Below are 72,089 nucleotides of genomic sequence, written 5' to 3' on the forward strand. Positions count from 1 at the left end.
GCCTCACAATATTTGCAAAGAGGGTAAAGGCAAGATGGAGTCCTAGGGATCAGTATCAATGGAGGAGTCAGAGACGTCTTCAGAACCAAGGAATTTAGACAGAGTCCTTGTCACAGGGCAGGCCCCCTCCCAAACACCCCTTTGTGGCTAGGTGTGACTATGCAGTTACCCCGCCTCAGTTTCCCCACTTCTCAGGGCTCTCAATCAAACTACCACAACAAACTCTTCTCTGGTGCAGAGCACTCCTCCTTGGGGCTAGATTTATTAACATATCAAAATCATTCCTGAAATCAAACTCTCAAAAATCCCTACAACATCCATACTCTGTGTCTCTTTCCCACTGGGGGTCTACCAGACTTTCCCTGTCTGAAACCCTTTCCCCTGAAAATGCAGGGTTCCCATCCCAGGTGTGGCAGGCAGCACTAATTGTACAGGGCTGGTTTAAAGGATCTCAGTCCAAAAGGAACACCTGGAACCTTTCAGGCCAACAGAGTAAAGGCCCAGTGTACCAAACAACCATCTGGAGAATGGCCTTCTCTGAGGTGGCAGGTAAGTGCATCCAACTTTGGGAGGATGGAAGGGCACAAATCGCACCGCTTAGACACGTTCTTTTTCTCCAGGCCTTTTGTATTTGGTGCGATGACCCCAGAAGCAATCCAATGATGATCCACAAATCCAGACTACACAAGGGCAAAGACACTACCCAAAATTACCCAGCTACCAAGCATCTATTGAAAATGTCTCAACCACAAGAACAAAGCTAACAGGAGATTTCTGGGTGAAAACCAAGAAAGATTCTGTGGACATGGAGCAAGGGTCCCTGTGCTCATAGCCAGTTTTGGAATAGGAGGAACTGAAGTGGTTGGGGACAGGGTGTCTTCTTATAACCGCGTCTCCTAATGTTTGATAAGAGGAGGGATTAATGAGACCACTTCTGAGGTCCTGATCATTACTGCGTAACTAGAAGATTCCTGAAGCTCAAGAGCCCTGGGGAACACATCCAACAAGTGGAAATATCCAGAGGTCACCTCAGGGACTAATTTCTTTTCCTATATAAATTAAATGAGGGTCTGAAGCACGTACCAATTTGTAGAACACATGTTGGTGAGCTCAGTAAATTCTGTCATTTTCAAGAAGAGTGATAAGTATAAAATTAAAAGGCTGATTACTAGTTCAGAGAGAAAATGGAAGTTCTAGCGGTTAGAATAACATATAGACGATGGTTAAAGAGGAATATCATCATCAAGTACCACATTTTCTTGTGATTCTTGTAACCACAAATGACCAGCCCTCTTTTTTTTTTCTTTCTTTGTTGAGAGTAGGGATGAGTTATGGGCTGTGGTGGCAATTTAACTTTTTGTGTTTGGAAAAAGTGGAGCACAAAAGGATATGATAATTGGAAACAGGAGTTATTTTGGTACAAAGCAGGAATGAACTAGAACTTGTATTTTCTTTGCAGATCATGCAAATGAAAAATAAGCTTAAATTTGAAAAGTAATTCAAGGAAATACATTTTGATTTGTGCCATCAGTAGCACTGGCTGGAGATAACCAAATACCACAGAATTTCAGGTCCAATGCCTGATCTCAGTGGAAATGATGTAACCCCACTGGGTGTCCGTAAGATTAAACTCTAGCCATCAGAGTTGAAGGAAGGGGTGGAATTAAGGAAGGATATGTATGATCTGGGCCCAGATACTGATTGAGTTCAGCAGCAGTTTTGCCTGCATACGGACCAAAAGGTCAGGCCTATACTTACCAAAAAATCATTTTTATCCTTTCATTCTGTGGTAAGAGAAACTAAAGGAAAAACAAATACCTATAACAACTTCAAAATGTTGGGCTTTGTCATTATTCTCTATTCAGTATAAACAATCTTTCCTGAAGTTCTAAAGCTTTATTTACATGAAAATGTTTTTCAGTGAGGTAGCATATATTTTAAGAATCACAGTTCATAGTGCATAAAACAATGTATCAGTTTAGTGCACTATAGATAATGTTGCACATCTTTTCATTTTAAAGCTGATGACGTACTATACTTTTAATATACATATAGTCTGTATACAAAAGAAACAGAGTATGGCAACAACAATTGATAAGTTTCATTTTGTCTCTGGTATTTTCCTGATTTTGTCTGGGTGTATTTACATATTTTATTATACAATTTGATTTTCCTATTTCTTTGGAAACAGACTATTTTGCCATGTGCAATAAACCAGCAAAACATTAGATACATTTTGGTAGTGTGACAATTATATGTTACTAAATTAATGTTTTGTCTTACCTTACCATACATTCTAGTTCCTTTAAATGTATCTTCATAGCAACCAAACTAACCATAAATTAGTCACAATGCTATTACAGCTGAGTTTAATTTTAAGTCTCTCAGCAAGTTGTTATGGGTCCCTGGCCTAGGTCACTCCTGAGGAAATTTGAAAACTCTGGTATGATTTATGAATATTACTATATTATTAAGTAATACAAAAGTCCATAGAGACTACAAGCAAACATAAACCCATGGTTAGTTCAGTTCCAATAAAAATTTAGTTTCTCATAGCACAATAAATATTTAAACCAATGTTTAATTATTCAGTTGTTTTATTCTGTAACTTACTACTTACTTTTGAAAATTTGAGCCAAACAAAATCTCAGACTCAGTGCATTTTTGTTCAGATAAAGTTTGCTAGCAGTTAACATTATTTTGCATGGATTGCTTCCAATAGCAGTGCTCCTGTTGTTTAGTAAGTGGAAGAAAGACACAGCAAATAAGATAATTCTCTCTCTCTCCTCCCCCCACATATCTGTTACAGATAGAGTGAACAATTAATGTACCCAGTGCATGTAGCTTATTTTTAAATTAAATTATCAATTTTGGGATTGTTTGTTTTTAATGTACTCAATGGACAGATTGTGAACAGTTCACTGCAAATATTCTATCCTCAGTATTCGAAATTCAAGCTGTTATTCAGTTGTGATTGGTCATGTAAATCACATGGTATGTTTCTATTCTGACTGGATGAGCATAACCTCTACAGGGCAGTAGTGACCTATTCCTATATTCGTGTAACATCATACCTTATTCAGCAAGTTGTTCCTGTGCTCTTGTTCACCATCTGACCTATAATTAGAAGAAAGGGTCAAAGAAGTTGCAACCTAGAGCGAAGTAGCAGATAAATAGAATTAGGGAATTTTAGGTTGGTATTTGTAGCAGATACCATGAAATAGTCACAAATGACATTATTTGTGTCAAAGTTTGAGAGTGACTGACACTGTACCTTCTCTCCCTTGGCTACTCTACTTGTCATGTTGGATGTTTCCCCTCTAACTCCTGACTATCTTTAGTTTGTAAGCTCTTAGGGTAACCTAGGGAGGTGGTGGAATCTCCTTCCTTAGAGGTTTTTAAGGCCCAGCTTGACAAAGCCCTGGCTGGAATGATTTAGTTGGTGTTGGTCCTGCTTTGAGCAGGGGATTGGACTAGATGACCTCCTGAGGTCTCTTCCAACCCTAAACTTCTATCATTCAATGATTCCTTTGTTTCATCTTCCGGTCTGGAAAATGCCCAGCACATTTTGGACATTACCAGGAACAAATGACAACAACATATACATTACTGGGTGTGTGACTGTAATTGCTGATCCAACTCTAGTCAATTTGTAAACCATTTATGAAAAACAAGGAATCACCCTAGCACTGTTGGGTGCAAAGTGAAGATTAACTAGGTGATATCAAGTCTAACATAATACACAATTTTCCCTGGTGCTGAATACATCCAGATTGTTCATTTTGCCCATTTCTCCCCGCTTTGACTCTAATGCACCCATTTCCTTGACTGGGCACAACCTCCCAGGTGTAGTGTACCGCAACCACTAACTGATCTATGCTATATGCAGAAACCCAGGCTGGGCAATACCACTGAGGGCAGACCCGCAGCTGGTGTAAGTTGTTAGAGTTGCATTGACTTCAGTGGGGCTCTGACTGTTAACAATAGTTGCGGATCTGCCCTCAGGTTTGTATTCCGATACATTAAAGCACTGTATGATACAGCTGTCTTGTTTGAAGTGTGGGGCAATCCAATTTGCATGCTATTTTAAACATTGGTAAAATGCGGGACTTTAGCTCTCCAAAAAAATCAGTCCAAGGAGTGGAGAGTATTGAAGCCACAGAAAATGTCAACTGCAAGAAATTCTGGGGGTGTGAAAAACCATTACAAGTTCATCTTTAAATTTAAATGCGGTGTCTACATTTATGCCAAACAACGTTCACAGAGGGCAGCAGGGAAACGGAGTGCTGCCTCCCACTATTTACATACTTTAAGTGTCACATATAGGGCTGTAGGTTTGAGCGCAGAAAGGCGTCGCTTTGTTTGGTTTCTCATTCCCAGTGGCCTGCCTCTTCCCCCGGAATTCATTACAGAGCAATGTTCTGTCCTATGCAGCAAAAATGATGTGGCATTTTACTTCCTCTCTCCAAAGGGAATTTTAGCAGAAGTGATTTGTAGAGTACGCTCGGGATGAACATAAAGAAAAGCCATAGCTTGGGACCACAAAGGATTTTGTCAGACCGGTTGAATAGGAAATGCTTCTGGCTTTAAAGCTACAGAAACTTGTGGAAGCCAGTTAAGGGTGAGCCCACAGGCTTCTTGGGCTGATTTTCAAGAAATGTTTGGGTTGAATCGTGCCTTTGATAGGTTCAGAACGATGCTGTTGTGTTGTTGGTAACAATCCTGACTAATATGAAGTCATGGCTTGTGAAATTGTTTGAAAGGCTGCAGTTTTGTAAATATTTATTTTAATGCTGTTATCTAAGACCTCACTGAATAAGTGACCGGAAAATCAATGGATATCCCTATAAAACTACTTAGTGTATACCCTATGTGTTGTCACTGTTAATTTGGAAACTATTACATATGATACTGAAAACAAACATGCAACTGGATTTTACATCTTCTACACCAGGGGTTCTCAAACTGGGGGTCGGGACCCCTCAGGGGGTTGCGAGGTTATTACATGGGGGGGGGGTCGCGAGCTGTCAGCCTCCACCCAAAACCCTGCTTTGCAGCCAGCATTTATAATGGTGTTATAAATTAAAAACAGTTTTTTATATATTTAAGAGGGGGGTCGCACTCAGAGGCTTGCTATGTGAAAGGGGTCACCAGTACAAAAGTTTGAGAACCACTGTTCTACACAGTGGAAGGATATTATAGAAACAGCTTCAGTGATGATATTTGGGAAAAATAAAAGTTTATGCACATTAAAATGCCTCCTTAAAAGGTTAAACAGATAGATTAGTTTAAATCTTTTGACTGAGATTCAAGTAGTTTGAAGGAACTACTGAACTGCTGGCAACTCGAACTGCAGTGAACTAATATGAACTTCATGCAGATTCTGAAGTTTGCCAAAATTGCTGCTCGGGCTAGAACTTGTAGTAACAAGATTGACGGAAAACTGCCAATACGAGCAACCTCTGAACTGCAGCTGTAGTTGCCTTTTCTTAGGTTGCTCTGAAGTTACAACATGCTTGCAGCAGCTTAGCAATAAACATCTGTATACAACAGGAGAATAAAAGTAGTCAAACTAGCCAGAAAGCAACTCATCATCCCCAAAATTCCAAAACAACGTTAAACCCTGAGTGGAACTGTAGGCTCCCTGTGAGAAAAGTGTATTGAGGCTGAAGCTAGGTCCAATTCAGTCTTGACTGTGGTTTAGGAAACTCCATAGAATAAGAAGAGATTAAGGTTTATTGGTTTGTTTTAAGACTGCAGCATCATTAGTTTGTGTGGTATTTCATAGACAAGTCAGACAGGGTCCCTGCCCTGAAGAGCATATAATCTAAGGCCCCAAACCTGCAATCCGAGCCATGTGGGTAGCTCCTTGGGTCTATATGAAAAGAATATTGAATACTGAAGTCACTAGGGATCCACGTGGTAACATTTTTGAATCATCTAAGCTACATATGAAAAAGCCCTCACAGGCGCTTTGTCAATTGCAGGCTTGCTCCAGCCACCACATATTCTAGTATTTTGCCAGTCTAGTTTTCTAATCTCTGAAATGAGTGAGTTGTCACTGCTTCTTCCCTTGGAAAAGTATTCCCCATTTCACCATCAGGAAGTCTTCCCTGATATTTGGCCAACATTGAGATAGCAAATGTTTAACTAGCAAGAAGAGACATGGGACCATAGCTGAAGGGGACGGGGGGAATATATAACAAGAAGACAGGGACAACTGGCTCTTGGGAGAGCATGCTGGCAAAAGAATATATTGACTTCTTTGTTTCTGTTTCACGTTTTGCTCCGTTTCTAGCGATGCTAAGTTGCATGAACACTCAGAATGGATAGATCAATAGACTTTCCTTAGGAATAAAATGCATTTAGTACATTCGTCATGCGTCTGACGAAGTGGGTATTCACCCAAGAAAGCTTATGCTCCAATACGTCTGTTAGTCTATAAGGTGCCACAGGACTTTTTGTTGCTTTTTACAGATCCAGACTAACATAGCTACCCCTCTGATACTTGACTGTAGTACAGAATCCTACAGTAATTATCCAAGCAACTACGTCTTGTAAGAGTGCTACTGTGGTCTTTGGGGTGACTGCTGTTGAATGCCATAGCATTTCTCTAAGGGTTTTGCATCCAAAATACATAACTGTATCATGCAGAGCGGGTTTTATAGTTTCTGGCAGCATAGAGGATTTAATTCTCTTCTTATTTACCCAGGTGTCAATCAGGACCAACTCGAATGACGTGAGCAGACTTACAATGCTGTAAGCCCGGTGTGCGTAAGGGGGGGATTGGACCCCAGATACACAGTAGGCATGTTCAAAGTCTTAACAGATGTAACAGCATAGCTCCGCCAATACTAACATTACATCATCTTTCTAAAAGAGTCACTCCCATGCTCGTTGCATGACAGATAGATTTACACTCCTCCTCTTCCTCCTGATTTCGGTCTCTGACCTGGTTTCAGAGTCATCCCGGTGGAAGATCACCAACAACAGTAGCCCACTACTAGACTCGTTCGATCACTTGGAGATTATCCTCTGTACAAAGACAACGCCTAACCAATAGGCACAGGCAATTGTGCCTGAATTCAGGTACACAGTAGTGCATAAACTTTTGGGCCGTGGCCTAGAGCATAATTAATTTCTTTTCCTAGACCAGGCCCAAGTGCACCCCTTCCCCAAATGTGCAGGCCCATGCAAGATCAGGCCATTCATCCATAAGGGTGTGTCTATACTGCAAGCGGGGGTGTGATTGTAGCTCAGGTAGGCACACCCCTGTTAGCTTTAATCAAGCAAGCAAGGTAATAATATGAAGACGTGGAGGCATGGGCTTCAGCAGAGGCTAGTCCCCACAGTACAAGCCCACCAAGGACCCTGGGTACATACTCAAGTGGTTAGCATGCTCTGAACCCCATGCTGCCCTGTCATCACTACTCTTGTTACCTAGGCTAGTTGTATTAAAGCCAGCATGGTACACCTACCCACGCTGTACTCACGGCTTCACTTGCAGGGTAGACATACCTTAAATGTTCTGGGGAAACAGATCCATTCCCCTTGTTGGAGTAAGAGGCAGATATTTGACTCCTACCGTGATTTGCAGAGCTAAATCGGGGTGCACGGTACACAGCTCAATGACCTCAGGAACTATAAGAAACTTAACTAATGTTAGGACCTTAACTAGAATACAGAGTTCTTGGAAGCTTGGAGCCTCACCTGGTCATTTGAACTGTACTGTCTGTTTCAATTGGCAAGCACCTCACGGCAGGGACTGTCTCTCTCTTTAGTCATTGAACAGTATCAAGTACACTGTTGGCCCTCAATACAATACAAATAACAAATGCACCCAGTGAAAGGTCCAGGGACCATAATTCCTTTCAAAGTGGCCTGGTGGAGGTCACTCACAGAGATTGTGCAGTGACAGCCATCAGGCAGTCTGTTAGAGATATCACACAGACTGTTTGGCAGAGACTAAACTGTCCAGACATGATACTGGAGTGGGTGTCAGAAGAGTTCAGGAACACCACATGGGGAAAGAAAGGAAAAGGCAAAAATGAACTGAAAGAGGGAGCGCAATAAATTACTTCTTTAAAAAAAAGAGAATACAGCACGTCTTGCCAAAATGTGATATGTGAAATCTATACATAAACACGAATGGTGCTATATATAGAATATGCAAATCAGCAAATAAATATATATATATATATATACACACACACACACACACACACTATAAAACACAAGCACACACACTACCAAGCCAAATTTCTAAAAAGGTCTTACATCTATGCATGTGCATCAAAATTTGCAGATATGCCTGTTTGTGTGCACAAAAGCCACATTTGTATGTGCAAATTAGAGAGTTAGGCATGCAATTACTTGATATGAACTCACACTGCTGGATTTCCAACACAAATAGGGCCATTGTGTGACTAAGCTGACGTATGCACACAATTACATGCAAACAAAAACTACAAAACAACATGCAACTAACATAACAAATATCGGTCACTCCCATGTACCTTAGCTTGTATGTTAGGCCTCCTTCCTCACCCTTTACCTATCCTTGTCTTCGAGGCTGTAAGCTCTCCGAGGCAGGAATTGTCTCCTATTCTGTTTGTACAGCACCTTGGTCAATAGGGCCTCAGTTCTGTTGACGGCCCCTGGTGCTACCATATTTTCCACTCTCAGCAGAAAGAGGTCAGCTAAAGTCATGGCCCTGGATGTAAACTCATGTGCATGGTATCTGTGGTAGATTAATGATGGGAGCTAGTCAGCTGTCATTTTAGTTGTAACCAAAAGAAAACAAAAGAAGAATTTGCTGTTCTCTGACATGCAAAGAGGAATTTCAGCCATCTTGGTATTAATGTTAGTTAACGACCATAGTTTTCTTCTACAGTACAAACTGATGGGGAACAATATTAAGCCTTCAAGTTGTTGCAAACAGCTAGTGTAGTGACTGTAATTTTTACCCCAGTAGTTCTCTATTTGTTCCCAGTGGGAGGTTTTGGGTTTTTTTTGTCAGGGGTAGCAATGTCCATGCCAATTATACAGGCATGATTTAAACCATGTGCTACTAGCTAGAAAATTGAATTTATCCTCCAATTTTTCACTTCTCCTTTCACATTTTGTTTTCCCCAAGTAAAAAGCATGTTCAATGAGGGGAAATAATTTTCTCACTCTGGGATCCGATGCAAAGGCTACCAAAAATCAATGGGAATCTTTCCACTGAATTCAGTGGCCTTTGCCTCATGCCTTAAATTGGAACTAGGATGTGCAGAAGTACCGAGAACTAGAAGATAATTGGTAGGGGGGTGGGGGAAGTTACTGAATATTTTCAAACTTCCAAAGGTTTATTTGAGTTTATTTAGAGCTTTGGCCAAAAGGTTGGGTCAGGTTTCATTTTATTGAGTCCAGTTTTGCCTGGTTCTTCTTTAAATATTAACACATCAAAATAGGAATCTTCCTGTGTGCATTGGGAAAAGGTGAAAACAGAGCTAAAAAAGCTGGACTTGGCATTCCTGAAACGAGACAATGATGCAGCTACCTTGCAATTAATTATGCCACAATTTTCACAATTCCCCAGGCTGACGTAGTGCCCCATTTTAATGTACCCTACAGATATTTTAGCGTAAAACAATTACAACTGATATTGTCATTTGTTGTTTATGTGCACACCTTGTAGCTTGCTGAAAATCATAGTACTGGAAGTGACCTTGAGAGGTCATCTAGTCCAGTCCCCTGCTCTCATGGCAGGACTAAGTATTATCTAGACCATTCCTGACAGGTGTTTGTCTAACCTGCTCTTAAAAATCTCCAATGATGGAGATTCCACAATCTCCCTAGGCAATTTAAGCAAAGTTCTTCATGATAACCTCCGGTACTTGCAGAGATTTCACTGCAAACCACATGGCATCTAAAAACCTACTGACTTTTCTCCAACCCATTGTGTACACTGTTGCACCTTCCACGTGATCTTAGCTGACTTTCATCAGTTTAAATGACAAAGCATGGTGGGCACTTGAGTTACTTTTTAAGCCTCTAGTTATCTCAGAATGAAGAGTACATCAGCATAGAAGCTAAAGGAGAGTTTTCAGCTTATACATAGTTCAACTAACTGATTCTCCTGCCAGTTGTGGAGCTGTGTAGGTGAGGCATTTTATGGCAGTGGTTAGATAAGAATATTCACACATGCTGGAGGACTGCATTTCAGTGGCCACTGGAAAAATGTAAAATCTACTACAAAGAGATGTGTATGTGTTTTAGTGGGTTATTGGGTTCTAGAATCCCAAAGCAGATGCCACCATCATCTTTTGTTTTCCATTATTAGGAGACAGATTGGCCCATGGCATTAAATACCAAAAACCATTCTTGAAGATTCCGAAGGGCCAGAAGCCAGAGGACCTGTGTGCATTCAAACCAGCTGAGGATCCGACCCTAAGAATTTGATAACCTCTGCAAAAGCCAGGAAACTTGGCTTTAAGTCTGCCACTTCACCCTTCCCTGGCACCCCTCTGCCTTGCTATTGTTTTAACTAGAGACAGGTGAACTTCCAAAGGTTTGTTGTTCAGTCAGTGCAGGCACCTATGCATAGACTTGATTCTGACTTTCCTTTCACCAATGTCAATCGGGAGCTACCCCACTGAGCTTGGTGCCATTGCATCAATGTAAAACCAGAGCAAGATTCCAGTGACGCCCCTTGCGTCTGCAAAACTGGGTAGGCTCTCGCATGAGACTTCTGGAATTTCTAATTCCCATTCTAGCCACACCCGAAATCCCACAGGCGCAGCCTTTCTTGTGGTATTCTGGAATTTCTGTTCCAGCCCCAAAAGGACCCAAAGGGGGAAAGCACTTAGACAGAATATTCAGATTCTAAGAAAGGATTTGGACTGAGTTTTATTCTTCCAAAAAACAAACAAACAAAGGGTGACCTTTTAGAGGATCTAATTCTACCCCAGGCTTCAGAGGAAGGAGGCTCCAGTGGTTAAGGAGCTAGCCTGTGACTTAGGAAACCACCGCTCAATTGCCTATTCTGCCATAAACCTCCTATATGACCTTGGGCAAGTCACATTCAGTATATCTACACTGCAGCTGTGAGTGTGCTTCCCAGCTTGGGCAGACAGAGTTGAGCTACCATGGCAAAAATAGCAGTGTAGCTGGGGATAACTCAGGTTAGACACAGGGTAGACCAGGCTAGACCTGCAGACCCAGGTTAGACACCTACCTGCAGACCCAGGCTAGCCTGGCTATACACCTATTTTTAGTGCACTAGCTCAAGCAGAGCTAGTATGTGTCTACCCGAGCCAGGAAGCACTCTCCCAGCTGCAGTGAACATAAGAACAACCATACTGGGTCAAACCAATGGTCCATCTAGCCCAATATCCTGTCTTCCAATAGTGGCCAATGCCAGCTGCTTCAGAGGGAACGAACAGAACAGGTGATCATCAAGTGATTCACCCCCGATGCCCATTCCCAGCTTCTGGCAACAGAGGCTAGGGACACTTCAGAGCATGGTTTTGCATCCCTGCCCATCTTGGCTAATAGCCATTGATGGACCTATCCTCCGTGAACTTACCTAGTTCTTTTTTGAACTCTTTTATAGTCTTTGCTTTCCAACATCCTCTGGGACAGTGTTCCACAGGTTGACTGTCCGTTGTGAGAAGAATTACTTCCTTTTGTTTGTTTTAAACCTGCCGCCTATTAATTTCACTGGGTGATCCCTAGTTCTTGTGTTATGAAAAGGAGTAAATAACACTTTCTTATTTACTTTCTCCACACCCATCATGATTTTATAGACCCCTATGTATCCCTCTTTAGTCATTTCTTTTCCAAGCTGAAAAGTCCCAGTCTTATTAATCTCTCCTCATATGGAAACTGCTCCTTACCCCTAATCATTTTTGTTGCCCTTTTCCGTACCTTCTCCAATATATCTTTTTTGAGATGGGGCGACCACATCTACAGGAACTATTCAAGATGTGGACATACAAGGGATTTATATAGAGACAATATGATATTTTCTGTCTTATTATCTATCCCTTTCCTAATGATTCCCAACATTCTGTTTGCTTTTTTGACGGCCACTGCACATTGAGTGGATGTTTTCAGAGAACTATCCACAGTGAATCCAAGATCTCTTTCTTGAGTGGTCAGAGCTAATTTAGACCCCATCATTTTATATGTATAGTTGGGATTATGTTTTCCAGTGTGCATTACTTTGCATTTATCAGCCTTGAATTTCATCTGCCATTTTATTGCCCAGTCACCCAGTTTTGTGAGACTGACTTACTCACTCTGGGTATGTCTACACTGCACACTAAGCCTGGGCGCTGACTCAGGTTTGTATCCAAGACACCCTTCCATCCACACACACACACATCAGCAAGCCCTCAGGTCCCAGGTGCTAGGACCCTGCTGGGAGAGTGGATCAGAGCCCAAGTCCTGCTGTGACTCATGTCCAAACCCTGACATTTTGCGGTGTGGATGCAGCTCAAGCCATGGGACAAGAGTCAGAAGATCTGTGTAGTGCAGTATGGACGTACTGTATTAGCATGGCCGAGAGACCCAGGTACAGTAGCTGTAAGACCAGGTTTACAATGCAGCATGAACACTCAGGCTTGGAAACACTCAGTTCACAAGCCCTGGGTCTCAAGGACCAAGGTTTACAATGCAGTGTAGACACATCCCCTGTACCTCAAATCCCCATGCGTACAATAGAGATAATAGCACTGCCTTACCTCACCTGGTGTTGTGAGGATAAATGGCCTATAAGGTGTTCAAATGATATGGTTCAGGAGCCATATAATTCTACAAGATAGGCAGAAGCCAGTTTGTCCTTGCTCTACCCTGAGCTAAATGCTGTAGCTCTCATCAGCTAAAACTCCCATACGACCAAGGAGGAAGGACTAGATAATGACTGCAAAATTTAGCCCTATGTGAGTTGCAAGCAGGGGTGGGTGCATTTTGAATTGAATGGTTTCCTTAGATTAAAGTCAAGCCCTTAAAATTACTTTCCCGGTTTTGCTATTTAGCCTTCTCTTTCTTATTTGCAAGGCCAGCATACAAATGTTCAGAGCATCTCCTTTCCTTTCTATCCAGTTCTCATTCTTGTTCGCCTTTAAGTGGAGCAACATCAGTTGCTGTGGTTCCAGAACGCTCTCAGAAAATAGAAACTGTCTCCTGACATCTATTTTAAAAACTGCATTTAGGAAACTTTTTCAGCCCTGAAGATTATTATCATTCAAGTCACTTTCAAACGTGAAATGTTTTCCCATCTTGGAGAGATCATTCTAGAATACTGTCATCTTTTAAATTAATCATTTCCCCTTCTGATTTAATTTCAAATACATTTTGGCTTTAAATGATTATTTTTCATTAGTGGAAAGCCAAAGCACTTTCCCCGTTAGCAGGCTATCAGTGATGTCTGTGCCGAATGAGAATATACATATACATTTTATGTCAGGGCTTGAAAGATTCCGAGTCTCTTCTAGATAAATATTTCTGACTTCTAGGCTATTTTTAAGGCAATCAATATTCTTTAACGTTTCACTTTTCATGGGAACATCTCATAATTTTTATTACCCCTGATTTTTCCCTGTACATTAAAATGCCAAGGGAAAGGTGCTCAAGTGTATGCTGTGATCTCTTAACTTGGGTTTTGATTTATATCCATTTTGCTGGGATACCGTGACATACCTATTCCACATTGTTTTAAAGGCCCCGATGCAACCAAATTAAGCATGTGCTTACGTGCTTTGCTGGATCAGGGGTCAATTGTGAGGTGTGGGGAAGTATTAGGGCATAAAATATCCTCTCTATTCCTTTACACGGGCATCCTGATCTGTGCGATTAGAATGCAGGTCGGCAGTGCCTGGGACAGCTGACAGTCCCACATTGCCACCAGGAGGTATTATATAGCCCTTTCCAATGAGCCCTGTGGAGACAAAGCACCACAGGAAATAACGCCCAAAAGGTCCAGAGTGACAGCATCCTGCAGCCTTCTGATTGGCCCGTGAGCACTACTTAACCTTGGAGGGTGCTCCAGGAAGTTGCTGGGCAACCACATGGATGTCTGGCCTGCTGTGGCTCCAGATGGTACCCTTGCTTTCTGATCTCTGGTTTCCAACCCCTGTCTGACCCTGACCCTTGCCCCCTGATTCCAGCCTGGTACTACCTCTGATCTCCGGTCTCTGGTCCCAGCCTGACTCTTGCTTATCGATCCTGGCTCTAGTAATTACTCAAATCACTGCTCACTGACTATGTGGACACCAGTCCAATTGTGACTGCTAGGCCAGACTGCCTACTGCCTGGCCCTCACACTGAATAGGTGAGCAGGAAATAGGCATTTGAGGGTAGAGCATAGGAGGACACTTGATCCTGCTCCCCCATTGCATTGTCCAGCTTAGGTGAGCCAGCACAGTGTAAGAGGCAAGCTATGGCAGGAATAGGGTGAGTGTAGCTTATTCCATCAATGGAGCCAGGACGAAGCCAAGGCTGAATTGTGACTGAATTAAATAAATCCCTATACCAACAGCGAGGTGATTTTGCTTGTTCTGTTTGACATGTGGCATGACAGAGCTGCTAGCAATGCTTTCCTTGAGCAGGGACAGGACAATAATGATTTTTTGAAACCAAGTTTGATTATGGAGAATACACACTGTTAATTATTACAGCATGTGGTCATGCAGCCTTACCCTGCCAAGTTCCCATTTGAGTCAATTGGACAGTTATCCATAAAGATTGAATGCCCTTGTATTTGCTACTTGCTTCCTGCTTTGTAAGGATTTCGGTCTGATCAGCTGAAGTCAATGAGAATTTGGTCTGAGCAGAGGGTGCAGAATCAGACCTTATTATAACACGTTGTAATAATTAACAATAAGGGCCAAATCCTGCTTGCCTCTCACACACAAGTAGCCCTATTGTAATCAATTAGTAACATGATACAGCTTTAAAGAACATATTTCCCACATCACATATAAGTAACATTTTCATGGTCATATTCAAGTTACTAAGTAGCAAGAACCAGGCTTTCTTCCCCCCTTTCTCCTGGATGATATAGAAATTGGAGCAAATGAAAACTTTTTCACTGGGTAAAAGGCAAGGCAATCTTGGTTTTTTTACAGGGGCGAGGAGGGAAATACTTACGGCTAACAGGGGAACTGTCCAGAAGAAATAAACCCCACTCTTCAAAAGAACAGCTTATTAAAACTGCAGATTGCCACAGTGATAAAGAAAGAAGTGATATTACCCAATACCTACAGATCCACGTGCCTCAGTTTCCTCTTCGGACAGATCATTGCCCCCCCCCCCCCCCCAAAGAAAGCATCTGGCTCAGTGATGTTTTTCCATCTCAACACATCTGATACATCCAAGGCCTTGTGATGTTTCTGCACTGTTAGTGTCACAAGAATCTTCACTATAGCCTCACTCGTGCAAACACACACTAGTTACAAACACCCATCATTGCACTCAAGAAGGCCTATGCATCACTGAAGTACCACTTATACCCCATTTTTGGAGGGCTTATTGCTGTCGCTTTTGCTAGAGGTGAATTTCACCCCAAGGGCCCAGTTCTGTACCATCGACAAACAATAACATTAAACAACAACTAAAAAACAAACCATTTCTCACACTTTCTCAGAGATTTTTGGGAATTAGATTTAAATGGCTGGTGAAGAAATTCAAATGCTGTGTTCTGGTTCTGGAATTTAGATCCAGCTTTCAGGGATTAGATGTCCTAAACTAACCTCAGCTGTTTGGAATTACTTCATAATTTGGCTATGGCAGGTGAGGGGAAACAAACAAGAGAAGAACAAAGGACTTCCTCCCCAACCCCTACACTTGTGCATTTGACAAACGTGGTTTCAATTTAGAAACACAAAGGTCCTCTCCAACATCAGACTGTGGGATAAGAAAGGAATAAAAAGAAGAGGAAGAAAATAAGTCCCCTAAACCCTAATTTACCAAGGTACTGACTTCAAATAAAGCTGCGAAATTCTGGCAACATCTAACAGATGAGCAAGACTTTTGGGGTAGATTCACTGGGACACTGGGGTAGGTTTGTGGTGCTCTGACAGACAGCTTTGAGTTGTTAAAGCAACAAGAACCAACCCCAGCATTCTCCTGGCCTTTAAATTTCGTGTTTTTTATTCTTAGAAAGTACAGTACTTGATATAATATGATTCTCTGACAACCTAGTCAAGATTCCAAGAAAGCAAAAAAATCCACCTTCAATTAGAGTTGGATGGGCACTATTTAAAGCTGGGCTGGGCTTCCCAGTAGATAAAGGATAACATTTTAAAAGGTGCCTAAGCCCCATTCTCAAAAGTCAATTGCTCCTAAATCAAAGTAAATGGGATTTAGGCTCCTAAATCACATAAGCTCTTTGGAAAATGTTACTCATTTTTTTCTTCCCCCGGTTGCAAGAGGCATATGGACAAATATGCTAGCATATGTGCTGTAACTCTGATGCTAAAAAAAAAAGATAGAATAAGGTTATGGTTACAGACAGTCACTGAGTACTCACTATAATTTTCTAATATATATGAGATTGACATAATACGCTCTAGGGCAGTTTGGATCACATTGAGTATAAAGTTTTTCCATTCCATCTGTAGGCTTCATGAACAGCAATCAACGCGTGAGACACACATAGTAGCAATCAGGGGTGTTGAGTTTTGTTTCTGATTGACAGGGTCGGATATGCCACTCATCCCTGCGATGACATTAGAATTCCCAGACAAAAGCATTTCCCTTTGCGACAGAAAGGGCAAACTCACGGCAAGGTCTCGCCAACAGGTTCCACGTTGGGCTGCTGCTGGCACTGCTTCTGTGGAATCACCGCACCGGAGCTTCCAGAGGTTTTATCAAATGAACCACGCAGGACCGCTCCTATAAATGACGACACTGGTGCACAAATGATAAGCAAAAGGATAACTGATTGCATTTCGGGAGTATTTACCTTTGAGTCATGCCTGCCGTATATCACCAAAAGAAATTAAAGCTATATTTACTTTCATAACGTACAGTCCAGCGTCTGTGTGACAGAGCTTTGCTGAGGAACTGCCCCAAGCTCTTCCTGTCTAGAGTATGAAAAAAATCAATCCGATGTAGTCTAAGAGGTTGCATTAGTGAAACTCTAGTAAAGGTGAGCAACGCCAGCCACCTGTCTCTTTTCTCACCACTCTTCTCTTGAAACAAAAAACCCCATTCGGACACAGGGAGAAAGCAGAATGCATTGCTCCGTGCCTCCCAATTCAATCCTCTTCTCTCTGCCACTCCACTCTGGCTTTCCTCCTCCTCTCTCTCCTTCGCCCCATTTAGTCATATGTGAAGGCGAAAAGTGTGAGTGATGTCCATACGTGTCAATAGTGTCCTAGAAGCTAAGTGCAATTCTGGTGTATCCATGTGTGGGTTGGGCCTAATCTCCATCATGTGCCCGCTCAGGGAGAGCCAGCAATTACTGCTACTGGGAAAGACAAGTGTCACTTACTGGGTGGAGGGAGTTCACAAAGGCAGAGGACATAGACAGGTCCCCAGAAGGGACCACGATAATCATCTAGTCTGACCTCCTGCACATTGCAGGCCACAGAACCTTACCCACCCAACTCCTGTGATCGACTCATAACCTCTGGCTAAGCTACTGAAGTCCTGAAATCATGATTTAAAGACTTCAAGTTACAGAGAATCCCCCATTTACATTAGTTTAAACCAGTAAGTGACCACATGCTACAGAGGAAGGCAAAAACGACCAGGATCTCTGCCAATCTGACTGAGGAAATTCCTTCTCAGCCCCAAATATGGCAGTGAGTTAGACCCTGGACATGTCATTGAGACCCACCTGCCAGACATCTGGGAAAGAATTCACTGTAATAACTCAGATCCCTCCCCATCTAGTGTCCTGCCTCTGGCCATTGGAGATATTTGCTGCTAGCAGTCACAGATTGGTTACACACCATTGTAGGCAGTCTTGTCATACCATCCCCTCCATAAACATATCAAGCTCAGTCTTGAAACAAGTTAGAGTTTTTTTGCCCCCACTCCTCCCCTTGGAAGGCTGGCACAGAACTTCACTCCTCTGACAGTTAGAAACCTTCATCTTAAGTCTAAATTTGTTGATGGCCAGTTTACATCCATTTGTTCTTGATCAGATTTCTGCTCACCACACAGCTATACCTAGTAGGGGTGCATAGGGGATGTGTTGCATCTTACTTCGAGAAGATTTTCTTTCCACTATGCCATGCTGCACTAGCAGGTCAGAGATGAGCATTCTATCACGTCTGATCGAGGTATCTGCCTGGACACTGCCTGGAGGCACCAGACATCATATTTAAATTAGAGGTGGCAGGGTACGATGATTCAGACACTAAGGTTATTTATGTTCACAAAGAGCTGGTCAAAAACTTCCAAATGAGACAATTGTTGAAAAACAGTCTTTTATCAAAACAAAACAACAAAACTTCTCACCCTAAATTGCCAACTTTTCCCAACCTTTTTTATCCTTTGCATTGTGCTTAAACAATATTTTTAATTGAAACCATGATCTTAAACATTACTAGAGGGTTTTTTTGTTTTACTGAAAACTGGGTTTGTGGTTAACAAAATATTTCGATTACCATTTTATTAACGCGTTTGATTGACATTTTTATGGAGATTTTTAACAAGTCTGTTTTGAATCCGGCAAAAACAACTTCAAAATTCTGAAATTTTTCACAACGTAGTTTGAGGCCACAAGGAACCACCAGATCAGCTGGTCTGACCTCCTGTATATCACAGGCCACCAACCCATCCAGCACCCACACCGTGATCAAGGCCCCGATAATGGCAGAGAAACGATTCAGTGAGATACACCCCAACAATGCTGGCAAGTGACCTGTACCCACACACTGCAGAAGAAGGCAAGAAAAAACCCCTCAAGATCACTGCTAATCTGACTTGGGGGGTTCCCAAAACCACATTTGGTGACCAGTTAGACCCTAAGTATGTGAGCAAGAACCAGCCAGCCAAGCACCTGTGAGAGACAACACTCGGTGCCAGCTCAGAGCACTAGCCCTCCCTGCCCAATGTGCCATCTCCAGCCATGGCCACCTCTGACACTTGAGAGGAAGGAGATTAACCCCCTCCCCCCCAAAAAAATACATTGTGGGGGGAGGGGGGATTCCTTCCTAACCCCTGCCAGTGGCTGGCTGAAAGCATGAGCTTTAGGAACATAAGACAAACCAGAAGTAAGCCCCAGGGCAATACAAGCAAGCAACCCCATCATACAACTACACTCATAAGTCTGTCTAGCTCTCTCTTAAAAGGAGATACATTGTTTGCTCCCACAACTCCTACTGGGAGGCCGTTCCAGAACTTCACTCCTGTGATGGTTAGAAACCTTCTAATGTCCAGTCTGAATTTGTTCATGGCCAGTTTACATCTACCCTCCCTCCCCCCGGAATCCCTCCTCCAGCTCTATCTCTCACCACCACTGCACAAGTAAAACACCCTCTGTAGTGCCTGTGTTTCTCTCCCACTTCACCCTGCTTAAGTGGACTCAGCCCACCGTTATGCTAGCAATGGAGTGTAGCAGTGTGCAAATTACACATCCAGCTCATGTACGTGACCCAGGCAATTATTTTGCTGACTGCTAAATCATTTCACCATCCCTTCTATGGCCAATGAAGGGAACTCGAAAAGTGCACTGCAACTGTGTGGGTGTTAAAGGATCGTAGCTCATGTCCTGAAACACTAATTGGGCCTGCAAATACACTGTGCTTCAGAACCTTTCTGCAAAAGAGAGGGATTTTCCTTTTGAGCAATCAACTTGAAGACAGTTACATGGCCCCAATACAAAATCTGGGGCTTTACAGAGATAGTGCTTTAGTTTGCAGCTCCATGTTTATACTGACAACATACATGTGAGCAAGCACTTGTAAAAATTATGAGGTCAGCAGCCTTTGAGTTACCGTAATCTGAAACCCTCTCGTGACAAAAATCACACTCAAAATGGGACGTGCTGAAAGTTAAGCATGTAGTTAAGAAGGCCCTTATTTGGCTCTTGACACAATCCAGTAGTATTTAGGTCTTTGTGTGTTCACTAGAGATTGATTAGCCTCTTCTTTATGATCTGGGAGCTGAGAGTTTAGGGGCATCAGAACAGGGATACTGTACAGAAGATATGTTCTCCACTTCTGTTTTAGAAATGTTGGTCAAAAGGATGGTGACTAGCATTAAAACTGGGGATCATAAGCCTCTTTCCAATCAGCAAGAGGCCTAAAAGTGAACCTTAGGCCTTGTCTATGCTACAGGGAAAAGTCGATCTAAGCTACGCAATTTGAGTTACGTGAATAGCGTAACTCAAGTCGACGTAGCTTAGATCAACTTACCGCGGGGTCCACACTATGCTCTCCCATCAACTTACTCGTCTCGATCCAGTGGAGTACAGGAGTCGACGGGAGAGAGATCTGCAGTCGATTTAGCGGGTCTTCACTAGACCCGCTAAATTGACTGCTGATGCATCAATCGCCGTGAGTCAATCTTCCAGTAAGTGTAGACAATCCCTTAAATAGATGTAATCTCTATCATTACTGCTGATGAAGTTAGTAACCTTTAGCAAGGAGACATGGGATCAATAGCTGCTTGAGAAGATGCAGCTGCAGCAATCTAAATAGGAATGGCCTAGGAAGGGAGGTGTAAAAGGTAATAGCAGACTATTTAAACCAGATGAAAGCTTTAAGGTAGGTTAATGACCTTCAAAGAACTAGGTAACAGAAAGTACAGAAGGGCAGCAATGATTTATATACATGCTTTGCACAAATATTACAAAACTTGTTGAAGGGGGTAGTAAATTAGGAACAAAGTAGAGCGTTATTAGATTAATGAAAAGGGAATTTACATGGGAATGTTGGGCTCTTTGGAGACAGAGCAGGCAGGGGAAAGAGTTTAGTTTAACTCCTTTGTTTCTGGACTTGAACCTTTTTTTGGTAGCACAAAGCACTCTGACTTTTGCTTGGTGTTTGTAGATCTGTAAATGTCTTATGACATGTGCAGGCCTCTGATATGCAGAAGATGAACAACGGAGGATCCAAGAGGTGCTGCTTAAATGGAGGGAAATATTAAACATAGATTCTGGAGATTCACTAAGTACCTGTTCCTGTTGCCATGGAAGACAATGTGAATTCTGGACCGGACTCAAAGCCCATTGAAATCAATGGATGGACTCACTTTGACTTTAACATTATTATCATAATTATTAAGGTAGTGCTGAAAGGCCTCCACTGAGATCCGCATTGTGCTAGGTGCTGTACAACATAATAGTAAGAGGCAGTCCCTGCTCCAATGAGCTTACAGTCTAAATAGACAAGACAAAGGGCATAAGGGGAAATGGATGTATGGAGAAGTGAAGTGACTTGCCTGAAGTCAATAGCAGGTCTGTGTCAGAGCTGAGAATAAAACCCAGATCTCCAGATTCCCAGACCAGTGCCTGACCCAGTAGAACATTCTGCATCTGGCTTTATGTATTTTGGATCAGACCCTTTACCAGTAACTTCAATGAGAGCAGGGTTGGGCCCTTAATTAACGTTAGTATACTTAAAAGAATGGTGAGCATTTCTGAGTATAATAATCTTTCAAGTTGGCTTGAAGTATTGCATTTAAAAAGGAAACCTCCCCTGAACACTTATATACAATATAAGCAGATTCTTCTACCAATAGCGACATTTCTTAAAAATTATATTAGTCCCAAGCCTGCTACTTCAATGGGAACCAGACCTATTATTATTCACATATTACCGTATGTAAAAGCTATATATTATCATAGCACGTCAGAGCTGCGATTCTGGCCAAGTAATATCTATGTCAGAGCTAACTTGATGGGAGCCTGGGATAAGTTCCCTCTAAGCAGTGCAGCTGCCTATTAAGTGCCGCGCAGGCTCTCAGGGTTATGGCGGGGACAGGAGCGGCACCAGGGTTTTTGGCACCCTAGGCGGGGGTCCTTCCGCGCTCCCGGTCGTCGTCGGCAATTGTGCGGCGGGGGGGTCCTTCCGCGCTCCCAGTCGTCGTCGGCAATTGTGCGGCGGGGGGCTCCTTCCGCGCTCCCGGTCTTTGGGGTACTTCGGCGGCGGGTCCCAGAGCGAGGGAAGGACCCACCACAGAATTGCTGCCAAAGACCCGGAGCGCGGAAGGACCCTCCGCCACCGAATTGCCGCCCCCCCAAATCCTGGTGCCCTAGGCAACCGCCTAGGTCGCCTAAATGGAAGCGCCGGCCCTGGGCGGAGAGAAATGCGTCTTCCCCAGCCCCAGACCTGCCGCGGTACCCCTTCCCCAGCTCCGCCACGGCACCCCTCCCCTAGCCCTGACCCAGCCTGGCTCCGGACCTGCTGCAACTGGAGGACAAGTGCCCCTCCCCCGGCTCTGACCCCGACCCAGCCCGGCCCCAAACCCTCATCCCCAGCCAGAGCCCTCACCCCCCCCGCCCCAGCCCTGAGCCCCTCATCCCCAACCCCAGCCCTGAGCCCACACCCCCAGATTTCATTTTCACCCCCGACACCATATAAAAACCACAATGTGGGAAAACAGTGACTTGCAGATTGGCAACCAGCCAATCATATAGAAGGAATGGAAGTGTGGAGGCATTAGAGGCATATCTCAGCTTGTTGATCATGTGGAGATAGTTCCCATGCCACATCCTGTACAACCTCCTGGCCACAGCAATATGACAATATATACAGCTAAAACCTTTCTTGACCTATCACTTGGACCCAGGCACCACGGGACTGTCAGACCCATCTGATAAACAGGGCATCATAGAGATGATCCACAAACTCTCCAGACCCATTTCTTTCTGCCTTTTCGATGAAATAGGACTCTGAGTCTTGAAGATATTACTAAAACCTGGGAGCATTCTTTAAAGGCTGCACTAGGGTCAACTGTATTACGTAATGCCTCTATAGTTTTAGGTTTAATTCAAGTAAAAATTGCACTTAGAATGTGTTGGACTCTGCAAAGACTAAGATTAAAGCTCTTCCTTCAGACACATGCTGGCTATAAAGGCACACTCCTGCACATGTGGGCTGAACATCTGCCGAAAGAAGTTGATACTAGAATTAAAATGATTTGGGGCTTTAGCAATCAAACATCAGCTGAGAACTACACGTTAGGATACTTACCCATGAATTTGGTCCTTTCATCTGCCCAGCATTCATGGTTTCTGAGAACAGCCTGTAATCACAAAGCAACTGATTTTACAGAGGTGGAAAAGTAAAGCAATGCACATATTAGAACAGTGGTATTCTGACCTCTCTTGCTAGAGAGGATCACCTTCTCCAACAGGGATCAACTACATGAGTCTGAAGAACTATTTTTAGAAACATTTGGTTAAGGAACACCCAAAGACCCAGTGGCCGCTCAAGACCTCCTTCCCCCTTCCTCTAGACTTTTCCACCTTTTCCCCACCTTCTTTCACACTCCCCACACTGCCTTGTCTGTGGGGTTCCCCCCATTAACTGTAATGCACTCGTTATTTTGATTGTATAGTTTAAGTAGAAATTGGTTTTGCATATGTATGTTAATACTATGCTACATGTTATAGATGGTCATATTAAATTTATTCATTTCATTTTTGTTTTGCTTTCTTGCATTGTGATGGTTGCATTTAAAAGTTAATATTAATATAAACCTTAATAAAAAAGAAAAAGTGAAACATGTTATTAATCAAGTCTGATTTTCCCCCTCTGCAAACATTGAGAGCTTGGTATGAACAGGGCACAGCATTCTGTTTGAACTCTATAATTTCCATGTAATTATTTTTAGTAATGTTCTCTAATTCTCAGTGGGCTCCTAATGAATTCAAGAAGTCGTATGGTCTCCTTGAATTACTTGCTGTAATTTCCCACAGGTGTTAACTTGGATCTAATTGGAGGCTGGGCACTTGATTAAAACACCTTTCTATCTGTTATGTCTGTGTGTGTGATCTAGACACCAATGGTCTCACTCAAGCCTCTGTCCCACTAGACAAACCTTTCAGCTCTGGCAAAACTCTTTCTGCTGAAGAAACCAACAAGCATAAATCAGTATTTGTAGTTTGGTAGCACCTAAAGAACCCATTGTGTTAGGCGCTTAACATATATATAGTAAGAGAGTCCCTGCCCCATAGAGCTTCCAATCTAAGTAGACAAGACAGACAATAAGGGAGAGGAGAAATAAAGGCACAGAGAAGTGACATGACTTGGTCAAGATCACATTGCAGGTCCAGATTGCAGGTTTGACTTTGGAATAAGCCCATGTGCACTATTTGATTCTATTTAAGAGATAAATTCAAGTACTCAGCAAAAAGTGTACCATTAGTAGGGGGCATTTCTCGCACAGACTGAAATTTACTTGCAAAAGAAAAGTTAGGTAGGCAAAAGGGACATGCAGAGCTGAATGCCAATGTAAGTTATGTATCTTTTGCATATCATGTAATGAAGAAATATTAAGGGAACCATTTATCTGTGTACAAAATATTTTTTTAATAATGCAGCCATTACCACCAGCTGGAGTGATCTGCTGCACAAGTTGTAGTTACATCTGTTACCTTTGCCTGGATTTTAATAAGCAACATCTACCCAAGCTTTCAGAGAATATTCAGAGTATTTGGCTGACTATTCAGCATTCCTTATTCACACCAGCCCCAACCCTTTCCCTCCTCTACAATTTCCATCATGACAAAAACACGTTAGTGGAAAGCAAATGCAAATCGTACGCGCTGGAAATGTCTGAGTTTTCTACATAGCTTACACAGGAAAGAGTATGCTCTCAACAAAGAGGGCTCTTTGTGATTTAGGAATACCACCAAGAGCCGTATCTGCTGTGGCTTTCAACTGGTTTTCATTAGTGTGACTAAGGGCTGGTCTACACTGGGGGGGGAGCGTAGCTGAAGTCGAAGTATCTTAGTTCGACTTACCTGGCCATCCTCACGGCGGCAAGTCGACCGCCGCGGCTCCCCCGTTGACTCCACTTACTCCTCCTGCCGAGGTGGAGTACGGGCGTCGATTTGGGGATCGATTTATCACGTCTAGACGAGATGCGATAAATCAATCCCCGATAGATCGATTACTACCCGCTGATCCGGCGGGTAGTGTAGACGTGGCCTAAGAGTTTGTTCCTACCCTCCCGTGGACAATGGCATTGTGTGTCTAAATTGCTCAAATGTGGACACTTTAAGGGACATCCATGAGCTTCAAAGTCAGTGAATTGGAACTCAATTCCCTTGTTATTTGTGATCATTGATGTTGCCATAGTTGTATATTTATTTTAGTTTGTTTAGCTCTTGACTAGGAAAAAAATGGAAGAATTAATCTATACAGAGACACTTCTAAACACTGCTGTAGATTTCCTTTTTATATTCTCTTGAATTCCTAAGCTCAGGAGCTGGCAGTACCATCTTTCTGCTTCACAGCAAACCACCCAACGCAAAAAGCCTAACATAGGACAGACATAATGCAATGCCATATTTAAATATACGAAAAAGAATTAAGCTGTGTAGAAAATCACAGCAGCTGTTTGTATTATATCGCTCTAGAGGTACATGCAAGAAGGTAGTGCATGTTGTCAAAGGGAACGCCAGTTGCACTGCAGAGTTCTATAAATACAAGAATATGGAGCCATCAGAAGATATTATGGCCCATTCCAGTCGCTCAGCAGTTACTTCCAACATGCGAAGAGCACTTATATTTGCTGAAGAAGTATGTAAGGTGGCTACCTCATCCATTATTCTGAACTTCAGAAAGGCCTGCAAATTGGGTCTGGACTCCTCCTCAGATTGACGATGTTTCATCTCCCTGATGTATTTCAAGTGTTAATGCTCAAAAATCCCCAAACATCTCTACCAGGAAAGAAGTTGCTCTCTCTCTTTCTCTCTTCTTTCTTCTGTGAGTAGACCTTCTTATTCTTCTGAACTCACTGCCATGTACATCCTGCCACAAGGGACTGCCGCACATGCTTTCACTCAAGAATGGGAAATTTGTCTTCCTCATCTACAATGTCTCTTTTCCCAAAGACAGCATATCCAGCAGTCCTGATCCACCTTTGTTTTTGAGGCAATTCTTTTTGGTGGTGTCATCTCAGGTTGTGAAGTTGGATTCCTTTCCTCCATATGGAAAAGTTTGGGATATAAAATTGCTTTCATGATACAGTTTTCTCTAGTATTGTTATAGCTCTGTGATAGCATGTTCTATATGTACTTATTATAGAATAGATGTGTGTGTTCTTTCACAGTCCATTTTGGAGGCCTTCCCAGTGGGTGGGCCCCTGTGAGAAGACGGAACAACCTATTGGATTCAGCAGTGAATTGCTTCTGCAGACTGAACCCAATCACAATGAAGGATTACTGGACATGCAGTCCCTGAGAAGAAAAATATACATTTGTGGGGGACAAATGTCTCAAATGTAATGTTTTTGAGCCTCGTTTTTGGACTGAAGAAATAGAAATAAAATAGGGAAAATCTCTTGAAATTTTGGAAAAAAGTGGGAAATATAGGCCTTAATTAACGGGCTACTCTATGGTATGTCTAATGAAGATATTGATAAAGCAGATTTGGCCCTTGGCTAAACATTATAATCCTAGTCCCAAAGTACATGAAACTGCATGAAAGGACATGAATCCACTATAGCAAGAACATTGGCCTGCCAGTCAAAACGTGCCCTTGTACTTTCACTTATCTTCGTTAACTTCTTGGAAATTTACATTCTAGAGGCTGCCTGCCACAGCACTGTGCAATACAATGGATTATATACTGATTTGCTGCAAATTACTTCAAGGACATGGGAACTTTTTTCAGGGCTTTCCACTGTCTGTTTATCTCCGTGTGATGTGCTGCAAAGGTTAATTTGCCCTTACTTATTTGTGTTACTGATCAACCTAGCATTTATAAATGTTAATCCATTCTTCGCTGGCTTTAAAATTCACAGATCCAGGCTGTTGTGCTAAATAAAAGTTCCATTCCCTTCCTTGGTTTATTAAGTCTTGAGTGATATCCACAACCACCATATCCGAAAGTTAAAACTAGCATGAACTTGTTACTTACTGAACTTGAGAGAGAAGTCTCATTCTCAAGTCATTATTCTCTATAAAGAATAGCTGTCATTTCCCTCTCCATTATTGTAATGGACAACAACATTGACAGGAATCAAGAATTTTAAAGGGCCAGTGGATATTCCAGCCTTGTATTTCAGATGAAAATGCATTCAGCTGCATAATCAGACAGCTTCAACTACTCTAAACACATAAGAAAATTGCGTTTCCCCCACAATAACACCTTCTCATATAAGCACCAAGAAAACAAACTGGAGGTGTCCAGTGCCCTAAAGCTATATGAGAAATAAGGCAAAGGGATGTATTTTACTTATGAAATGGGTCTGTCAACCAACATGTCTTTAATTCGGTGTCTATGAACCTCTACAGTGTCCCTTTAAAAGAAAAGCTGCAACGATCACATAGAATTAGCATGATGCTAATTTATTTTGCTTTTATTTCATTTTGTTGCGTGGGGCAGTGTTCTTCTAGGTGTCCTACGATCAAAACTGCCTCTGGACATTGGCTAATGTTCAGATACATCACATTGGCTTTTATGTAAGATAACACTAGTGCCACACCCGTCATGCTTAATAACTTGTACAACACTAGCACATAGTGTCTGTCTGGAGCAAGCCTCCCAGCCTAGGAAGGCAGACTCGTGCTTGTGAGGTTTGAGCTAGCAACAGAAACAGCTGCTCCCAACTGCAGTGTAGACATAGCCATAGAGGCCCCAATACAGGATTTGGCCCCATAGGCTAGACACTGCCAAACATACAGTAAGGGTACGTCTATACTTACCTCCGGGTCCGGCGGTAAGCAATCGATCTTCTGGGATCAATTTATCGCGTCTTGTCTAGACGCGATAAATCGATCCCGGAAGTGCTCGCCGTCGACGCTGGTACTCCTGCTCCGCGAGAGGAGTACGCGGAGTCGACGGGGGAGCCTGCCTGCCGCGTGTGGACCCGCGGTAAGTTCGAACTAAGATAGTTCAACTTCAGCTACGTGAATAACGTAGCTGAAGTTGCGTATCTTAGTTCGAAGTGGGGGGTTAGTGTGGACCAGCCCTAAGAGACACTCGGGACCTATCCGGGAATGCGTACAGTCTAAATAGACAAAGGTGGAAGAAAAAGAGTATTATAATCTCCATTTTACAGATGGGGAACTAAGACACAGAGAGGAAGTGATTTGTCCGAAATCACACAGTAGCACTGGGAGTTGAACTGAGATCTCCTTAATCCCAATCCAGTGTTTTAACATAAAGACTGTCCTTTCTCTCTACAAGCCGGATCCAAAGCCGCTGAGAGTCTTTCCATTGACTTCAATGGACTTTGGATCTAGCCTTAAGTGAACATTGTATCTCCATGTTTAGAGTTATGACTTTTTTCTGATTAATTTAGTATAGCTTTACTCACAGATGCAGTTCATGTGGCCCTCTAGCTATCTCAGGCTCATTTAGGGACCAATCCTGCCAGGCCCTGAGCACTCCTCTGGGTATGGAGGACATCCAGCACCTCACAGGAGTGAGTCCTTAATCATAGTCACTGACACACACAAAATAAATTGTAGTAACTCATTCATAAAATTAATCAAGTGAAGTAAGAATTCTAATGTAACCTTACTAGAGGTTCCATTAACAAAGTTAAAGAAACAAAAAATTGTTGTAGTAGATACTAATGAGCTCTTTAATCTTCCAGACAAAAGCATAACAAAGTCCACTGGTTTTAAGCTGTAATTAGGCAAATTCAAACTAGAAATAAAGTGCAAATATTTAACTGTGAGACTGATTAAAGCTTTGGAAGCATTTACCAAGAATGTGGTGGCTTTCCCATCGCTTGAGTCTTTAAATCAGGATTGGATGTCTCTCTAAACACTGTACTCTTGTTCCACTGTAAGTTATGTAGGAATCACTGGATGAAATAGTATGGCCAGTGTTATTCAGGACATCAAAATGATGATCATAAAGTTCCCTTCTGAATTTAAAAATCTATGAATATCTAAAAATTAGGGCTGTTGATTCATCGCAGTTAAATCACGCGATTAACTCAAAAAAATTAATCACGATTTAAAAAATTAATCGCAACTAATTGCAGTTTTAATTACATGTTAAAAAATAGAATACCCATTGAAATTTATTAAATATTTTGGAGGTTTTTTCCTACATTTTCATATATATTGTATTCTGTGTTGTAATTGAAATCAAAATGTATATTATTTTTATTACAAATATTTGCACTGTAAAAATGATAAACAAAAGAAATAGTATTTTTCAATTCACCTCATACAAGTACCGTAGTGCAATCTCTTTGTCGCGAAAGTGCAATTTACAAATGTAGAAATTTTTTTGCTACCTAACTGCACTCAATCAAAACAAGGTAAAACTTCAGACCCTACAAGTCTACTCAGTTCTACTTCTTGTTCAGCCAATCGCTAAGACAAACAAGTTTGTTTACATTTACAGGAGATAATGCTGCCCTCTTCTTATTTATAATGGCACCAGAAAGTGAGCACAAGCATTTGTATGGCACTTTTGTGTCCGACATTGCAAGGTATTTACGTGCCAGATATGCTAAACATTCGTATGCAGCTTCATGCTTTGGCCACCATTCCTGAGGACATGCTTCCATGCTGATGATGTTCATAGAATCATAGAATCTCAGGGTTGGAAGGGACCTCAGGAGGTCATCTAGTCCAACCCCCTGCTCAAAGCAGGACCTAATCCCCAACTAAATCAAAGCCATACAACAAGGCACCACTGGGAGTTGAACCCAGGATCGCCTGTTTACCAGACAGGTGCTTTAGCCAGCTAAGTTCATTAAAAAAATGTGTTAATTCAATTTGGGACTGAACTCCTTGGGGAGAATTGTTTGTCTCCTGCTCTGTTTTACCTGCATTCTGCCATATATTTCATGTTATAGCAGTCTCGGATGATGACCCAGCACATGTTGTTCATTTTAAGAACGCTTTCACTGCAGATTTGACAAAACGCAAAGAAGGTACCAATGTAAGATTTCTGAAGATAGCTACAGCACTCAATCCAAGGTTTAAGAATCTGAAGTGCCTTCCAAAATCTGAGAGGGATGAGGTGTGGAGCAAGGTTTCAGAAGTCTTAAAAGAGCAACACTCTGATGTGGAAACTACAGAACCCGAACCACCAGAAAAGAAAATCAACCTTCTGCTGGTGGCATCTGACTCAGATAATGAAAATGAATATGCATTGGTCTGCACTGCTTTGGATTGTTATCAAGCAGAACCCATCATCAGCATGGACGCATGTCCCCTGGAATGGTGGTGGAAGCATGAAGGGACATATGAATCGTTAGCGTATCTGGCACGTAAATATGTTGTGACGCTGGCTACAACAGTGTCATGAGAATGCCTGTTCTCACGTTCAGGTGATATTCTAAACAAGAAGCGGGCAACATTATCTCCTGCAAATGTAAACAAACTTATTTTTCTGAGTGATTGGCTGAACAAGAAGTAGGACTGAGTGGACTTGCAGGCTCTAAAATTTTACATTGTTTTATTTTTGAATGCAGTTTTTTTGTACGTAACTCTACATTTATAAATTCAACTTTCATGATAGAGATTGCACTACCAGTACTTGTATGAGGTGAACTGAAAAATATTATTTTTCGTTTTTTACAGTGCCAATACTTGTAATAAAAAATAAATATAAAGTAGCGCTATACACTTTGTATTCTGTGCTGTAATTGAAATCAATATATTTGAAAATGTAGAAAACACCCAAGAGTATTTAAATAAATGGTATTCTATTATTGTTTAACAGTGCGATTAATTGCGATGAATTTTTTTAATCACTTGACAGCCCTACTAAAAATGTGTTAACAGAAGAAAGAAACAACTGACCAACTGACCTGTAAAAAAAACAATTCTTCTGTATGAGGAACATACATACATACAAGATGAAATGTTAAGGAACAGAGAGCAAAAGGAAAAGGATCTGAATGAATTCCTTTAAATCTATTTTGGGAGGAAACACAACTGAAGCACAAAGGGTTCCAGTGAGGATCTTTCATTCTAAATTTGGAAGATTTTCCATTCACTCTCTGACAAAAACTTGAAAATCAGACCATAGAGGAATTAGGTGCCTACATGACTGACACAAGGTCACATTGCAAAGCCAGTGGCAAACCTATGAATAGAATTCAAGAGTCCTGTCTCTCAGTCTCCATCTGCAGCCACTGGACAATACTTGCATCTGATAGATGCATACCTTGCACCATAAGTCATCATGCATAAACCTCTTTGTTTCTCTATTCTTTAAACATTGATTCTGATTCTCTTGTTGAATCATCAGGTTAGTTGTTAATAAATTATTTGAAAACCCAATATATTCTAATCCAAAGAATGGTTCAATGGAGAGTCTTACATTCCTGATGTCCACTGCAAAGCAGAATGTGATTTGTATCAATTGCATATAGCAGCAGAGATCTTTTCCTCATGTCAGTGTATACCAACCCATTTCCATTCACAAATGCACTGTCCATTCTCAGACAAATTGCTAACTGTAAGGCACAGTTTACAATAGTAGGATGACATACTGGTGACCAGAACAAAATCCAAATGTTATAGGGGAAAAAAAAAAGTCTGGTCCTTTCTGATTATATATATGAGAAATGTTTTCTAGTTTCTTACTGGAACATCTAAAATTCCTCTTAATTCACCCCCCCCCCCAGCAAAAGGGATGGACAACCAGTACTAACTGCACAACAATGTTAATCTCCAGGGTAAATCCTGACAGGAGCTCAGGATGTTGCGTGTGTTTTTTCTGCTATGGAGAAAGGCCTCTGAAAGACATCAGCAGGAATTCTGGAGCCATAGACTAGTTAGATCTGTTTTACTCACTAGGTTTGGCACTAGGATATCCTGTAATTTGTAATTTAACTGAGAATAATAAGGGACAGTCTAAATAAATACAAATCCAGAAGTGAGCAAGGTAACTAAAGCTAAAGAAACAAAGGAGCCCCATGAGAGAGGAAGGCCAAATAAAATCTGGTGTTACCATCTTCATGGAGGGTTCTTGCTAGTGGCTGTTCCTGCTTTAGCCATCTCCTGCAGTCTGTAGCCTGGCAGCCATTTTCAAGTCATTTTCTATTATGAAAACAAAACTGGGATTATTTAAGAGTTTCCATTTTAACTTTTTACATTGGAAAATGGGTTAAAGTGCTGAAAGGACCACAAACTACCGTTGAAGTCATATGTTGGCACTTAGAGGAAGTAGAAGCAAAACTATAGGCCAGATCCTTAGACAAAAACAGGCTTCCTTGACTTCAAGTAGGACTGGGTGAAAATTTTCAGTTGAAACGGTTATTCAATGGAAAAATGGGTTTTTGACTAAACACATTTTTTTTCTGAAAATCATCTACTTTCCACACAAAAAAATTGACCTTTTTTTAAACAAAAGCCCCTAGTCTCCTCAGTGGCTGGATTGCCCCGCCAGACTATATGTCCCATGATGCATCACAGTGGTTCAACAAGAAGGCAGACCCTGGTGCGTCATGGGAGATGTAGTCCCACTAGAGAGCCCTGCCCATAGAGGAGAATGAGGACACAAGGCACCCAAACTACTACTCCCATAAGGCATTATGCAGTGGTATTTCTGAATCAAAATTTTTTGTTTTCAGCTGAAATTTTTCAAATTTTTGCTGAACAGCTCTAACTTCAAATTAGTAGCTACAACACTTTACACCAACTGTGATCAATGGGGCCAGGTTGCTTCACTCCAGCTGTAGTCAAAAGGGTTACACCACTTTGCATCAGCTGATGGTCTGCCGCTATGATTTTTTTTTTCATTCGCTCTTCCTTTTCTCCCTAACCTTTACACTTAACGTCTGTATATAGTATAGACCTATTACTAGATGGAGATGGTAAAATTGCTAATAATGATGCAGAAAAGGAAGAGGTGTTTGATAAATATTCATGTTCTGTATTTGGAAAGCATTTCATATGAGGATGGTGAAGTGCTTTCCAGTTCATTAGCAACTGAGGAGGATGCTAGGGGTTATCTATTAGAAATAAACATTTTTAAATGATCAGGCCTGGATAATTTGCACCCCAGAGTCCTAAACCAGTTGCTGATGTTATTTTATTTAAAAAAATCTTGGAGCACTGAGGAAATTCCAAAAGACTAGAAGGGTGCTAATGTTGTGCCAATATTCAAAAAGGGCATTCAGGATGACCCAGGTAAACGTATATCAATCACAGATAAAATAATAGGAAAGCTAAAAGGGGATTCAATTGATAAAGAATTAAAGGACAGGGATATAATTACTGCCAGTCAACATAGTTTTATGAAAAATAGCTCGTCAGACATACCTGGTTTCATTCTTTGACAAAATTACAAGTTGGGCTGATAATGGTAACTGCACAGATGTAATATACTAAGACTTTTGCAAGGCATTTCACTGCATACCACAAGACGTTAGCTCAATACAATATCGACAGAACATACATTACATGGATTAAGAACTGGCCAACAGACAGATTTCAACAAGTAGTTGTCATTGTGGCATCGTCATTGAATGGGAGGATTTGTAATGTGGTTCCACAGGGACTGGTACTGCTCTAGCAGGTGACAAAGATTGGCAGAATGGTAAATGGTGATGATTACAGGGCAGTCATACAGAGCCATCTGAATTGCTTGGTAACCTGGGCCCATTCAAACAAATGTATTTGAATACAGTCAAATGCAAAAAGTTATATAAGGAATGCAGCCCATACAGACAGGATGAGGGACCGTAGGCCTGGAAAGAAGTGACTGTCCACTATGACCCTAAATCCTTTCCAAAACAACGGAACATGAGCTCCCAGTGTGATGCTGTGGTAAAAGGAGCTCATGCAATCCTTGGATGTTTAAACAGGGGACTAGCAAGTAGGAAGAAGATTTTTACCGCTGTTTATGGCATTGGTGAGCCCGAAACTGGGATACTGTGTACAGTTCTGTGTGCCACATTTTAAAAAGACGCTAAAAAAACTGGAGAGAGCACAGAGAAGAGCCACAAACATGATTCGAGGGCTGGGGGAAATCCTCACAATGAGAAACTTAAAGAGCTCAGTCTGTTTAGCTCAGTGTTTCTCAAACTATTGGACTGGTGACCCCTTTCACATAGCAAGTCTCTGAGTGCGCCCCCCACTTATAAATTAAAAACACTTGTTTATATATTTAACACCATTATAAATGCTGGAGGCAAAGCGGGGTTTAGGGTGGAGGCTGACAGCTTGCAATCCCCCATGTAATAACCTCGCAACCCCCTGAGGGGTCCCAACCCCCAGTTTGAGAACCCATGGTTTAGCTTGTCAAAAGGAAGACTGAGGTGACTTGATTTCAGTGTGGAAGTAGCTTCATGGGAGAAAATACAGGGTACTAAGGGGCTCTTTTATCTAGCTGAGAAAGGCATATCAAAAACCCATGGTTGGACGTTGAAGCCAGACAAATTCAAATTAGGAATTAAGCACTATTGCTTATAAAAACAGTGAGAATGATTAACCACTGGAAGAAATTAGCCAGGCAAGTGGTAGATTTCTCCCTCTCTCGCAGTCTTCAAATCCAAACCGGATGCCTTTCTGGAAGATATGCCTTCGCCAAACACAAGTTATGCTTTAGTCAAAGATTATTGTGGCTCAATACAGGCATAACTGGGTGAAATTTAATGGTCTGTGTTACGCAGGAGGTCAGACTAGATGATGTCATTGTCCCTTCTGGCCTTACACTATAACCACCCCGGCAACCTTTCAGAAGTGGTGTGCCGAGTCTTCATTTATTCACTCTAATTTAAGGTTTCGCGCGCCAGTCATACATTTTAACATTTTTAGAAGGTCTCTTTCTATAAGTCTATAATATATAACTAAACTATTGTTGTATGTAAAGTAAATAAGGCTTTTAAAATGTTTAAGAAGCTTCATTTAAAATTAAATTAAAATGCAGAGCCCCCCGGACTGGTGGCCAGGACCCGGGCAGTGTGAGTGCCACTGAAAATCAGCTCGCGTGTCGCCTTTGGCACGCGTGCCATAGGTTGCCTGCCCCTGCACTATAAGGTTATCATTTTGGAATGATTTAAAAACGAGGAGCCAAGATAAAAAGATAGTTCTATTGTCCACCCATTAATTTCTTCTCCCCACTCATTTAACGTAGAAACCGTAGCTGTATTCATCAGCATCTTACTAGGACAGCCTTTATGCTTACAGCCTTACAGCCTTTATGCTGGCTCCAATGGTGAAAAGGGGCTCTAAAGCCAGGGTATCTGGCTACTGGGAAATTCCCTCCTGGTAGAGGGAATTCTTACAGGGTGCAAAGCTGAAAAAATAGCTCCCTATGCCAGCCTCTTCAGAGCTTAACTGTACGGGGCATGGCCAGGAAAAAGGAGGTACGCACAGAGTCCCACTGCACTCCAGCTATTCCTGGCTGCCGTAATGAGCCTCAGGGGCTATAGGGAGCCAGGCCCATATTAAAACAGTCTATGCTTATCTGGAGCTGAAAATGTCAAATTTCATCCTAACCTGATCTGCAATTCAGCTCAGCTCTCCTGACAAGTGCATTGTTAAGAAATCAGCAAGGTGCTGGAACTAATCAAGATGCCTCAGCTAGCTGGATACTTCACCTCATGTGTGGGATGGAGGAATGAAGAGACGAAAAACTAGCTGACAGCAGGGAAATGGAGAAGCTGTAGCACATATAGAACTGGCCCCAAAATAATCAGATTCCTAACTTCTTTATTTGTTCCTGGCCTGATTCCCATGCTGTACAGACAACCTTCTCCTCAGTAAAATGCACAGCATCGCATAATAATGTAATGAGGTGATGGATCACCCCAGTGCTTGCGTGTCCTGGATTTACAAAGAGACCTTAGCCCCTAAAAACCTGATCTGAAAAAATAAGGATTTTGGTTTTACTGCACAAGGTGATTTGGTCATTTTGTTGCATCTTGCCCATTAGTAAGGCTCAATTATCTCAGTGTTAAAGGGCAGGGTGTCACATTGGTAGGAACTCCTGCTAACCACCCTCACCCCACCAATAATAATAAAAACATTAGGTGGACGTGCCCAACTCCTATTGAACTGGGCATCTAACTCTCATTTGTGCCTTTAGAAATCTCCTCCTTAAATGATACCTAACTTAATTCATGTAACATGAGGCCAAATTCATTCCCGGTGTGTCTTTGCTGAAGTGAGTGGAGAGACAGCAGGGATTAGTTTTATCATTTTTTTAACCAAATTAATTAACTTTATAATATTAACCATTATAATCCGGATCCTGTAAAGATTTATGCATGTGAGTATCCGTATCACACCTTAATCAATAAGAATACTTATATGCATAAAATTACTCACAGGTCAGATTGGGCCCTTTATGTAGAGTAGAGGAGAACAATTTAATCACAGTTTTTTATCACTATTACTTTGTTTTGCTGGGAAACAGTAAGAGGAAGATTTGAATTACAATGATTTGAGAGGCTACACTATATTAGACAGACTAATTCTTGTAACCTGCTGGTACCAGGAGCAGATGACTAAATCAAATATCTATTTTCCTCCTGTTTATTTATAAAATCCATTGCACTACTTATTCAATATTTATGCTGACTGTCATTGTGTGAATTATACATTTTTTTATTCTCTTTTGGAAACTGGACTAGTTGAAATAGTACAGCATTTCTTTTTATCTTGGAAGAGCTTTAATCTCCAGTTGATCCTCAGCAAATGAAATCATTCTTGTACACGATCCATGGTTTGAATATATTTTACAAGAAGCAGTTCTGGAGTTAGAATTCTGTAGTATAATGGCTATATTACTATTAGCTATCATGATATTATAATAAATTAATAAATGCTGGAAAACTTGGGGTAGAGATGGTATTTTGGCATTTTGTACTACGTGGAAACATAGTACCTGCCACACTGGACAAGACTACTCAACATTTATAGCTATTCATTCTAAGATAAGAGTAATCAATACTCATGCTTCAGGGAATAAGCTGATTGCCTTCAGGGGACAGGAAGGATTTATTATTTCCATTGATAGCATTGCACAGGAGTTAATAAAAATATTATAAACACGTAAATAAAAACAGAAAGCTATATGAACCCATGGGAAATATTAAAAGCAAATGTTAATCAGTCTAGAAGGCTCCACTGTACACATCTGGTGCAAACAATACTGTACATCTGTTTAATTACTACACCTGATTGTGAGCAAGAAATAAATCCCAGAGCTGATCTCAATCATTTTTCCAGATTGTAGTGGTGAGCAGCATGGGGAAGATTTTCTTAACAATAATCATGTGGTTAATATGTATCATACCATAAAGTTGACAATTATAGTATGCATATATATTTTGCTGTCTTAGTCTCAGGTCTTTCAGATACAAGACTATAGAAGAACAATCTTCATAAACATCTTATTTGGCATATAGACTTCAATATTTTCATGCCTAATGTTAGATTGCAGTGATGCTGACAGACGGTGGTCTAGTGGGTAAGGGTCTGATGTGGGTTTTGTTCCCCGCTGTACCACTCATCTGCTGTGTGGCCTTGGGTTAGTTGTTTCCCCCTTTGCTTTGTTTATTTAGTGTAAGCATTTGGGGGCAGGCATTTTCTACTGATTGATGTATATACAGTGTCTAGCACAATGGAACCCCAGTATCAGATGGCACCTTTAGACATGCAATATAAATAACATCATCTATTTAAACTTACGTTTAAAACATTTTCCAAGAAGCAAACAGTAAGAAAGAAGCCAAACTCATTCTATAAAGTAAGCTGGAGTGCAGATGTACAAACAGGGCAGATTAGCAGAGGCCCTGGGAGTTTTTCGCCTTCCTCTGCAGCGTGGGGCACGAGTCACTTGCTGGAGGATTCTCTGTACCTTGAAGTCTTTAAACCACCATTTGAGAGGACTTCAATAGCTCAGACATAGATTAGGGGTTTGATACAGGAGTGGGTGGGTAAGATTCTGTGGCCTGTATTGTGCAGGAGGTCAGACTAGATGATCATAATGGTCCCTTCTGACCTTAAAGTCTATGATTCTATAACCTCATCATTACCTCTTGGGAAATATTTAATATTTCTGAAGACGAATCACCGGTATTCTTCTTTGCCGGTTCTGGTGCCTTTGCCTTTATTCTACCAACTGGAGTGATGAGATGTCCCGTAGCACCTTTGTGAGAGAAGCAGGAGAGTCCATAGTTTAAAATGGCCCTTTAAGAACAGATATTAAATTGTTCAGATCCCACATTTAAAAACAGTGGTGTATTTTTCTCTCAACCCACTCAAAATCCTGTAAAATGGCTTTTAATAATTTATCCCATGTGGATGTATAGTCTAACCTTTTCATCAGGGGGGATGGGATAGCTCAGTGGTTTGAGCATTGGCCTATTAAACCAAGGGTTGTGAGTTCAATCCTTGAGGGGGCCGTTTAGGGATCTGAGGCAAAAATCTGTCTGGGGATTGGTCCTGCCTTGAGCAGGGGTTTGGACTAGATGACCTCCTGAGGTCCCTTCTAACCCTGAGATTCTATGATAATGATTCAACTTGCTATAGCATGTCCTTTTCATGAATAGTGGTATTATGTTTGCCAGTTGTCACAGTGGTATTGTTTCCTATTCATTTTCTGGGTGTATGCTCTGTAGACCTGGGAATTTGTCTGCCCAATATGCTTTTTATAACCATTCTCACTGTTATCTGCAGAGTCTCTAACTCCTCCACTACCATCCCTGGAATTATGGTGACTGCCTTAAGTAGTTCTCTGCCTCTTCATCCTTTGTTAAAAATAAAAGTCAGTCATTGCTTTAGAAGTGGATTTAGTGCTTGTGAAAGATGTTAGGCTCCAATTCAGGCCAGTATCCCTCTTCAGAACAGCACTTAAGCAAGCGCTCAACTTTAAGCACGTGCTTAAGCCCCACAGAAGTCAAGCATGTTCTTAAGAAGTGTTCTGAATTAGGTCCTTTGGTCGAATATAATACAGCACAGCTCAGACAGTGTCCATTTCCCCACATTGCCCTGATCTGTTTTGCATGACCACCACTAGGGGGCAGTGGCATTGGAACACTTTTTATTGTGAGGGTGCTGAAAGCCATTGAACAAAACTGTAAACCTTGTATATGATGGAAACCACTTCAAGCCAGGGGATGCTGCTGCACCCCCAGAACCCCTAATTCCAGCACCCCTGCTAACGGGCTAATTAAAAACAAACATTCATTGGATTAAAAGAGGGATGGACACATTTAGTGCCAATTCATTATCCTCCTCCTGAAGCCTCAGAGAGAAGCTTCTGCCAAGAAATTAAGCCCTACACTTGATGACCCATTGGTCTGAGCTGGTACAGCAAATCCTATGTTCCCAGAGGTAAGGGGAAAGTCCAGGTATCAGAGACGTCCATTCCTGGGCCTCTCTGACAAGACATCAGTCAAGGGCACCAGTTATTAGCAGATTTGGGGAAGGTCTTGGACCTTAGGCTCCAGCCTGAGCTTGAATGTCTACACTGCTATTTTTAGCTCCACAGTGCAAGCCTGAGTCAGTTGACCTGGGCTCTGAGTAGGGTGGCCAATGCCTGGTTTTCGACTGGAACGTCCGGTTGAAAAGAGGACCTGACAGTGTCTGATCAGATTTTCTGACCGGAAACCCAAAGTCCGGTTACTGCAGGCGGGGAGGTGCTGGGTCATCCCCCTGCCAGCTCCTACTTAGCTGGGGCAACCTCCTACCTGTGTCGGGCAGCTGCACCTCCCAACCACGACTCCAGAGGTGAGTCCCTCCTGACCTGGGCAGGGGGGATGGGAGGAGAAAAGCAGTGAGTGATGGGGAGGAGGGGAGAAGGAGTGGATCAGGGGGAAGAGGTGGGGCAGGGGCAGGCCTCAGGGGGAATAGGCGGGGCCGATTTTTAAATATTACCAAGTTGGCAACCCTAGCTCTGAGACTTGCTGCTGCAGGGTTTGATTGCTACAGGCTCACACAAGATTAAAGTCCACTTAAGACCTATTTGAGGCCAATGTCTTTAACTAGCCCTATAGACGGAGTGAATTTCACCATTAGCTTCTCCCCTCCGCTTTTTTTTATCTTCTAGTCTTTTATATTCCTTCACTGATGAATATTATAGAGCCTGATCCAATTCCCATTAAAAGGTAAGGAAAGATTCTCATTGGCTTCAGTGAGAGTTTTGTATCACGGTCATCATGATTTATGCTCAAGCTAGTCTCCTTCTGCAGTCTTAAAACAAAACTAAGGAAAAGTATAGGCCCAATTCTCCAATTCTGAATGGCCTCAATTCCTTTAGGGCATGTGAATGGGAGTTCAGTGTGCTCAGGGTACCTAGCAGGATTGGGCCCTTTTAGGGTTTTCATCTACCTTACTTATTTAAATGAAGCAGAAAATTTCCTCTGAACGCTATATAATTTAATTCCCCCTTGCCCCCCGAGAAATGGCGTAGGAAAAATATCTACTCTTGAGGCCTGACCTTGCCATATTTTCCCTGTGCTACCATCCGGCTCCAAAAGGAAATGTCCTCTAATAAATGCTGCTCCCAGAACTGTGCTGCTAACATGACTGATATCACTAGTGATGGTGCTTATGTTAATAAGGACGTTAAAGGGAAAAGCTAGGATGGTTCTGTACAGAACAGAATAAAAACAGCCTTTGTCAAATAGAAAAAGAGAAAGTTGGAAGGTAAAGAGAGGTTATTTCTAATGAGGTATTAAAAATGGTGAGTGAAACCAAACTAAACTATAAATATTGCTGAAGAGCATCCCTTGCATGATACTACTATAAAACTCTATTTTCATGGATTGTATGAATATTGTACATTACTCGTTGAATGGCGATGGGTTTGGATTTGGGGACAGTATTTAAAATCTGAATGAGGAGTATTTGAGAGAAAGATTAAGTGTCCAGTTTTCGCCTTATCAAGTTTAGTTACAGATGGATGGGTCTATAAAGACCCATCTTGTTTGCAGCTGGGCAAAGAGGCTTTAGATGTATTTTAGTCTATGGGTCGGATTTGACTACCAAAGTATCACATGTTGTTCCTGTGAGATTTTGGCCCTACGTGGCAGAGCACAATTTATGAGATTCATAGATTCATAGATTCATAGATTCTAGGACTGGAAGGGACCTCGAGAGGTCATCGAGTCCAGTCCCCTGCCCGCATGGCAGGACCAAATACTGTCTAGACCATCCCTGATAGACATTTATCTAACCTATTCTTAAATATCTCCAGAGATGGAGATTCCACAACCTCCCTAGGCAATTTATTCCAGTGTTTAACCACCCTGCCAGTTAGGAACTTTTTCCTAATGTCCAACCTAGACCTCCCTTGCTGCAGTTTAAGCCCATTGCTTCTTGTTCTATCCTCAGAGGCTAAGGTGAACAAGTTTTCTCCCTCCTCCTTATGACACCCTTTTAGATACCTGAAAACTGCTATCATGTCCCCTCTCAGTCTTCTCTTTTCCAAACTAAACAAGCCCAATTCTTTCAGCCTTGCTTCATAGGTCATGTTCTCAAGACCTTTAATCATTCTTGTTGCTCTTCTCTGGACCCTTTCCAATTTCTCCACATCTTTTTTGAAATGCGGTGCCCAGAACTGGACACAATACTCCAGCTGAGGCCTAACCAGAGCAGAGTAGAGCGGAAGAATGACTTCTCGTGTCTTGCTCACAACACACCTGTTAATACATCCCAGAATCACGTTTGCTTTTTTTGCAACAGCATCACACTGTTGACTCATATTTAGCTTGTGGTCCACTATAACCCCTAGATCCCTTTCTGCCATACTCCTTCCTAGACAGTCTCTTCCCATTCTGTATGTGTGAAACTGATTTTTTCTTCCTAAGTGGAGCACTTTGCATTTGTCTTTGTTAAACTTCATCCTGTTTAACTCAGACCATTTATCCAATTTGTCCAGATCATTTTGAATTATGACCCTGTCCTCCAAAGCAGTTGCAATCCCTCCCAGTTTGGTATCATCCGCAAACTTAATAATCGTACTTTCTATACCAATATCTAAGTCGTTAATGAAGATATTGAACAGAGCCGGTCCCAAAACAGACCCCTGCGGAACCCCACTCGTTATGCCTTTCCAGCAGGATTGGGAACCATTAATAACAACTCTCTGAGTACGGTTATCCAGCCAGTTATGCACCCACCTTATAGTAGCCCCATCTAAATTGTATTTGCCTAGTTTGTCGATAAGAATATCATGCGAGACCGTATCAAATGCCTTACTAAAGTCTAGGTATACCACATCCACAGCTTCTCCCTTATCCACAAGACTCGTTATCCTATCGAAGAAAGCTATCAGATTGGTTTGACATGATTTGTTCTTTACAAATCCATGCTGGCTGTTCCCTATCACCTTACCACCTTCCAAGTGTTTGCAGATGATTTCCTTAATTACTTGCTCCATTATCTTCCCTGGCATAGAAGTTAAACTAACTGGTCTGTAGTTTCCTGGGTTGTTTTTATTTCCCTTTTTATAGATGGGCACTATATTTGCCCTTTTCCAGTCTTCTGGAATCTCTCCCGTCTCCCATGATTTTCCAAAGATAATAGCTAGAGGCTCAGATACCTCCTCTATTAGCTCCTTGAGTATTCTAGGATGCATTTCATCAGGCCCTGGTGACTTGCAGGCATCTAACTTTTCTAAGTGATTTTTAACTTGTTCTTTTTTTATTTTATCTGCTAAACCTACCCCCTTCCCATTAGCATTCACTAGGATAGGCATTCCTTCAGACTTCTCGGTGAAGACCGAAACAAAGAAGTCATTAAGCATCTCTGCCATTTCCAAGTTTCCTGTTACTGTTTCTCCCTCTTCACTAAGCAGTGGGCCTACCCTGTCTTTGGTCTTCCTCTTGCTTCTAATGTATTGATAAAAAGTCTTCTTGTTCCCCTTTATTCCCTTAGCTAGTTTGAGCTCATTTTGTGCCTTTGCCTTTCTAATCTTGCCCCTGCATTCCTGTGTTGTTTGCCTATATTCATCCTTTGTAATCTGTCCTAGTTTCCATTTTTTATATGACTCCTTTTTATTTTTTAGATCATGCAAGATCTCGTGGTTAAGCCAAGGTGGTCTTTTGCCACATTTTCTATCTTTCCTAACCAGCGGAATAGCTTGCTTTTGGGCCCTTAATAGTGTCCCTTTGAAAAACTGCCAGCTCTCCTCAGTTGTTTTTCCCCTCAGTCTTGATTCCCATGGGACCTTACCTATCAGCTCTCTGAGCTTACCAAAATCCGCCTTCCTGAAATCCATTGTCTCTATTTTGCTGTTCTCCCTTCTACCCTTCCTTAGAATTGCAAACTCTATGATTTCATGATCACTTTCACCCAAGCTGCCTTCTACTTTCAAATTCTCAACGAGTTCCTCCCTATTTGTTAAAATCAAGTCTAGAACAGCTTCACCCCTAGTAGCTTTTTCAACCTTCTGAAATAAAAAGATCTGATGGGACTAGAACCAAGATTCTCATGGGATTTCCTCCAATGTAAGAAACCGAGCTAGATCCAAGAAGTAGGTCCTTTCCAGTTTGGGATTTAATCTGGAGTGACTATCACAGGAGTGGATTCAGATCCAGGTATTTGAATCCAAATTTCTTTTCAAAATTCAGAATATTCAGATACATCAGTCAGTTTGGGCTCTCTTTAGTTCTGCGTATGCAGCACCTGTATTTACCTGTGCAACCACTGGTAAATATGTAAGCAAAGGCCAACAGCAACATGGATAATATGGATTCACTTGCATTGTGACCTATTCTATATGTACAAATGCAGGTTTTGAATGTGCAAAATGGAGATGCACGCAAATTTTGCAGGAACAATTGTGGAAGCCAACTGAAAATTCACCTCTGGGAGTCTTTCTCCCCCCCACTACCCCTCCAATAAGAGGTATAATTCTATTTTCCTCTATTAAAACTACAGTAGTTGCCATGGTTAAAATCCATTAAAATACAAACAAAGTAAAATTTTGTTCTGCCACATGCAGCAATGTATTATTTATCATCATCTCCTGACTAATGCTAATTTTTTTTATTAATGCTCAGCATTTTCCTTTTTGTGGGAGAACATAGGTTTGGCAGGAGCTCAGCTACAGGCTGAGAAACACCCCTCAGAAACTATTTTAATCTGAAAACAGTTAAAGTTTGGATGAACAGGTTGAAACATATGTCCAATAGGCACTGAAGCGAATGCAGTTATATTTATAAATCTACAGAAAGAACAAAGGGAAGGATTTATATACGGGTACAGGCCTTGAGTTTCTCTAAAATAAAAGATGTGCTAATGTACTTCCTTGTTTTTATAAAGGGTCATGAATTATACTGTATATATCTGTCTGGCAACAATGAGAAGTAATGACTGAACGAAAGGCCGTGAGTATATTATTTTTCTTGAAGAGGATAAAGCTGTATAAAACAAATGTATCCTCTCTCATTAGGCCACGTACAGTGTGTTCTTTTCATGTCAAATCTGGAAACCATTTGCAATATTAGAGCTGGATGATACTATACACTATACGACAATCTACTCTGTTCAGGTTCACCGGCCAAGAGCGTCACTGTGGAGTTACACTGGTGAGAGCAAGAGGAGAAGTAGACCCTCAAACACTCACTGTCCCAATGCCATACCTACAGTATCTGGCACAACCATGGTATCTTTCGGTACTAGAATAGAAGAGAACGGGTCCGATGGTGCAAGACGTGAGAAATAATTCTTCCCCATAAGCAAGACACGAGAAGTAATTCTTCCACTCTACTCCATGCTGATTACGCCTGAACTGGAGTATTGTGTCTAGTTCTGGGCACCACATTTCGGGAAAGATGTGAATGAATTGGAGAGAGCCCAGAGAAGGGCAAAAAAATGATTAAAGGTCTAGAAAACATGACCTATGAGGGAAGATTGAAAAAATTGGGCTTGTTTAATCTGGAGAAGAGACGACTGAAGGCGGGGGGACATGATAACAGTTTTTAAAGACATAAAAGGTTGTTACAAGGTGGAAGGAGAAAAATTATTTTTCTTAACCTCTGAGCATAGGACAAGAAGCAATGGGCTTAAATTGCAGCAAGGGCTGTTTAGGTTGGATATTAGGAAAAACGTCCTGTCAGGGTGGTTAATCACTGGAATAAATTTACTAAGGAGGTTGTGGAATCTCCATCATTGGAGATTTTTAAGAGCAGGTTAGACAAACACCTGTCAGGGATGGTCTAGATAATACTTAGTCCTGCCATGAGTGCAGGAGACTGAACTAGATGACCTCTCAAGTCCTATGACTGTCCAGTCCTATGAGTCTATGTTAATGGTAATCCATATCTAACTAAAGGTAATATTATTACAAGCCATATCCTGAGGTCCTTGAATTCAATGGGACTGTTCAAGTGAGTAACTAACACTTAAAGTGACTAATATGGACTGGAGAATCAGGTTTTCTGTTTTTGCTCAATGAGCCATTTCCCATTAACTTCCTTGCAAATCTGTCAGAATGAGGACTGAGTAAAATCCAAGAGACAGTTTTCAATCTCCTTACTTATGTTGGATAATTCCATCAGTAATCCAGCTGGTTCCAAGGGGACTATGCCTGGAGTAAGGTATTACTCAGAATGAGTTGGGATAATTGAAATAAGAAATACAAAATGGAGTCTGTGACATGTGACTTCAGAACTCCATCCTTGTTTACCTCAGGGGCACTGACTCTAAGCTAGCCCCAACTGGTCAGGACTGGATTTTCCCGCCTTTGGGCTTGGGACATTCCATCTGTTGTCCCGCCCAAATCTCTGAAGGTTCTATCACCTCAGACTTGCTTGGCATTGCTATTTGGAACAGTCCAACTTTTCCCACCTTAACATCTATAAAAGACTGACCCCTGCGTGGGTGTGGGGCTGTCCACCTGAGCAGCAGCCTGTGCGCGGTGTGGTACGGGTCTCATCGTGGTTCCGACCATATCGACGAGAGTGACACCTATCCCGAAGACACCGGAGAAGACGTTCAACACTTACCTTATCCTGCTGTTCCATCTCCGGAGGGCGTCTCCTCCGCGGAGATCAGCATCCCTCCGCTGGGGTCCTCAGAGTTCCTCCTTGACGGCTTTCCACTAGCCCGATAGCTGAGGTCCTGAGCACCACCACCGCACACAATTCAGCACCTAGATTAAGGAGGAAGAAATCAATCTCTGTTATAGGGCACTTGGCCAAGGGAGGAATTTATCTGGGTCTGGGCTTTATGCCCCATTGGAAGTCACCCTCACCATTCTTATTGGTTGTAATACTGGTTTGTGTTTGTGATTTTCCCCCTTCCCTATTAATTGTATTCTTATCCCTAATACACATCTTGTTGCTTTCACCTTATTTACCTGTCTCCTCTTCATTATACACCACACCATACCTGGGGTATTGGTCCACGGGGTGATTAGATACCAGAGTGGGTCGTATCTGCACTTCTGAGAAAAACTGGTATCCATTTTCTTTCCCTCTACCACACCTGATTTATTCTAAGTGTTACCTTTCCCCCCCTTTAAGGCAAAAGGGGTGTCAGACCCTGGCCATGGGAGAGGAGTTCAGGAGTTGGCTGGTTGCCATCATATAGATTTCAGGAATCCACAAAGACATTGAGTCCCTGAGAAAGAGGAACAAAACTCATAGTCCTTCCCACTCAAAAATAAAGCTGCTTGATTGAGAGGAAATAATCCAGGTAGCCTGCTTCCTGGAGGACTGCTATGCTCGAATAGTAGCACTGGATTGTCCAAAGTGATTCAGCACGTTGATGGGAACCCATTGTTAAAATTCTGCTATAAAAAGTAAAGGAAGGCTGGGGTGATTTCCTTGCCTGGGGTGGAATTCCCCTCCTTTCTCTATACTTATCCCTACAGAGATGGCTTATCCCTGCAGCTCATAAATACACCTTTGGATTGGAGCAGCATGCATCTAATGGCTGGTATTTAATAAAAAATACTCTTGGAGGAGGATATGCCTCTCTCTCCCTGCTCCTGACCCTTGTCCTCCACTTCCAAATTACTCCGGCCAAACCTGTGTTATGATATTAATAGACTCAGTACATTTGAAGAGCAAAGTATAAGTATTTCCAGCAAACGCACTTAGTAGACATCCGATTGCAAAGTGATGCTGCCTCTCTCCTTGGTTATGGTTAGAAGAGCAAGTCACTAAGTGGGAAAACAAATCTGTTCCCCATTTCCACTTCCTTCCTCTGCTTAAGTGCCTGCTCCCCTGGAAGATAGCTAAGAGTCCTTTGTTAAAATGTTGGCAGCACAAGCCCGATTCAACAGTAACCAAAAGATAAAGGGCATTTTACAGAAACTTCTTCTGTCAAACTTAGAGAGAGCATTCCTGTTACTTTTGTGATGTTCTGTATTCTCCTCCCTGACTGCTGACTATTAGGAAATATATCTGTGTTTTAATTAGACCAGTTCTCTCCCCAGCCCAGCTTGTTCTGCAGCTTGATCCTGCAGTGAAGTTACAGTTCTGATTTTGGCATCACAGTCTGAGGCCCTGGAACTGACGGTCACAAATCCAGCATTTCATAGCAAGATCAAGTGGGAGAAGGTAGGCTGTGAGAAGCCTTTTTGATGGCAGGGAAAGTTATGACAAATGTGTGACAAATTAGATTTGTGTTCACATTTAATATAACCGAGATGTTTCCCAAGGGTACACAAAATAAAATCTTTCCCTAATGAACAGATTCAGTGAAAAATACAATGGGCAAACTCCGTCTCCCTAAACACCTGTGCAACTCAATAAGCAATACACATGTTTAATCCATTAGTTCAGTATGTCATGAATCTCCTTCTACTGGCTGGTCCAAAAAGAGGATAAAACCCTTTTTACTGCTGCCAGTTAATGGAGTTACTTCCTTTAGCTCAGACACTAGCAAGAAATTGTGCAAGAAATTCAAACCCCACTTGACAAATTATTGGGGTAGGGAGTCTTTCTAGCACATCTTTACATTAGGTTACACATGTCATCGAGGACAGATTTTGGCCCATTATGCTCAGTTTTTGCAATGCCAAATCCAAGCATATTTGCCCTGAGTGTATTGGATTTTTTCATCTGTAATTTGTTTGCATTGGAGGAAAAGACATTTGGACCCTTTGCTTTTTGATTGTTATGATAGCTCTGATAAAGCTACCAAATTCCTGGTATTTCCCTCTGACTACATCAATTTACAGCACAAAGGGACCAATCCTGCTACCACTGCAGTCAGCACCAACACTCTCATTCATTTCAGATGGAGTAGGATTAACCCTCCCATAGTTTCTGTAACTACTTTAAATTTGGGCCATCCAGATGAGAGCCAAACACATAAAGAAGAGCAATAAGGCCACACCATTTATGTCTTCTACACCCTTTTACCAGAAAAATTCTAAGCTGATGATAGCCCTTTAGCCTTTGTTTGTTCACTGTGGCCTGCAAGCTACCATTTCATGCAGTAAAAAAGGGAAGCATTCAGCTTTATTTAATATTTTTCTAATCCAAACACATCATAGTGCAAGCGACTGTTAAAAAAATAAAATAAAATAAAATAAAAAAAAACAGACCTCAGTTTACATCAAATTATCTTTTGTTTTTTGGAGGATAAATAATCCTTTTGCGCAGCAGTTGTGTGTTGTTAACGCACTATTACTGGAGAAGGATAGGTTTTAATTTTGCATTGAATGTTAGTTCTTTCAACTTTATGATTTAGTTTTTTTAAACCAGGGAGTTCTTGCAGGTTCAATAAAAGCACTGCACAAGCTGTAACACACACACTGCACAATTCTTTGGTGGAAAATTAAATCAAATGAAGCCAACTCTAATTTACTTCTTTCCCATATCTTTTTGGAGAGAGAAGATTTTCATGTTTTATTAATGCCACTAGCAGGGGGTTGGTTACCTGGTAGATATTAATCCTCTTTTTAGTTTCTAGCATCGCTCTTTATGTAGCGCACACTTCTGCCACTCTCACCCCAGATGAGTAGGACCTTATTCAGTGGCAGGCTTTAATAGGATTGCTTATGAAGTAAGATACTACTCAATAAGTGATGGTGTCCTAAATTATTTATATAAGAACAAAAATCAAGGGACTTCTAGAATGCAATCATGTGTATTCTTCTAATCGGTGTTTAAAGATAGATTCAAGTTGATGCAACTGAAGCACAAAAGTCCTCTGTGTCAGACACTGAAGAATGTCTTGCTTTAAACTATTTACAAAAACTACTGTTTGCCAAAGATGTATCACTTACATGAAACCCAGGCAGTAAGTTCATTGTATGCTTACATGTACTTATTTAAAAAGGAATGAAAAATCTAAACGCAGCAAGTCAGTTTATCACTGAGCAAGACTTATTCCATCTCTCCTTGAGGAAACCTATGGTATATAATAGCATCGCTACAAATCATTTTTATGCTACTGGAGATAGATCTAAAATGAACAATGACAAATATTCATTTATTATGATTTAAATAACTGCACCTGTCTTAAACTCTGGACCCACCATAAAATTGACATAAAACCATTTTTATTAAAATATCAAGACAGGACACAACAAACAAGGCCTACGTGGAAACAAAAATAATCAAACAAACCCTCAGACTTCCTACTTTCCTAGCTTCTCTCAATCACACTTCTGCCCCCTGAAAAAATCTCTATCAAAACTTACCAAGGAATGCTATACAACATGTCAATATGTCTGCAAAGAACAATTGAACATCGACATATAGGACAGAACTACTCATATACTATACATATATTAACAGCAGAAATGTTTTTTTCACTCATGCAGTCTGAACTTTTTAGCCAACTACCAAGTTAATTTGAGTGATCCTTGATAATTAAGAGGTCTGTTCTCCCACCATTATAAACCAATTATTTGGGGCAGGATTTGCACATGAATACTGAAGAAGGAACAAACGCTTCTAATTAATAATGGCCAGTTTGTATCTAGCTAGGTATTTCTATTGCTCCCATCAGCCTTACCACACAATCTTTGATGTATTATTGTATTTTTCCTTATGACACCCCTGCAAAGTGTGATATTATCCAAATGACAGCTTGAGGCACAGCGAGACTAAGTGACTTGCCCAAGGTCACAAAGTGGCAGGGTATGGAACTGAACCTGGCTTCAAATTTTCCTGCTGGTTTATACTTGGGACATGTTTGTTACGACTGCTGATCCTTTTCCTATTGATGTCCAAGGCAAAAGTCCAGTTGACTCTTGTTATGGTTTCATAACTCTTTGACAAAGTAAATGAAATAAATTCCTATTAATCATTGCTATGGAACCAGAGTGCTTTGCAAAACACAGGAGCAGCCACATTCCCTGCTGTGGAGAGGCCTATGTACTTTCAATACAAAGAAGGACGTACTCATATATCAATGACAAAAACTGGTAGTTCATGTTTTATCCCTAATGCTTTCTCCATGGCAGATACAGTCCCAACCACATTAGAGATGTGCTAAAAGAGTTACATGATTTTAAGTCAGGCTCCTCCTTTCACAAACTGAATTAAACCAATTTCATGAAGGACAAAGGCCAAGGTCTGATTTATATAACACAAGGATATCCGTTATAACTTGCTGTTTGAAGCTCAGAAGCAAAAGATCAGGGACGAAGCCAGGAGCAAGATTTCAGCATGTTGCATGGGGAGTTAGCTACGCAATTCCCCCCTCAGTAATTATAGCAACATACGTTCAACTCCCCCTACAGCATTACGAACATTTACCCAGTGATAACGGTGATTCAAGGTTTACCATTAGCAATGTAATGACAGCTGGGGCACGACCATGCAGTGCTAGTACAATTAGGAAAAAAACATCTGTGTTTCTATATAGGAAACATTTATATGGCCTCAGGTTCCACGGTATCTGAACAGAGGGCAGGGAACCAGGAAGGACTGATAAGCGTCTCTGAAAAAGAGCTAAAATCAAATTACATCACAGAACCCATTCTAAGGGAATCCTGATACTCACATACCATCGCAATGGGCACAGTACTAGAAATGAAGAGAACATCATGCTAAAATGAGCACATCTCAGTTTTAATGACAATAATTACCATAATTAATTGCAATAGGTAAAGTAGTTCAGGAGGTGGGGGAGGGATGCAGGGGGAGGACAGTGCATTCCAAGAGTAGGTATTGTATTATCTCCCTCTTTTTAATGGCAAAACATCTAGTGATTCGAGGAGTTCTAGGATATTTCCAACGGGACACTGGTAGGAGTTGGTCATGCCACCAAAAATTTAATTTTTTGGAATTTTTGTAGGGAACTTTTTGAAACGTAAAACAAAGTGCAACCAATTATCATCGGATTGCTGACAAGCTGACACACTCATTCTAACAAGCCATCACACGGCGGTATTAACACAGAGAACACACTGCTTACCAGAACAATAATGCCCCAAACCCAGGTTCCTATCACTTATAACGTCTGAGCCCAGATATGCAAGTGAAGACTACTCATGGGAGGAAGGGTCGGCAGCATCACAATCTCATCACATAGTGACATGGGAGATCAACAGTTTGCTCTAAAGAGGGAGTGTTGAGCATTCCCTCCCTCCCCCCACACAGCTAGGCTATGACATAAGCAGTTGATATAGTGCCTCTATTTTACACCTGTTCTCAGTCCCTCTATTGTTCTTCCACTTTCCCGCCTCTCTACACCATTTCCCTCTCATTTCTACTCACAGGAAAATTAACCCACTAACGCACAGGTTGAACTTTGAAGCTAACAACCTTGGTGTGGGTTCAAAATTAGGCTAAATGGATTGGCTTGCCCCTACCCCTTATGCCGAAGAAAGGGACTGGTGCTCCTTGCTACATGCAAGTCTGAGGTTGTATCCCTGAGAAGCCTATCAGAGGGACTGAAGAACATACATGTATGGGGGAGGGAGGGCTGCACGCATGTGTGTGCAGGTACCAGGGAGAAGTGTGTGAATTTAGCCATCATCTGATCCGTTTAAATTCCTATGTGTATTTTTCAAATGAAGTACTTCAACCAGCTAGGCAAAGTACAATCTTAATGTCCATATGCATACACACATACATATACACCTATAGAGTTATATACACACATATATATAGCTATGCATGGACACGCAGCTTCTTACCAGTATACTGCCTTCAGGATTGAGATGCAGAGCTTTTTACCACTTAGCCACTATTTGAAACTGACCCAGTTAGTAGCGACAGAAAGTAATTCGCACCTGAAGGTTGTATGGTGGCCTAATGAGGCAGTGGCTTGTTCTCCTTCTTAAGAGCCAGGTGTCCAACTTCACACAAACCATTATCACAATTGGAACTAATTGGAAGCCTTCTCCTCAGCCCCAGCAGGTAGGCTGAGGAATGAATGGGCATGAATGTACGCCTCTCTCAGCCCAGACACGGTCCCCTCCGGGAGAGGGTTGAGGCACACCAATGAGAGAGCGTGCAGAAGTGAGCGGTGACTATTCAGTGCTACCCCATGAAGAGAGGACCCGAACCCCAGGGCTGTCAATCTGCCACCAGGCATGAGCACTAAATGGCCTTAACATGTAACCTATACCCAAGTCGAGCATTGCTCACATCCCAGGTTATATAAAGGGCTAGTTTCAGTCAGCAGCATTGCCCCATTGTTGCTACTGAATCCTTTCCACCTTTTGTACTCCATTCCTCAGTGTTACTGCAGCACAGGTCCCATCATAGAAAGTCCCACAGCTGTCTTTTGCCCCACATAGAGAGGGAAGTTAGGGCCAAGTTATTGTTTGGCGTCTTTTGGTACGCAGTGTTCCACTGAGGTGTTTTGTATGGTTTTTTAGAATTATAATTTGGTGACTTGATTGAAAATACCGAGTGTGTGTAAATTGGGGGAGAGCAGGCATTTATGACACAGTAGGCAGGTCTATTAAACACAGTTCCAAATCTTCCAGTTACAAAGTGAATGAAATGGAGAAAGTTCCTTGCTTATATTTCCTAAGTACATGTTGAGGGACATTCACCTTTGGCCATATTATGCATTCTGTATACACCTGGAGCTTTCAGAAAAGTTATGAACTCCATATTGCCTTTCCCCCTCTTCCTAATCAACCTTCAGCTCTTCTCCTTAGCTCAGCTTATCTGGGCCTGACTCTCAGGCCTGAGGGCTTGTCTACACGTAAAACGCTGCAGCTGCATCACTGTAGCGCTTCAGCAAAGACGCTACATACGCCAACGGGAGCGGTTCTCCCATTGGCATCGGCACTCCACCTCCCCAAGAGGCGGTAACTAGGTCGATGGGAGAATTCTCCCCTCAACCTAGTTGTGTCTACACCGGGGGTTAGGTATATTTAACTGCATTACTCAGGTATATGGATTTTTCACTCCCCTGTGTGATGTAGTTACACCAACCTAATTTAGGTCTGATTCAGATGTTTGTTTCCAAGTAACTGGCTCCCTGAGGATTCCCCTGGTGTGAGAAATCCCTGGTACACCAGTCCATTTTCTGGTATAGCTACTTTGCCCCCACTCCTCAGCAATCCCTAGCTGCAGGACCCGCCCCTGGGATCCATGACTGCTAAGTATAATTTACAGCAGACCAAGACTGCTTTGAGTTACGCTGGGCACTAGACTAGCAGCACCTGACAACCCCAGGATGAGCCAACTTTGCCTCCCAGACCCTCAGTTGCACTGAGCATATCTCAGTCACAGCTGAAGATCTAGCCTGCTGAGTCCATTATTGCTATCCCTCAACCACTGGAAGAAGAATACTGTCCTGCCCAGTTTTAAATCGATCAAACCTAAAGGAACTACTAGAAATATGTGACAAAGATCTACCATGAGCGCTTTATATTGACTTAGGAACAAGTTAGAAAAACCTCTCTCTACTCTGAAAAATGTGAAGGCAGCTGGAAAGGATAATATTACTGAAGAGATTATTAAAGCACATGACGAAACAGTCTTCCATACTTTCCTTGTGTTTTGGAATAGACTATGGAATGAAGAAAAGAACCCAACCCAGTGGAAGAGAAGCCTCCTTGTTAAAATTGCCAAACAAGGGTGACTCTACCTACTGCAATAATTGAAGAGGAATCACATTACTCTCAGTGCCTGGGAGAATCATGTGCAACATAATCCTGGGACCTATCAAGAAAGAAACAAACCTCTTAAGGGAAGAACTAGCAGGTGTTAGGCCGTCGAGATCATGTGTAAACCATATTGTTGTTCTCAGACATATTATAGACCAAAGTGTGGAGTGGCAAACCCCCCTGCCCCATGATAAATGTTATAGATTTCCTGAAGGCTACTGGCAGCATACACTGAGACAGTCTTTGGAGAGTTATGGAATACCAGCAAAACAAAATATCTAGATGATAATGCCAAATGCACCTTCAGAGATGGTGATCACATCAGCCAATGATTTGTAGTGATAACTGGACTAAAGCAAGGATGTATTATGCCCCCACTATTGTTTCCACTGATCATTTACTATGTCATGAGGAAAATAACCACAGAAGGCAACTGAGGAATTTCATGGACAAATGATAAAGCACAACTGATTGCTTCATTTTTGCTGATGACATTGTCCAGCTTGGTTCAAAACATCACTTAAGAGAAGAAAAGACCCAGCTTTTGGCAGATGCAGCAAAACAAGCTGGTTTGTTTATCAACAAGGGGAAGATAAAATATATGGCTACCAATGTCCCCAAAGTAACCATTAGCATGGACAAAAAAACTGTTGTAGGAGTCAGTCATTTTACCTATCCAGGGAGTGAGATGTGCAGTGATGGTGCCACCATGTTAGATCTCGAGCAATGAATATTGAAAGCAGCAAACTACTTTCATGAACTTGAAAAGATTTGGAAAGGTAGCGTGATTGGCTGCAACAGAAAAATACACATTTTTAACACCAGCATCATGTCTGCCCTCCTTTATGGAGAAGAGTTATGGACATCTACAATAGAAATTGATAACTCATTTCAAAGTAAATGCCAGCGGAAGATCTTCAGAGACCATTGGAAAGAGTTTCTGGCAGCATCAGAAAGTCTAAGTAGAGCAAACCAATCTAAAGCATCAAATGAAGTAACGAGAAGATGATAATATTTTGGATATGCTTTAAGGATGCCACCAACGCAACTTCCACAGCAAGTGATAATGTGGACACCACATGGAAAGAGAAAAAAATGGATAACCTCAAGAAACATTATGCAGAATAATAGAGAAAGAAGTCAAATCCATCAACATGACACTCAGAAGCCTGAAAAGACTAGCACAAGATCAAAATAAATAGCAGAAACTGTTGGACGCCCTGTGCACCCGAGGGTGCAGAGATATAAAGAAAAAGAATACAAGCATTCAGACACTGATTCTCCAGTGCCCTATACCTTGGGCCATCATTGACACCAGTGCAAAGTGGGTGTGAAACACTACCAGCCTAATTTATGTCCAGTTGACACTCGTTTATATGACCACACAAGGCAGGCTTAAGGGACACTCTAGTCTTGTGTTGTGTAATCAAACCCCCATGCAACGGTCTGCATTTGTGCGTTTGTACTTGCCCATTTTTGTCAATAATTAAATATCCACAGTAAGCATTGCCAAAACAAAACACATTGATGCTTTTCCTTTCTTTAATGAATCCATTAAGGTTACACCATAAATAATTATTAATCAGTCAGCTAAGCACTACTATTGCAAAGTCATTAGTCTTAAGCTTCCATGTATTGTACCTAACTGCCACTAAATAGAACAGCACGTCTGTTGGGGGAAGGTAGACTTTAGTAATCAAATTTTTATCCCCCAAAACCTGCAGGATGGAATGGCAAACTTTCAGTCTCTGATCCTGAATCTACTTTAGCTAATTATTAATGTAACTGATGCTTGCATATGTTTAAATAATCTGGATCAATTTGTTACTTATACTGACACTTTCTTAAAGTCATATGAAGTCGGTTGCTAAACTATGAAAGGGTTTCAGGCTGAACGTTAAATACTTACCATTAAACAGGTTGAACGGGGACATCAAAGGGGCAGTTGTACAGTCCAATGGTGCAGAAGCACACCTGAAAAGCAGGGGAAAAAAGAGCTTCAAGAGAGAACAAAGGGGTACTGGGAGGACTGGGTTTAAGCAACCCTTGTCTTTTGCCATGGAGACTGCACCAGTAAATAGAGCTGAGGTCAGTGCATACCAGGTCTCAAAGCCTGAATTATGAAGGAAAACCACTTCAGAGTCCTAGACGTTAGCATTAAGGACTATTTTATGGTATGCAACACACAGAAAGGAACATTCATTTGTTCATACAGTGGATTAAGCTGTTTTGACCCCATTATGACTCCGCCCTGAACCATGATTAGGAAGGGTAGAACTGAACTATCAAAAGAAACGGGCATCTAAAGGGGCCTTAGAGGTGGGGGAGTTGGGAATTGTAGTGAGACGTGAGACACAACTTCCATAATGGACGAAGAAACCGTTTTAAGGCGCAGTATCAGGGCCAGCCAACATGAGACACAAAAAGATGTCACTAAGGACCAGGGATTACCATAGGAACAAGGACTTTAGTAGATCAGCCACGGCACAGGAATTTTGCTGAGCACTAGAGAGCATTAGAGGAGAAGATGAGACCAGATTATTTTGCTAGACAAAAAGCTCTGGCAAGGAGCAGTGCATACCCAGACATCAGGGAGAGAGGGCTGTGAAGAATGGCCTAATGAGACAGTTACCATGCGAGGGTTATTTTATTTATTTATTATTTACATAAAAGTGTGTGCGTGTCTGTGTATTTTGGGGCAGCCTAGCTTGTACCTGTGGGAGAACAAAGGGTAGTTTTGCTTTGTGCTCTCCCAAAAGGAATAACTGTATTGCCATTCTTCGGTGATCTTTTGCTGTGTCCACAGAGTCACTGTGCCGTACCATAGCAGTAAACATGACTCAAGTTTCACATTGGTCATGTGTAAGATTCTCCTTTTGGGGTCACATATTTCTGAATCACGCACATTGGTGGGGGGGGAGCCACAATCTAGCCCCATCACTAATTTTAGCTAACCCCTACAGTCTGGTACAGCAAGATGGGGTGCTGAGTACTCTGACCCCAAGCCAACAAAGCACTTAAGTACGTGCTTAGCTTTAAGGATGTGAGTAGCTGCAGTGGTTTCAGTAGCACTACTTACAACTTGCTAAAGACAAGCATGTGCATAAAGGTGTTGCTGGATCAGTGCTCAGCACCTTGCAGGATCAATCCCTAGTCTGGGGTTCAGGAGAGGAAGCTCTGCGCTGGCTCACTGCATGATCCCGGGCAAGTGAAACTGTTCCTGACTTCTCCAATCTGAGGATAATGGTGCTTATTTGTCCCTGCAAAACCCATTGAGTGGAAGGCTGAAAACCACAATCTGTAACCAGTCTCTCTTAGGGTTTTATGCACTTTAGTACCAGAGGACCTTCCACATAAACTAGATTGCAAAAATAAATAGTAGCAGTCGTATTTAGAGCATTGCTAAACTCCATGGGACAGATTTTCAAACTCCCAGGAGTTAGGGGCATAACTTGCTTAGGGGTTTTTTAATGTCCCAATAGGTGCATATCTTTAGGTACCTAAATACATTTGAAAATCTGGTCCCATATGCACACTGATTAGCTCCACAGCTATCCCCACCTGATCAATGACAGCCATGTATTTCATTTTTCTCTCTTACATTGTATTTTTTTTTCAGATGTTGGTTTCAATGTAGATTGGAATAATTGTAATCTACTCTCCCAGCATTATAACTAACAATATTCAGCTTGTAATTAATTCCTTCCCTAGAGGACATATATAATTTATTAGGGACATTATATAATAAATAACTTTCCAACTCTTATATGAATATTTATAGTAGGATATAGCCAAACTTAGTTCTTTGTACCCACACAACATCCTCAGGCAAAGTACAGAGATAAAACTTAATACTCTGGAAGGCTTTTATATGATCTGTCATCCCACTTGGGTATGTTTTATTGATTTGTTTTTTCCTGAACACAAACAAAACTTTGGGGCTCAATCCTGCAGTCTTGATTCAGGCAAAATTCCCAGTGAAGCCAGTGGGATTTTTGCCTGAGTTAGAACTGGGCATTAAAACTTAATTAAAATTCAAATATCAACTGTGTTTGTAGGAACAACATGAAGAATGGGCTAGGCTGTATTTTTACTGTAATATCTTAAAACTTTGCCTCTCTCCTTAAACGGCATAGACTACTCCCCGACCTCCCACCCCCAGTTCTAGAAGTTCTGCTCGAGTCTTAGCTCTGGAACTCAAACAGACAATACTGAGCCGCTATGATTGATTGTATTTCATGACTTACACTGTCCTCTTTTTGTCATGATGGATTTTTCCTCTCTTCACAGAAATTTCCCCTTCCTACAAATTTCATTAACCTCTGTCTCCCTGTTGATTGTCCAATTTGTCTGACCTCCATTCTTCCCTGTATCATCCAACACTGTTCTTCTTGTAAGAGAAGGTGGAAGCGGTCCAATTTTCTTCCAACTCTGTTTCTCTTTGCACCTGACACTGCTTTTTGACCCTGATAGGCTTTTATATGCTTTTTTCCTCTATGCTTTTCAGCGGGATTCTACCAACACCATCAGTTCTGTGTAAATATAGGAGAAAACCTCACAGGAACCACCTCCTCTCTCTCATCATTATTCTTTTACCTTTAATAAAATTCTCTCTCCTCCTCTTCAGTTAAAGAGAGGGGGACACATTCTGTTCTGTTACACCAGTGCGAATCCACCGTAATGCCACGGATGTCAATGGGCCCAACTCTCGGTTATTCCAAGGCTATTTTATGCTGCTTTGGCAGTGTAAAGGGGCTTAAGGTGTGTGGAAATGGTCCATGGAGAATACCCCCTGGTCAGCAGATGTAGTGGCATTAGGCACCTGCAACCCATGCAATCACAGGGGGCCCCGAGACAGCGTTACTTGTCCCTGGTGACAAAGTCAATTGTAGTGGAGCTGGAATATGCCCGACCTGCGTGGAGGGCACCGTTTTGCTCTACAAAATGGCACCATCCGTGCAGCATGACAGTGCATGTGAGGTCACACTGCGTGGAGGACTCCATTTTGTAGAGCAAAATGGTGTCCCTGCAGGCAGGGGCCCCAGAACTGAGCTTTGGAGGCAGGGCCGGCTCCAGGCACCAGCTTGGCAAGCAGGTGCTTGGGGCGGGCACTCCGGAGAGGGGCGGCAGGTCCAGCTATTCAGCGGCAATTCGGCAGATGGTCCCTCACTCCCGCTCGGAGCGAAGGACTTTCCACCGAATTGCCGCCGCAGATCGCGATCGCGGCTTTTTTTTTTTTTTTTTGGGCTGCTTGGGGCAGCCAAAACCCTGGAGCTGGCCCTGTTTGCAGGGCCCCTACAGGACAAATGCTGCCACTGGTTAGGAGTCCTCCTTGCCCTGTGTAGAACTGGTGTAAGGGTTCTTCATTGGCTCTGCTCCCAGTCGCTCCCTTCCATGGAGGGAATGAATCAGAAGTGGGTTGGGGCATGGCTGGAGTGCTCTGCACTATGGCTTTATCCTGCTTCACATGACAATAGGGAGCCAAGGGAAGCAGAGCATAAGTTAGAGCAGTCACAAAGCTGCTCTTACACTCAAGGCCAGGAAGGCGCCTGAATGGCTCAGAATATGGAGAGCACAAAGGTGGCTTAAAGCACCACTTCCCTCCCTGCACACTCCATTCCTGCCCCCAAGTGCAGGAATGGACGAACTGAGCATCCAGCCTGATGGATGCAATGGAGATAAAAACCTGGTTTCTGTGTAGTTACTCTTCATTTATCACCGTTATAATGATGAACAGAATTTGGCCCAAAGTTATATGATTGATTAAACTCAGTCTCCTGTGTGCTGCAACTCCAGCTCCCAGGTGTTCAGGTCAAAACAAGAAGTGGCGTCAGTGCAGAGAGAACTCTTGGCTCTAGCATATAAAAACAAATCTGAATGCTTTCCAAATCTATAAATACACACAGTATTCCTGCAAAGGAGCAGAAAGAGAACGTCTTGTATCCTTACAGCTACAGTTTTATTAACACATTCCAGTTTTTCACCGTCTCCCAGTAGGATAGGTAGCATGACAAACAGAGGTAACCCTGCTAGAGACAATATATTTTGACATAAATTGCCATGATGTAGAGTTTAGAAATAGCTAAAGGAAATGTTCCAAGTACATTGTTGCACTGTGTTATTAAGCACATTAATGCACAGTGAATTTCTCAGAGACAAGAATGACCACTGCAACTATGAATGCAAATATTTTCTAACACACTAATAGAATTTTCAATTTATAAAAATGAATTGAAATTGTGTATTTATATTACACCAACACATTCTCACAAGGGGAAAAGTTTTCTAAGTAGATAACACTATTTTAAAGATGTTTTTATTAAAAAAATGTATTAGTACTATTTTTTCATATTCCCTTTTTTTTTAAACCCAAGCTCCCTGAGTTAGATTGCACAGGCATCAGAGAGAGAGAAAACATAACTAATAAATTTTAGAACTCTCTAAATATTATCTTAAGTAGCTTTTCTAGGAACAAGAATGTCAGTTTACCATAATGTTTAAATAACAATGCAGGCATATATTGCTTTGCTTCAAGGTTGTTATGATTCCTGAGCGTGTGCACATGTGTATGGTTACACATACACACTCTTGAATCACATATGACACATATCATTGTGTCATTCCCACACACCTTGCACTGGGGGCAGTGCAGAGCCTTAGCAGTGAGCCAGACCTCTGATAGGAATTCTGGTGCAGCATTAATATCCCCATCTTCCACATATGCCTGGTCCTCTCTGCCATGGTCCCTCCTACTCCCTGCAGACAGGACAGACAAAGGAAAGGTTATCAGCCCCATCTTACAGATGGTGAACCGAGAGACAGTGAGATTAAGTGATTAATCCAAGGCCACACTGGAAACTTGTGGCAGAATCAGGAATCGAACCCAGCTCATAGAATCATAGAATCATAGAATATCAGGGTTGGAAGGGACCTCAGGAGGTCATCTAGTCCAACCCCCTGCTCAAAGCAGGACCAATTCCCAACTAAATCATCCCAGCCAGGGCTTTGTCAAGCCGGGCCTTAAAAACCTCCAAGGAAGGAGACTCCACCACCTCCCTAGGTAACGCATTCCAGTGCTTCACCACCCTCCTAGTGAAATAGTGTTTCCTAATATCCAACCTAGACCTCCCCCACTGCAACTTGAGACCATTGCTCCTTGTTCTGTCATCTGCCACCATTGAGAACAGCCGGGTTCCATCCTCTTTGGAACCCCCCTTCAGGTAGTTGAAGGCTGCTATCAAATCCCCCCTCATTCTTCTCTTCTGGAGACTAAACAATCCCAGTTCCCTCAGCCTCTCCTCATAAGTCATGCGCTCCAGACCCCTAATCATTTTTGTTGCCCTCCGCTGGACTCTTTCCAATTTTTCCACATCCTTCTTGTAGTGTGGGGCCCAAAACTGGACACAGTACTCCAGATGAGGCCTCACCAATGTCGAATAAAGGGGAACGATCACGTCCCTCGATCTGCTGGCAATGCCCCTACTTATACAGCCCAAAATGCCGTTAGCCTTCTTGGCAACAAGAGCACACTGTTGACTAATATCCAGCTTCTCGTCCACTGTGACCCCTAGGTCCTTTTCTGCAGAGCTGCTACCTAGCCATTCGGTCCCTAGTCTGTAGCTGTGCATGGGATTCTTCCGTCCTAAGTGCAGGACTCTGCACTTGTCCTTGTTGAACCTCATCAGGTTTCTTTTGGCCCAATCCTCTAACTTGTCTAGGTCCCTCTCTCCTAGATCGAAGCCCAATGCCTCAAGCACAGGAGCACAAGATAGCCTTCTGCAGCATGGCAATAAAAGGTTTCCAGATAGGATAGTACAGCATGTAATGTACTGAATATGTAAAGGAGAAATATAAAGAGGGACGAGAAAACATAGTGAAGATCTTAGTTGTAGAGAATCTTCTAGAAGTGGTGATGTACATTTTGAAAGAATTCCAAGTTGTTTTCTAAAGATTCTTTTCCGCGAGCCACAAAGTTCCTCCCTCTCTCGTATGTTTGATTTTGAATCAAGATTGGTGATTTGTATTACTGCAGCAAAATTAAAGGATTTGTGTATATATGTGTATGTATTTAAAGCATTGCCTTTGATAGGGCATTAGCTGCATGTGGCTACATGCCACACTGCTTGACTTAGATACATTGCTATGGATTGAATTCCAGAATAATTTCACAGGCATTAAAGTGAATGCTTGCCCTTTTCTCCATGGAAGTGGCATTTATATTAGTACTTTGTATGCTTTTTTTAAGAAAACATAGATGCGGTATTGTTGGAACGTGTGCCGAACTTTGTCAAAATGTTAAACATTTATTAGATTTTGTTTAAACACCAATTTGGTAATCTGGTCGTCGTGGCTTTCAATAAACTTTTCCCTGCTCCATAAAAAGCAGAGAGCTTACGAGTAACAAATCACGCTCAAAGGACCCTGTGAGCAAAACAATATCTCATTTGTTCAGTAAGGCTTAAAATAAGAACATACTTATGCTAGAAAGAGCTGCACTCTTTTCTGCTGATTCATGAAACAAAACAATCAAGTTTACTGTTTACTAGAGATTGGCTCAAATCTCAACATCTGCCATGAGCACTCCAAATGTCAGGATGTTTGGATCTGGAATACTGGTTCAGCTCATTATAAAGGGAGAAGATATATGCAAAATTTGCAACTGTTTAATCAACTTTTTAAAGTTATGAATGTTTAAGAACACGGTTTGGATTAGAAAGTCGGTGGGGGTTTCTTATATGGTTATACAGTGTCCAGCAAAATGGTATTTCTATGCAACACTGCGTAGATGCACCAAACAGTAATACAAATAGTAAACAGTAATACTAAATCCAGCTAGACACTAGTTTCCTGCCTTGGATATTCAGCTTTTGTGCAACCACTGTCACAAAGGATGTAACACTGGCGAAAGATAACTGCTGCCAGTAGGAGGTTCAATATCTCCACTTGCTCTTTCAAATTAATTTCAAAGCTTATTTCCGGGGAGCAGTGCTTCTTAGAGTATATCTTTGCAGCTTGGTTGAGGAAGGGCAAGAAGTTTGTGCTTTTCACATAGGTATTCAACATGGCAGGAGTTCAATGTAGTTCACCACAGGCATAGGTGGAGCTCCGGCATGTTTTGACAATGAAAGGTGCTGCTGTCTCCTTGGTCATTATACTGAATAGTCATCATCCCACGCAGATCCAGACCAGTAGAGCTGCCTTTCCTTCTCCACCCACAGAGCTAAAGCTTCCCCCAGACCATCTTGACTGTTGCAGCCTTCTCCTTTTTAGCCACCACAAATGCCCTCCTTAAATCTCTTCAACCACTACTGTAAAAATCATCTTTCTGCTTCATCATTCAATCATATCACCCTCCTCTTTGCACCCATTCACTGCCTCCCCTTTCCACTTTATCAAGCGCAAACGACTTGTCTTTAATTTAAGGCCATTCCTGGCCTGTCCTCACCCCACTCTATCATCTCTTCCACACGATAGAGACAGACTCTTGCCTCTGCTCCGGACCAGTGATGCCACCGCTGATTGCCCATTTGCCTAATTTTCTCAACAACATCATTGTGGTTTTCCCATGGCCACCCACTACGCATGGAGGGAGCTCCCAGTTGCAAAGCCACCACCTTGTCTTTTACGTCTCTCCTTAAAAACCACCTGTGCCATGATGCCTACACAAAATCACTTGGGAACAGCAGGTGTGCTGTAACCCCTGCTTGTGGCTATCTCACTCTTCCTGTGTGCTCTCTCTCTCTGCCTCTCATCTCCACCTGTTCTCTGACCATTTTTTGGTTATATTTTTTGCCAGGGATTAGCACAAGTTTCCAGTGTGGCCTTGGGTTAATCACTTAATCTCACTGTCTCTCGGTTCACCATCTGTAAAATGGGGCTGATAACCTTTCCTTTGTCTGTCCTGTCTATTTAGATTACAAGCTATTTTGGGGAAAGATTGTCTCATTTACAGTGCCTAACACAAGAGGCCTTGGCCTCCAGAAAGCATTACAGTACACATAACGAGTAATAATGCTGTACAAGAATGTAGAACCAACAGGATGACAGGCAGTAGTCAGAATGGGCTCATATATCTGCTGTATTGTCTCAGAGCAAGATCCAAAGCAGGGCACTAATATCACTGTACAAAAAGCAGGTTAATATCCAACCCATTGACAAAGTCACCTGAAGGCTGGTCAGTGGTCTGTGTGAAGTGAGCTGATGCTCTCAGTCCAGTTCGAAAATCAATAGTGTATTTGGTACCCAACAAGGACCCATGAGAGAGTCCAATCATTGAACTGGCATCCCGACTTATCCCTCCAAGTCTGAGACAATCAGACGGATGCATGACAGCACAACATCCATTTTAGACTGAATGAGTTCTACTAGGCATTGCATCCCGAGGCAAGTCAATCAGAATCTAATTGCACGCTGCTATTTTGTGTGCACTCACTTGAGCGGAGCTAACACGTGTCTGTCTGCCTGCTCTGGGAAACACCTCTTAGCCACTGTTTAGACATACCCTCGGACTCATGGGAGGGGTCTATTTTTATTTTTTTACCTACTAACAAAATGCCATTGACAAAGGCACAAAATGCTGTCATTTGTCTGAAAACACAAAGAAATTCTTTCCATTCTGTTCCTTCCTACCTTAAGCAAAAGGGCAATGTGTCCAAACACATGGGCTCAATATGAGTTAGCCCTCCCCTACTCTGAACAGCAGCAAGTTGTACAGAGTACACGGCTCAAAAGAAAGGTTGCCCAAACTGATCCTTACGGCGGGATTCCATTCTATATAAATTGAACTACCCTTCTACCACTGGCTGCCTTTACTATTTAGTAACTAAATAAAGCACCTTGCAGTTCAGCCACTATTGTATCATCTAACACAAAATGTCGACAATCAAAATTGCACAAAGGGAACATGAGCGATTGTTACATTTTATCGCTTGAAGGTTCGAAATTGAAGCTGGTCACTGGGGATAGAGCTTGACATGGTCTTTCGCTTGAGATACGTATGCATAATACATGGGTGACCTTTGGAGTGCTCAAAATATCATGTCAAAGGCCACCACCTTCTTTCAGCTTACCATGCACTGTAGGTTTTAATTGGAATGTTGTACGCAGGTGGCACCTGCAAGAACTGACTCGTTTGAGCAGTCCTCCCATGGCCCCCGTTTATGGTCTTAAACAAGGTTTCAACATTAAATAAGCAGGGAGTGAAGTTACATTTTTACAAGATTTCCCGACATGTTAATACACTGAAAGTAGTGATGTTTTGGGCAACTGATTTATTAGGCACGTGGTTATCACTGGGTTTAATTTGTCATGCTTCTTGAGGTGTAGTCTTTGCCTATTCGCTTTGCTCCTCTCGCTTTCATGGGCTGTATATTAAGCACCATGGTGAGTAAATAAGCTAAGTGAATTTTTTGTCAGCCTACCTTTTATCACTTTAGACATGAAACGACTCCCCGTGGTTTGCAAAACCTTTTAGCCCCTGTCAGAAATAGGAAAGACTTCCTTTTTCCATTGCTCAGCTCAACACAGTCTCTGCATTCAGACCAGACAGGCTGGTCTTCATGGTTGTTGACATCAATCTCATTCCTTTCCCGTTTATAAAACAATAGGAGTTAGAGGGGTTTTTAATCTAAAGATTCACCAGCTGCAGCCCCATTAATCTGCCAAGGGGAAGGCAGGTCCATGTTTTTTTTCTATTCCCAGCTTTGCAAGCAGGCTTCAAGCACAGTCTGATCCTTTGATGCATCTTACTTTCAGAGACTGGATTACAGCACAAGCCTGAAGAGGAGGCACTGTACAGTATTTCTGAAAGCAGCCACTTGGAGTACAAGGAGTCTTCCATTATGTTAGGAATTTAAGTGAGATTTGTCACAGCAAACAGAAGGGCCCCGAGAAAGATTGTCCGTTAAGTGTCAGAAAAGTGCTATTTCAATGTTTTCTCTGCTTTCCCCGTGACCCACCATAGAAAGATGCTGCCTTTTCTACTCGTGGGGGCAGTGATGGGCAGAGTACTTATGTGTGGAAATCCTCTAGCAGGCCACTGGGCTGCAAACATTCAGAACAGGGAGAGCTTCTTCATCAGGACCTAGCACAATGGAGCCCCCAAATCGTTATTATGATGTATGATTAGTAATTGCAGTAGCGCCGAGGGGCCCCTGTCATGTACCAGGTCCTGTACAAACAGAACAGAAAAGACTGTCTCTGTCCCACACCTCAGTTGGGGCCTATAGCTGCTAATATATAATAAAAACTTAAGGAAATAAGTTCCAATTTAATATGGCCAAAACTCTAACTATTAGCCACTTTCTGTGTGTCCACATAAATTAAATCAGTCAAAACTATTGGCTGCTTACAGCAGATGACAAACACAGAGGTCCAACATCTGATCTTATGCATCCCTGCAAATGCCATTTTAGTTGCTTTTCTCCCCTCGGCTACATGGAACAGGTCCAATTAATCTTCCTTCCTAACTCAGTACCTAACCCCCCGAATCAATTTGAATACATATTGCTGGATCTTGATCATTTTCAGCATAGCTCTTAGTATGATCAACGTTAGAGGTGTAGGAGTCCATTAGATCATTCAGACCAACTCCTTACCTATGCAGGGTTGGTCTTCACAGGACATTTTCTAGTGGGTTTGTTTCTAATCATAATTCTACAGACTCTAATTGTATGCAAATTGCAATTATATAATTCATACAGTATTTCTGCCATCACATCTGGAATAGAAAAACTTACCATCTAAGTGCAAAACCCCTTCTTTTTCTGAAACGAAATTCTTATGTCATAGCATTATTTTAGGGATCAAAGAATAGGTTTAAATTTAAGATGTTTTGTCAAAATGTGTATTTTTTCCTACTTGCACCCAGACCATCACAAATACATTATTTATACACACAGTTACCATCGAATGATTACATTCATTGCGCTCCAAGTGTGCGTGTGTTTTAATTGAAAAGTTAATCCAGTCCTGCAGTTCTCCTTACTATTTTTCCATAGACTTATTTTCTGTGCTCATATCCCAAGGTCAGACCTGGCCTAAGCAGGGTGACCAGATGTCCTGATATAGTCATGACCGTCCCAATATTAGGGGCTATGTCTTATATAGGCACTATTAATCCCCTTCCACACCCCGTTCTGGATTTTTCACACTTGCTATCTAGTCAGCCTAGGCTTGAGCATTATCTGAATTTATCCCTACCTTTTTTCCCCCTGCCTTCAACCACAGACCTTGACCTTCAGCTCAAGGAAGCCCTGACTTAAACGTTCCCAAAGAAGTTAGCATTTGGCAAACGATGTTAATGACTCAGCATCCTGTGAGTACACAGCAAAGTTCCAGGTCATTATTTTTATTAACGTGGACGTTGCTGATTAAGTGAAGTCCCACATCACACCACTCTAGCAAATGTAATTTAGTTTACTGGTGATATGCTAACAAAGAGAAAAACAATTTCAGGCATAAATGTCTCTTTTTTACCAGGATACACTGGCAGGCAGGACCAACTCTCACACGTTAAAAGTATGCACTTACATGCACTAATGTCAACCATAAAACACATGAATTAATTATATAAAAACAGGCTTGCTTTCTCTACAACCTAATCAGTTTTAATTCAATTCACTGTAAAAGTATTTTCCACTGGGTACATTTAAGCCCTTTCATATCCTTCTCCGAGGGAGACCGTTGCTATGCAGTCCAAGAGTTGCTGTCTATCCTAAAAAGAGCTAGGGCCTTTGCAAGACTTATCCAAGGGGGGGGAAGTAGATACAATTGCAGGCTTACTGACTTTGATCCGAGCGTTCAAAACGTGCAGATGGCATTAGCACTCAGATCATTCTAATGCATAAACTCATGCAAATTCTTCAATTAACCTGCCAATGTAATTTAACAATTCATTACGTGAATCCCAGAAGTAAACCGTGGTCACTTATTAAAATGATCTACCAAGATTGCAGTAACAGAACACGTGTCGATGGAGACTTGTGACCAAGCCCAGGAGAGAGTCTCAACAGGGAACACAGTCTTTCTACTGTTTGCCTAATCGTATAATTATTTATATTACAGTAACACCTAGAGGTCCCAAGCGACTTCAGGGCCCTGTTGTGCTAGACACAGCACAGACGCATGGGCTTACAGCCTAAACAGACAAGACAGATAGAGAGGGCGGATTAGAATATCCATTTGAAAAACTGATGCACAGAGACTAATTGAATTTAATGGGCGTTTTACTCTACTTCAGTGGAAACTGAATCAGGGCCAATGGTGACAAACTAGCCCAAGATGACACCAGAGCAGTGGTGGGAACTGAACGCCGATTTCCAGAATTCCAGTCCAGTGTCTTAATTATAACGCCATCCTTCCTGTCTGGCAGCTTTGAATTTTTGAGATGTCCCCTTCATCCCAAAACTACAGATCTGATTTCACCTACTACATAATAGTCTGCTGACATTTGGGCTGCTCGTTTCACCCACAATGATTGCTTCAGGGTACCTTCAGCAAAGTCAGTCTGGTTAATCTGCCCCTAGACCACCATTTGGACCGAGGTGCAATGAAACTCTTTCCAGATCATTTATTAGAGCAGAGAGACTTTGTTTGCATTCATGTGCATCCATGCCTCTCTCCCCTCATTCTTTGTTTAAATGTGGATGGAGCCATTCCTCCGTGTCTAGCCTTGCTCAGAGCTGCAGCCGTCATTCTTACCGATTATAGAATGGGCCAAATACAATTTTTAAAATGTGGCTTTAGCATATTTCCACTGCCACAGGGAAACTTTATGGAGCACAGTAGCGTGGCAGTAGCTTTATTTTACTACTAGCAGTGATTCATGTAATATTCACTGTTACGAACCAATACAATGGAAACCCGATCTTCTGCCATGGTGAAGACCTGCAGAATTTTACAGGGATGAGGCAAACAGAATTCTATAGAAATGTAACAGACGTCTATGGAAATCACTTTAGAAACTAACCGAGAACATGATCTTATAGGCTATAGAAGGGATACGTCTCTCTATTAAATTCTATGGGGAGGTCTTTCTACTGAAAGTTTAGACATTGCTATTAAAAATCTATTGGGCTTTTCTATGAAGGTGAACAGCTTGATTCCACGCAAAATGTGCATGAATAACAAGGAGTCAATAGATGAAGGACACATGCTGACAGTTCATTGGAATAGTGGGGTGGTTCATTTATTATGCTTATCATTTATGATGTTGCTCTGGTTTATTATTTGTGTTAGGATAGCACCCAGAGGCCCCAGCTGAGATCATGACCTCCTCTCTACAAAGAAAGGGACAATCCCTGCCCTGAAGAGATTACAATCTAAAGAGACAAGGCAGACACAAGGATGGGGGGCGGGAAAGGATATAGATAGCACAGGAGCAGATTGAACAATGTGATAGTTTGCAAGCGTCATGTTAGTCCCACAATTTGTATTTTGTTTTGTTTTAAACGGGTGAGGGTCTGTTAGGAGAAGTTTAGCTAAAAGAAAAAAACTAAGGATGGGAGAGGGGAGACATTGGGAACGTCTACAGGAGCACCCACAGAGGGAACTTTTAGTGTGCATCCTATGAGGGTCCACAAGGAGAGTTAGTGCACAGCACGCTGGGCCGCCATAGATTCACACCGCAGCTTGCCATGCAGTGCGCTCATGTAGACGTGCCCACTGAAGGAGAGAAACAGTGCATCCTCTAAAGTGTGGTCATCAGGGGCAATAGGTTGTAAACACTTAATACTGTATCCCACAGAGCAGAGGTGATGCACACAGATCTATAGCTTATTATTCAATGCATTAGTATTAGCATAGTATTGCTTTTTTCCCGTGCCATCTGTGTTACAGGTCGGACTTTCAAAAGCGCTCAGCATTGGCCTTGCTCTGCTCATGTGAAAGTCAATGGTAAAACTCCCACTGACTCCAATGGGAGCAGAGCTAGGACACAGCTGAGAGCTTTGGTGTTGCTGTCTGTGGAATATAAAGTCTTCAGATTTGTGTGGGTTTTGTTAACATTTAAATATTTTCCCCAGATCACACCCATTAGACCTTGTCTCCATTTGAGTCAGTAGCGAAACCCTGCGGCTGCAATGGGAACAGGGCTGGACCCCTGGTATGGTGTGCATGATATAACCAGCTGTTTCATAGCACAGACTAGTTTTTCCATTGGGTGAGTTGTAAAGGAGGGGATCTTCTGGAGCGATGCAGGTAGGAAGGGAAGGAGTTAGGCCCCAGTGGGCCTTGGAAGGGTGTTGGGATGGAGGGAAATGAAGCCAAGGGAAGATCTGGAGAAGAAGGAATGGGAGTTTGGGTTCAGGACAATCCCCACTGTCAACAGCCCCGTTTGCACAGCCTGGTTTTGCTACCTTAGTTGCTTTACTTAAAATGACGATGTCCCAGCTTTAACTATAATCACAATTGCCCAGCCTGTCACGTGCACTTCAAAGGATACTGCAGGACAGATGTGGTGGGAGCTAGGCACGTCATTGCTTATGTTTAAAGATGGTGGGGAACAGGGCACCACATGACTCCAACTCAAGGAAAGGCTATTTGTAAAGAAACACCATGCACCACATAGCATTGAATGGCTCCCTAGAACCTCAGGGGCAGAGTGGAGAAATAAATACCCACACTCTATATACACACTTGAAAATACCAGGCACCCAACCCATATTCTCTCCTTTTCTCCTCAAAATGACCAAGGCATGTTTAAAGGAGGGGCAGAGTAATTGGTTGCTCTCATCATGCTGAGGTTGGTTATGAAAACCTCCTTCTCTAACCATATATTCAGAATTTCCATTCTAGTCTGGCCCTAGCCCTAAGACAGGGGAAATGATCGTATGCTGGGGAGAGAAAGAGAAGGAGAACAAAGAGAAAAGGGTCTGACTCTCCACACCAATGTGAACAGTAAATAAAGCCTCATTTTTAGCCCATTGGGAAGACAATGGCTCTATCCTTGGGCCATACTGGGTCAGACCAAAGGTCCATCTAGATCAGTATCCTGTCTTCTGACAATGGCCAATGCCAGGTGCCCGAGAAAGGAATGGAGAAGGAAGCATTCAGGGGACTATATGAACCAAGCAGATGGTAATAGAATGTAAAACATTTCACCTGTATCTTATTGGTTCAAATGCAGAGTAGGCTTTTAGTGGATGATAGTTATCACCACCCTAGCCATGTGTGAAACAGGTTGCCAGTCTCCATTCACTTGGTCAGAAATTAGCAGATTTCATCAAAGTTCATCACAACTGGACCTAAGTGGCATCCTTATATTTGCAATCTCAGCCCAGTAGGAAAGGATGAATGGACACAGAAACTCACCTATATTCTTCTCCCTAAAGGTGACCAGAATCAGGTTTCAGCAGATCAGGACAATGGGGGGAAACATTCATGGCTTCAGCCCTTTAATAAAGGCATGCTAAATACATGGCTTCAATTTCCATTGCCATAATTTAGGCATTTTTCGTTAATATTGAAAGTTACTTTGAAACAGTATACTGGAGCACTATTCTGTCTGGTCACCGCTCGAATATATATAAAATCCACAGGGAAAAACAGGTTTTTCATTTAGCACTTTCATATTTGTGTTACTTGCTAACAGCTTGTAGGGATATCTTAAACTGTAACTCACTCTCTCTGACCTATTTAAACAAAGTCTTCTTTTTCTTTTTTTCAAGAAATCTTGAAAGAAAGATGTGAATTAACCAGAGAATGAGTAATGCCATTCTCAGCTCAAAGGAATCATCTGATTTTCTTTTCAGGAACCATTTTAGTAAAACACATACAGTAGGGAGGGATCGCTCAGTGGTTTGAGCATTGGCCTGCTAAACCCAGGGTTGAAAGTTCAATCCTTAAGGGGGCCACTTAGGGATCTGGGGCAAAATCAGTACTTGGTCCTGCTAGTGAAGTCAGGGGGCTAGACTCAATGACTTTTCAGGGCCCCTTCCAGTTCTAGGAGATAGGTATATCTCCATGTATTTAGTTGAGATGCTTCTATTTCTTGGATTAACCATTACCTCTCTGTAAGGATGATGTGAAGTACCGATACAGTTTTAGGCCTCA

This window comes from Terrapene carolina, unplaced genomic scaffold (assembly GCF_002925995.2).
Source record: "Terrapene carolina triunguis isolate 2854851 unplaced genomic scaffold, T_m_triunguis-2.0 Scaffold89, whole genome shotgun sequence".
NCBI classification, from domain to species: Eukaryota; Metazoa; Chordata; order Testudines; family Emydidae; genus Terrapene; species Terrapene triunguis.